At 39.6% G+C, this 70,869-nt stretch overlaps 4 protein-coding genes across 7 annotated transcripts; 3 read left to right on the forward strand and 1 right to left on the reverse strand.

The window, feature by feature from the left end:
* Positions 1-303: 303 nt before the first annotated feature.
* Positions 304-18,716, forward strand: mapk4 (mitogen-activated protein kinase 4). Of its 2 annotated transcripts, none has more exons than XM_085425776.1 (9): positions 304-848; positions 2,423-4,074; positions 4,362-4,537; positions 11,844-11,988; positions 12,945-13,027; positions 13,544-13,622; positions 13,847-14,066; positions 14,299-14,464; positions 14,988-18,716. In XM_085425776.1, exons 2-9 carry the CDS (start codon positions 3,708-3,710, stop codon positions 15,957-15,959), a joined length of 2,208 nt encoding a protein of 735 aa, XP_085281902.1. In that variant the 5' UTR covers positions 304-848; positions 2,423-3,707; the 3' UTR covers positions 15,960-18,716. The 2 variants fall into 2 exon arrangements, with proteins under 2 accessions (XP_085281902.1, XP_085281903.1); XM_085425777.1 differs by having other exon boundaries at positions 2,426-4,074.
* Positions 18,717-19,780: 1,064 nt separating this feature from the next.
* On the forward strand, positions 19,781-34,008 carry me2 (malic enzyme 2, NAD(+)-dependent, mitochondrial). Of its 2 annotated transcripts, XM_085425781.1 has the most exons (16): positions 19,793-19,922; positions 22,906-23,074; positions 23,446-23,614; positions 26,635-26,768; positions 26,876-27,025; positions 27,583-27,658; positions 27,821-27,982; positions 28,112-28,325; positions 28,867-28,964; positions 29,239-29,352; positions 29,501-29,612; positions 29,831-29,973; positions 30,105-30,207; positions 30,337-30,407; positions 31,143-31,241; positions 31,492-34,008. In XM_085425781.1, the coding sequence occupies exons 3-16, from the start codon at positions 23,501-23,503 to the stop codon at positions 31,651-31,653; spliced, it is 1,752 nt and encodes a 583-aa protein (XP_085281907.1). In that variant the 5' UTR covers positions 19,793-19,922; positions 22,906-23,074; positions 23,446-23,500; the 3' UTR covers positions 31,654-34,008. The 2 variants fall into 2 exon arrangements, with proteins under 2 accessions (XP_085281906.1, XP_085281907.1); XM_085425780.1 differs by lacking the exon at positions 22,906-23,074 and having other exon boundaries at positions 19,781-19,922.
* A 1,702-nt stretch (positions 34,009-35,710) lies between these two features.
* elac1 (elaC ribonuclease Z 1) lies at positions 35,711-39,606 on the forward strand. Its single transcript, XM_085425784.1, has 5 exons — positions 35,711-35,945; positions 36,295-36,501; positions 37,633-37,691; positions 38,588-38,798; positions 38,974-39,606. Exons 1-5 carry the CDS (start codon positions 35,789-35,791, stop codon positions 39,450-39,452), a joined length of 1,113 nt encoding a protein of 370 aa, XP_085281910.1. The 5' UTR covers positions 35,711-35,788; the 3' UTR covers positions 39,453-39,606.
* A 742-nt stretch (positions 39,607-40,348) lies between these two features.
* mier3b (mesoderm induction early response 1, family member 3 b) lies at positions 40,349-49,985 on the reverse strand. 2 transcript variants are annotated; one of them, XM_085425783.1, is made up of 13 exons: positions 49,896-49,985; positions 49,057-49,081; positions 48,699-48,844; positions 48,413-48,535; positions 48,134-48,257; positions 47,032-47,105; positions 46,835-46,907; positions 46,528-46,676; positions 46,278-46,359; positions 44,381-44,475; positions 44,161-44,288; positions 43,896-44,050; positions 40,349-43,804 (listed from the first exon to the last, which is right to left on the reverse strand). In XM_085425783.1, exons 1-13 carry the CDS (start codon positions 49,902-49,904, stop codon positions 43,329-43,331), a joined length of 1,659 nt encoding a protein of 552 aa, XP_085281909.1. In that variant the 5' UTR covers positions 49,905-49,985; the 3' UTR covers positions 40,349-43,328. The 2 variants fall into 2 exon arrangements, with proteins under 2 accessions (XP_085281909.1, XP_085281908.1); XM_085425782.1 differs by lacking the exon at positions 49,896-49,985 and having other exon boundaries at positions 49,057-49,882.
* Between the last annotated feature and the right edge of the window lie 20,884 nt (positions 49,986-70,869).

Raw genomic sequence — 70,869 nt, forward strand, 5'->3', positions numbered from 1 at the left:
TAATTTCATCATAATTTATATAATAAAACTGGCACACTTTAGTTCATCAGCAGCCATTTTCTTCTGTTCCTCTTTTAAACACTAGCCAATGCCATGCTCACAAAAGCCGTGTGTTTTTCATTTTCACTCTCCTCACCAGCTCCTCACCAGGTGGATGTTCTGCAGAACCCACAGTCAACAAAGGCTCCTCTCTGGCTTCCTGTCTTGGGGGATCTCAGACCCACAGATGTTGTGCCTGTCAGGATGATAGATGGCCGTGGTAATCATCAAGCTATAATAACGAAACTGGAGTGAGATGGAGGGGCGAAGGGATGAGAAAGATGGGGTCTGAATTATAATTTTCTCTTTGTTTATCCTTCAGCGGGTTTGGAGACCAGTAACTGTGACACTCGTGGAAACTAAGGTCTGGGAGATGCTGCCGGGAGTCACGGAGATATGAGGGAGAGATGTGAAAGTGAGGAGGGAGAGGGAGAGAGATTAGTACTTAATCATGTGTGGTGCAGTGTGTGAGAGAGCCTACGAGGCCACTCGGGTCTGCTGGATGCACCTGAATCGGGGTGATCGCTTCCTCTCCGCCCCCTCACTCAGATCATCGCTCTGAAGCGCTGACAGAGAGCGGACAGTCGCTCACAATAACCGGCTCTGTAGCAGCCTCCGGCTTATCTCATCTCCCCCCAGCCCCGGTGCCGACCCGCACCGACTGTTCCCCTCTCTATCAACTGAATCTCCCCGACACACCATAGAGGCAGAGCTGCGGTCGTGTTTCACTTTCTTTGCTTGCACGGAGCTCGCATCGTTTCCCCGGATCTTTGTTTCTGGACGGCAGGCTGCGGCTGTGTAATGCCCCGGTGAGTGCTGGATGGTTCCTGGTGTTATCTTTGCGTGTATTTCTTTCTTCTTCCTCTTGTCGTTTGCCACAGAACAGATGCTCTGATAAGATATCTGAGATATGTGTCTGACATAGGGTTGTTAATGTTTGGAATACTTTTCCCCTTAGAAACTGGGCTTTATGTTTTATTACATGCACTTCCATTACATTGTTTTTGTTCTGTCAGAGGGGCGTTTCTAGAGTGTGTGTAGACACACAAAGGCAGCTGCATCAAGCCAGCATGCGCAGAGGGAGAACATGTAGTGTTTCCCATGATGTAAAGTGGGCTAAAACTGCCTTTACGCTTATTGGGAAGTAAACCGAGTATAAAAGAGAGAGAGAGAGAGAGAGAGAGAGAGAGAGAGAGAGAGAGAGAGAGAGAGAGAGAGAGAGAGAGAGAGGAAGACGGAAAAGAAAGAGTAGAAAACAAAGCTACAGAGGTTCCTCTGGGACAGAAAATCATCAGCACAAAGCCAGGAGTATGACAGATGTGCCCTTATTTGCTCATATCTGCTATCACCTACAAATTTAGTAACATCATATTGGCTCATGCCAAGAGTTGACTTTTATTTCCCTCCTCTTAAATATGAATGAATAACTACATTATATTATTTTAAAAAGCATGCACTCTGAATTTAAATCAATTGTTTTTGACATAAACATTTTTTGGACTGGATAAAGCCACTGCATTGTTATTCATAATATATAGCACTGTTGCATAACCCGAAGAAATATAGAGAATAAATGCTCAGTTTGTGTGTGTGTGTGAGAGAGAGAGAGAGAGAGAGAGAGCACCAACATGTCGTTAGTGGTTATGCATTATTTATAAAGTTACCCCAGTGCTGCACCTCCCACTGTCAGTGCTGCCTCTCTAGTCTCTCTGTTCTCACCTTACACTCTTGCAGCCTCTGACTGAGCTTAACATGAGTGTGTAAGTATTTTAAAGGCTGTGGAAATAGGGGGGGGGGGGGGGGGGGGGGGGGGGGGGGGATAAAAGCACCTGCAGTCCAGTTCAGTTACAGGGTGTATGCTCTCCAATTCAAGTAAGAAAGAGCTAAAAGAGGGATGAGTTCATTCTCAACCGTGCCTCGAGGCTTCTGGTAGCACAGAGATTTGTTTTATGGATTGATGACTTCACCTCTGGGGCTGAAGAGAAGGACAAAGTCAATTCTTTTGTTTGCTACCTCTATGTGACCTTCCTGGGTTAGAAATTGGAACTAAAATTGTCTAAAGCAGATCAAAAACTGAAAGGATGAACAAGAAACTGCAATCATGTCAATCTAGTCCACCCTGTCAAATAGACTTTTTGCTTTGATGTGATAACATTTGATGTGCTTTAATATAACGCATATTAAAGCACCATAAAATTGATCATCCTCTCTCTATGCACTCAAAGTTGCTTGCATAGATTAGGTTACACTGCCATTTGGTGTTATGTAATGGTAACTCTGCCGCAACAGACAACGTTAACACCCGGGCTCTGCTGCCGTCTAACTTTCCTTGTTATCTTCCTCGTCTCCAAGCTCTCACCCCGTTTCCTCTTTCCCTCCCCAGCAGCAGGAGCAGCAGATGTGCTGAGCGACGCAGCTAATGGTGGTGTCTTCCTATACTGGCCTTGATGCTGATGCTGCTGAAATCCCTACATTCAGGAAAAGGCAACAGGAAGCAGATTTCTGAGGGATTACACCCAAGCACATGTACACATATGCATACTGAGCGGATACCACAGTTCTAGGATTTGGCTGGCACCCAGGTGTGGAGCTCCCTTTGAATGAACTCGCGTGCCTGAGAGAGGCACTCACTGGTATCATGGAAGAAGAGGAGGAGCCAACAGAGTCTTATTGAATATAAAACACATGACTGCTCCTCCCTTTTTTTTTCCTTGCCTCACCATCAAAGGCTGCTTGATGACTTGTAACAAACAGCGGAGCGTGCATAAACAGAGAAGAGTGCAGAGCCGACCATCCGCCTGCTGCTGCTGCTGCTGTCCCATGATACATCAAGTCAAGAATCAGCCACACGGAGGGTTGTTTCTATGGATACCCCATGCCCTGAGTAGTATTAATAAGGCTCCCTGATATTCTGACTATCTGTGCATGAAGATACAGGCAGAGATTAGAAGTACACCCCTGCAGCAGACTTCAGCTCTAAAATAAAACATCTGTGAGGGAGAGACAGACATCATCACCATCAAGAGTCAAGAGGAAGATGCTGGAGGAAAAAAATAAGTTATTTTTAAACATCCACTGTAGAGGCTTTACCAGCATGTTAAAAGTGTCCCTGTGTGATCACTGACTAAAGCCGAACATTACAGTTTTGCATATTTTTAGCTGTACTGAGTTTGAGGTTTTGCTCAGTTGCACCTTTTCTCAAAGGCATCAGAGTTCATCTTCTTTGTCCTTAGTTTGGGACACACAGGCAACAGATGGTGAAGTACAACTTGAATTGCTCCACACTGGACTAAATGAAGAGGTCAAATGACGCACAAAATCTTATTCTTTAGATCCCATGGAGATCATTTCTTTTCTTGCAATACTAAGAATAGCTCTGAAATTCAGCACAAGCATTTCTTAATAATCCCTTTTAAAGTTTTGGTTGGTCTCTTGAATTGTCACCATTTTTCGTAGGAATAGTCCTGCATTGTGCTTTTGTCTACAAGGAAACATCTATCTACATGTATCTAAATGCAGCAGCTAAGTAAATAAAATTCAGGTCTCCACTCACCAGCAAGATGTAACGTGTGCATAAAAGAGTGAAACAATCATTGCTAATCAAGAGATTAAATCTACCGTCTGGTACCTCGAATCATACATCCCTGTTACCTCCAGAGTGAGCAGCGATGGCCACACAGGACACACCGCACTTTCTCCATGGCTTCGACCTCGGTGGTCACTTTGTTGACCCTCGACCTCTCGGTACAGGTGTCACAGGCTTGGTCCTGTCTGCTGTGGACCAGCGGACTGGAAAGCGTGTAGCAATTAAAAAGCTGGTGATGCGAGACGCCGTGACGGTGAAACATGCCCTGCGGGAGGTAAAGATCACCCGACGGCTGCACCATGAAAATGTGGTGAGAGTCCACGAGGTTTTAGCTCCATATGGACGGCCCTTGCCCCGAGATCCAACCCAGCTCAGCGCCCTCTACATTGTCCAGGAGTGCATGGAGACTGATCTGGCTCGACTGCTGGAGCAAGGGCCGCTACATACAGGTAAATAAAAGGAAGAATACAGAAAACTTGCCCAGCAAATCACCACAAAGTTATAAACAAAGCAGGGTTTTTTTATAACAATTTGGCAAGGCAGAAATCTCACATCAAAACAGTCAAGATGGATAAACAGAAATACAGGCCAGAGGGATACGTATTTATTTTTTACTATTGCCTATATCCAGACATGATAATAGATGTTTTTTAAAGAAGAAAATATGTGCTTATACATTGCATATGGACATTGGGGTACATCGTGATGTGCTGATTTGATTTTTGCCCTTGAGCAGGTCATGCTACTCTGCTGTTCTACCAGCTGCTGAGGGGACTGAAGTTTATCCACTCTGCCAACGTCCTGCACAGAGACCTGAAGCCAGCCAACACATTTATCAACACGGACCAACTGCTGCTCAAGATCGGAGACTTCGGGCTGGCCAGAATAGTCGACCCTCATTATTCTCATAAGGTAAGCGTGAAGACGCACAAGGACCACTGAAGGACCCACGCACACACAGGCACACAAACACACACAGAAGTGCATGATCTGCAGGGAGACTCATGCTGACAAGGTGGCAGCTCATTGCATGGATAGCTCGCTCAAAAAAGTTTTCCAAATGGCCTACAGTGTCTTTTCAAATTGGTAAATGGATGAGTCATATTACAGCAGTACTGTGCAAAAGTCTTGAGCCAACCCTCATTTCTTTATATTTTGCAAGGAAAACTGGAGATTGGTGCATCGATTTATTAAAACACGAGTTTGTACAATTCTAAGAAGTTTGAATGTCAATATTTAGTGTTACCAGCTTCATCCTCCAACACAGCCTGAACTCTCCAAGGCAAATTTTATTGTCATTTCTTCAGGTAGTCTCCAGGCTTCCTTAAGTTCTTCTTTGGATGTTAGCTGCCTTTTGTTCCGTCCTCTGTCAAGATGATCACACACTGATCCAATAATGTTGAGATCCAGGCTCTGGGGAGGCCAATCTATGATAGTGTTTCAGTGTGTAGTTCTATCAGGGCATGTTTTTACTGGACTGGCATTGTGTTTGGAATCACTGTCACACTGAAAAATGAAGCTGCTGCCAAGCAGATGCTTTCAAGATGGTATTGAATGGTGGATCAAAGTCCGACTGTACTTTCTGCGTTCATAATTCCATCAGTTTTGACGTATTGTTGTACCTCTATCTGGACCTCCTCCATACATCATTGACAACGATTAGAAACAAAATTTTCAAATTTGATTGATCATGTCCTCTTGCCTTATGACAGCTGGGATATGCTCCAGCCCTCCTGTGACCCAGAACTCGATGGATGGATGATGAAATAAGAAGTGCTCAAGCTTTTTGCACAGTACTGTAGTTTTTGTAGTCTTTATTTAAGTGCATGTCTATAAGAAAATACTGGTGTGATGACCAAAGAAGAGATTGTGATATGTGCACAAACATTCCCAGATGTATCCCAATTATTCTCACTTAATGTTTTTGTAGGGCATGTAAATAAAGCCAGAGTGCCAAGATCTATTTTGACTGGAAGCTAATTAATGCCTTTTCATTTTTTTATATAAATCTTTAAATCCCTGATCAACCACGAAGGGCTCTGTTGGCCACATTGATTTTGAAATCAAAATAAAAAAATAAAAAATGAAATACTTTGTGCAGCTTGTTCTACAAAAACTAATCATACCAAACATTTCAGCCAACTTGCGGGGGATTTCTTTTCCTCTCTTCTCATTTCTCTGAAGCACCGTATGCCATTCAACTGCTGATGGCTACATCTAGGCAGCACATTGTAATATCAAACATTATCTCTGCTCCATCTCATTATGGTAGAGTTGTTATTAGGGAAGAGACACCAATTCCTCAAACCCTATGTGGTTATCAGGCAGCTGATCACACACAATAAATAGTGTAGTGCTGTAAAAGAATCCTTTCAAAGAAAATTCTTTCTATATTTCAATTTGCAATGAGGAATCTATCAGGTTTCCATTTTATTTTACAACTGGATGCTTATCAATAGTCTGATCCTGCGTATGTAAAGTGCACCTGTGGACCAAGCAGCCAGAATTTCATAATCTCCAATTTTGAGAAGTGTGTAACTGATGTATCTCTCCTTACGCATTGCAGTGCAGGCTAATGTTTGTTTCATATATTCTCTGATTACACATCTCCCTGTTTGATATTGCCAACCTGCGTTTTTCACAAGAAGCTTCCCCTTCACCCCGAACCCAGCTATTTATGTCTTCTTCCCAGAGCTGATATCAAGTTTTTCACTAATTAAACTCTGTGGATAGTCTGGCAATGGCATATAAAGACTTCTGAAAGATTAGTGTGAAGATTTACTGCTCTATTGTTCAGCTTTATTGTGTGCAAAGAGCCCAAAGCCACACTGTAACACTAGCGGGACTGAATGTGTGTGCAAGCTTATATGTTTGTGTGTGGGGGGGTTTGGGTTTGTGCTTGTGAAGAGGAGCTCTTGTGAAAGGCGATCTTTGTCAGCTCAGAGCACGGGACTGGGGATCAGCTGGGTGCAGACACAGGGGTGCATTCGGAGAGGGGGGGTGGAAGGGAAGAAGAGAAGGGAGAGAAAGAACAGATGAGAAGCAAGAGTGAGAAATTTTAAACCGGGGAAGGCTGAGCGAAAGAGCTAAAAAGCTTTGTAAAAAAGTATGAAAGCAGAGGCAGGGAGAAAAAGAAAGAACGTGGAGAAAAGCTCAAAGCGGAGACGTCAGACAAGGGCGAGAAAAAGTCAGAGGCTACAGTTTTTCAAACACATTTCTCCAAAATACTATTTCAGTACTGAAAAAGTGTTTTCCAACACCACTCACACAGTCATGTGAATGTGAAGTACACTCGCTTTTGGTTCTAAGATTTTTTTATTATCAAGATACAATTTTAATTTTTTTTGTCCTTATCAGGTCTTGCAATTAGATAAATGGAACCTCAGACATATTACATGTCACATCTCATTATTTATTTAACAAATATTAAGCCTAAATGCAGAAGCAGTGTGTGGAAAAACACATATTCAACCTTTCTCTTCCAACACCCACCAACTTCCATAGGAATTAAGAGAGTAAGTAACAGACAGGTGCTGCTAATCAAATCAACCCGATTAACTGAGCACATTTATAAAGCAGAGGTTTTGTCATTTTGCTGGTCTGCAGTATTCGACTGCCTGTTAACACAATGCAAAGACATCAGCAATGATCTCAGACAAGTAACTGTTGCTGCTGTTAGAAATCCATTTCTAAACAATTTGAAGCTCATGATTTTACAGCGAGAAAGATTATTCACAAGTGGAAAACATTCAAGTCTGTTGCCAGTCTTCCCAGGAATGCACGTCACAGAAGATTCCCCCCAAGGTCAAACTGTGTATTGCTCAGAGACCCTGCAAAAAAAAAGCAAAAGAAATCCACCAGCTATATCTCAGACTCTATAGAGTTCAGCTAGCATGTTAAATGTTAAAGTTCATGGAAATACAATTAGAAAAAAGCTGAACAAGTATGGCTTGTTTGGAAGGGTTGCTAGGAGACAAGAGAAAGTCTCTTCTCTCTCTAAAAAAAACCAAAACCAGGGCAGCATGGCTTAGATTTGAAAAGCTGCATCTCACCACATTACAAGACTACTGGAAAATTTCCTTTGGACAGATGAGACGAAGGTGGAAATGCGTGGCTATAATATACAGCAGATTCTTGGAGAAAACCAAACACAGCATATCAGCGCATACACTTCATACCAACTGTCAAGCATGGTGGTGGAGGGATGATGATTTGGGCTTGTTCTGCAGCCACAGGAAGTGGGCACCTTACAGTTATCGAGTCAGCCGTGACATCCTCTGTTTGCCAAAGTTTTCTAGAGTCAAATGCGAGGTCATCTGTTCGTCATGTAAAGCCTGGCTGAAACTGGGTCATGCAGCAAGGCTATGATCTCAGACAAACCACCAAGTCTACATTAGAATGAGTCACAATGACAAGAATCAAATGGCCCAGTCAAAGTCCAGGCCCCAACCTGACTGAAATGCTGTAGTGTGACTTTAAGAGAACTGTGCAAATGCCCACAAACCTCAATAAACTGAAGAAATATTTCAAATTTGAGTGGAATCCTCCACAACAATGTGAAAAACTCATAAAGTCAGACAGAAAATGCTTACTTCAAGTTATTGCTGCCAAAGGTGCTTCCTCAAACCACCGAATGATGGGGTGTAATTAGTTTTTCACACACTGCTTCTATATTTGGCTTGGCTTTAGTTTTTAATAAATAATGACATGGTGTAATATGTTTTGTTGTTTAACATCTGGGTTTGTATTTTAATAATATAGACTACAGACAATATTCTAAATTATGTTTATTGTCCTCAGCACTGAAACATGGTGTCTCTTCTTTTTCACACGACTGTTTCTTGTCCTGCGTATCATGACTGATATTATTGTATCAGACCATTGATTTGCTGAGAATAACTGACTGCTAATACGAATCAAAGCTAATACTCTTTGGATGTTGTTTTCAAGGTTTTAAATTCTACCTTATAAAGCAAAAGATTAGTATTTGTTGTAGAAAAAGAATCCTATAATTGAAAATGAAGTAAAATACAGCAATACAAAAGAAAAAGGAAAAAGATAAAAACAGAACAATGGCATGCAGACTGTCAATGCCAAAAAAAAATAGGCTTTATTATAGTAGCAAAATAGTCTTAGGAACCAGTGGACATTCTGTCCCTCTGTTTGGCTACATGACCAAGCACTTAATACTCTTCCTTGTACTGCAACAAGGGGATGTCTTCTGTATTCTACCCACATCACATCCTTCATCTTCAAGGTGGTTGGTTATTACCCCCATGAATGTTTATCTAGGCAGAATCCAGTATGTTCACAAAGTGCTGCATCTGTGTTGCACTTAAGCTCTATAAATATGCTTTAAATGGTTTTGACAACAACATGGACCAATCTTCAGATGACAGCTCACACAAATTAAAAACGTCTAAAGATTTTTGCAAAATATTCAAGAAAAGAAGAATAATCTCATTCATAAGTTAGATAATGCTGCAAAGGATTTCTCAAATTATTATGGATGGATAACGTCTGATGCTATTTGGGCTATTTGTGATGCAGTTTTGATACCAAAGCAGATGCTTTCAGTGAATACAATAGCATTCTCTCTCTGTTGCTCTTATTCAATAATGCAAACCAAAAGTGCCTTTTCAGGCATTTTCTGTTAATGGGCGTAGGCCGCATTAACCTCAGCTGTGATGGAAATTCACAAATGCTGTTAACTTTAAATAAGACTGGTTAATGCTTTAGTATCACAGAAGAACTTATGAAGATTTTATATCATGTTTTTTTTGAAAGAAAGTTGTGATGTGTAATTCTTCCTACTCAATGATCAGACAGACTTCTTCTCTGCATTAGCCATACCTTTTAATACTTGTACTGTATCTCAGTCCAGGCATTGAAATTAGGTTGTTTGAAGAGCTGTCTGGAAGTGTGTTTCTGACTACACAGAGCAAACATTTACTCAGGCAGAGAGAGATGACAGAAGGGCTGAGAGGAGAGAGGCAGAAAACAGAGGGGGAAAACAACATTATTTGTGATGTTATTTACAGTCTACACCGGTAAGATCTTGGTGCTTCTGTGAATGTGTATGTGTGAATGCCACCTGCTGAGGCAGTGCTGGATCTGCCCAGAAATTATTCATTACCTGGATGAAGGTCAGAGCAGAGGAAGGGGGAAGACAGTTGGATAAGGACAGAGTGTTTAAAAGTACCTGGAGAGAAGAGAAGGAGGGAAGAAACAGATGAGAAAGGAGGTAAAGGAAGCTTGTTGAGATGCACTAAAGGCTAGAAGAAAGAGAATAAGTGTGAAGAAAAGAGGAAGGGAAGGGGAACAGGCGCAGCTAATGATGACGCAGAGAAATACTGAGGTGGGAGGTTGGGATGAACGAATGATAAAAAAAGTGGGAGGAAAAAGCAGGAGGAAGAAGGTCAATGGGGACAAAGAGGAAGCAAAGATGGGGGAAATCACCCCATAATCTTAAAGAGTAGCAAAAACACTAAAACAGAAGTGGGGATAGTTTTGGAAACAAAGCAAACACAGCTACAAATGACATATGTGACCACATCTATGCATTGCTTTATAAAACTGAGGCCTAAATTTGCTTTTCCCTTAAAAACTGTGTCCAGGCTTGGGTTGGCCCTGAAAGAAATGTACTTTGGTACTTTTGAAACATCTATCAAACTCTCACCAGGGAGCGTAAACAAGAGCTCAGATATGAAAAGGCAACAGCGGGCCAGACAGATAGAAGATAAGGTCACTGAGTAGTCAGCATCATTTTTTGCACTGTCTCCTGCCACAAAGAAGAGAACAGGCAGTGACTTAGCAGTTACATTCAATGCACGTAGGAGTAGTCTAACTTTTTAAAAAAGAGTCGTACAGTCGTTTTGACATGCAAAGAAAACCTACTTCGGCCAGGCACACCGCGCACAGCGATGTCTAAGTGGGAATCTTGGTGTGGGTGGCCCACAGTGAAGAAGACTCTGAGTCATACTCATAACCTGCTGATCAAGAAAAATTACCCTTTTTCTTTTTCCTATCGAGAAGGCACTTATTTTCAAGCTGTCGAAAATATGAAGCAGCTTTGGGACGCATCAAAAGCGTGAGAAAGCAGGCCAGCCCTTTTTTGGCATAGTACCCCCAGATGATTTACTGACACGAAGAGTTTCAAGTGTGATAGCTTATCTGAATGAGGAAAAAAATTCAAGCTGTCTGTATTTTATTGGCTTAAATAGAGTAACTCTTTCCCCCAAAAAAATAGATAAGAAGATAGGAGACTGGTGAAAAGGAGAATAGAAAATTACTTTAGGAGAGCGGAGGATAGAAGGAAAGAAGAGCAACGAGGATAAAAAAAAATGAGGGCTAGAGAGGCAGAAAGGATAAGAGAATAGTGCTAAGAGGCATATTAGACATGTATGCCATGAGCCATTGTGGGGTTCATTTTCTATCTATTTCTGATCTTTGCCAGTTAGTCATCAAATTCAAATTAGCCTGAGAGATGGGCAACAGAATAGCGTCCCAGCACAATGAAAAGTTTATGTGAGTGATGTCAGTCATTATAAAACAATTCACAGCAGCTGAGTGGAAAAGCAGTGAAGACTACATCTGCCTTTTCCTGCCAAGAAATCTAAAAATGTGTGAGGGGAAATATAACCGCATTTTCTCGTGCAGTCTGCTCTCTTTTCAAGCTGGGCTGTGAAGAAGTTTAAGAGCCTGGGGCAGTGAAATTTGGCTCAGGAGAACTACGAGGGGAATAGAAATATGATGTAGTAAGTGAAGGTATTTTGAGATTTTACAAGGCTGGAGAGTGAGAGGTGGGGTGATATACAAGAGGTGGGGAAAGTGTTAATGATAGCAACAGGCAGAAACATCTCATTATCTCTACATCAGGGAATATGCGGACTTATCTCTGTGGTGACTGGCGTATCTCTGTGCATAACATCATTATTCACAAAGAGGATTTTTTAGAGAATTAGATAGAGTCCTCTGAATCCTGTCAGAGCAGCACTAATGAGGACTTATGTTGTTGCTTCGGTGGAAATTCAGGGCAATCCATTTTAAAGACAAACAACTACCAGCAAACTTTATACGTATTCAAGTACATGCAGCCTGCTAACAGTCCAATCTGATGCATGCCCGTCGTATATGAAAATAACTTAAGATTCTCAGAGCTTTCATTTTCTGTATTTCTCACTTTCAACAATTTTATCCCTCTGCTTTCCTTATCCAGGGCTATCTGTCGGAAGGTTTGGTAACTAAATGGTATTGCTCCCCACGTCTGCTGCTGTCACCCAACAATTATACCAAGGCCATAGACATGTGGGCTGCGGGCTGCATACTGGTTGAGATGCTCACTGGACGCATGCTATTTGCAGGTATGTCTACTGTTTTTAATGCGTTCACCGTTTAAGTACTGTCATTTTCAACCTTATTACTAATATATAGAGAAATTCTCACTCTCCAGAGTAGATGTAGTTCTTCCTCACAGGCTGGTTTGACCTCCATCAGCCCTCTACACCACAGGGCTGGCATCATAAACATATAGGTGTTCTTTGTTCCTTAGTGTTCCTGCATTTTTTAAATTTCATACATCAGATGTTAGAGGTGTTTTCCTTGGCTTTTACTTAACCCGCAGACTAGAGTGGAAACAGCATATATTTGTTTACCAGAGAGGAGACCGCATTCTCCCTTCCAAACAAACTACCACTGCTTGCATATTTCTTGCAGCTACGACTCTGTTGATATAGCTCCACCTGCTGGTGTCCATTGGCTTTATGAAACATTTAAAGGGAACTTCACCATGTGTCAGATGAGCTGAAAATGCTGCTTTGCTGCTCTGTGTTAGAAGAAGACTTGCATGCCACAGAAGCATGCTACACTTCTGATTACTCCGCATTCAGTGACTTCAAAATATGAATTTTCCCTCCAGCTGTCAGAGGTAAAATGCTCTTTGTGAACTATAACTGAGTGGAAACTTACGACAACTGATTCCTCCCAGTTGATGCAGGCACAGCAACAAGCTAGGGTAGTTAGAGTAGATGTCTGCCAGTGTAGATGGGTTGCAGGATGTTTATTCCTTAATGTGAGAGTGGCCAAAAGAACAGTGTGCCCAAAGTTTCAAGTTTACTGATTCCACAGGGTGTGGTGTGAAATTTGAATGCTTTAGTAGTAATTTCCACCTAGTTGTTAACTTACTGTGTCTTTAAATTGACATCTTCCATCTCCCAGATATTCATGCTTGACTCTTAAAGTTGACGTTTCCCCCCAGCTTATGTAACTGATCCTCTGTCTCTTCTGAACTTGCTTCTGATTGGTTGTGTCTTGCTCCCAGGAGCTCATGAGCTGGAGCAGATGCAGCTGATTCTCAACACAGTGCCGGTGCTGAGAGAGGAGGACAGGCAGGATCTGCTACAGGTCAAACATCAGAGGCTACTGCAAGTCATATTAGCATTATAATGTCTGACTGATTATTAAGCCTGACATTCATTTTCCCAGCTTTGGAGAGCAATTTTTTTTTTTAAAAGAAATATTGATTATGTCAAGAACTGCACATATTATAATATCTGAAATAATCATGCACTCCCCCCTGTTTTTGTTATGAATGTAGACTAAAGACTATGTCACTTCACCTCTGTGAACTTGCATTTTGAATTTAATAAATCTAACAAGACGCAATAAGACGCATGATAAACAAAATATATGTTTCATTCACCCGACCATTTTATTGCTTTTACTTTTTCCCCAAATTTTCTTTGAATAGTGAGATATTATCATTTTTATTAATCAAGTTATTAACGTCTGATGTTCTGAAAGGCTTAATTTTGTACAAGGTTAAATGTGTCTTTTTTCAGCGTGGAATGCCTTAAATGTAAACAAAATAAATAAATAAAATAATGAAACATAAGTAATATTTTAACCATGCATTTCTAGGTGATGCCTTCATATGTCAGTCATGAATGGAAGGTGAAGAAACCCTTTTCTGAACTTCTGCCTGAAGTGGATCCTCAGGGTGAGTGATGGGGACTGAGTGATGGGGAGAAGAGGAAGGTCAAGGACTTTAAAGTATGAAGGGAACAAATAATGGAAGTGCTAGAAGGGAGAAAAAAAGATATAGAAAACCACAGCTCTTCTGACCTGTGACAGATGAAGTGATGCTGGAGTCGTGTGAAGATGTTTGGAGGTCTAACACATATAATTTAGGCTTTACTCCCACACCTTCTTTTCCCCTCCCAGCTGTGGACTTCCTTGAGCGTATCTTGACCTTTAACCCCATGGATCGCCTGACAGCTGAAGCGGCGTTGTCTCACCCCTTCCTTCAGCAGTACTCTTGTCCAGAGGACGAGCCCACTTCATCGCATCCCTTCCGCATTGAGGATGAGCTGGAGGACAGCCTCATCACTGAGCAGAGCCTCAGCAACAGCAATAGTCAGGCCTCCAGCATCCAGTGGGACAGGTGTGTGGATTTTTTTTAATCACCAGTGGGGAAAATTGGATCATGTTTTCCTAGTCATTCTTAGTATGTTTTAATAATAAAAATACTACTAAAAATGATCTGTTGATCATTTTCTCATCAAATCAACTACCAATCTCAGCTGTTCATTCGTGTATTTTCAGATTACAACTTAAATGTATGTGTTTGAGCACAAATTATTTACTCCTGACTTGTAATTTCTGCCTTTCTGCAGGTACGAAAACAGTTTATCAACAGTTATGTGCTGGCAACAATCAGGTGGGAGGTGTCGCTGCGTGCCCCCTTGTCACATTACCTCTGACCTGGGAGACACTACAGAGGAAGAGGAGGTGCAGAGAGACCCCCGGGCCAGTTCCAGCTCACTTGTAGAGGAGGCTCAGGTTGGATATGCTTCCTCCCTTTTCTAGATACTAGGAGACTGCTGTACTGGCACTACTAGTACTGTAATGTCTTTGTTATGCAAAGACATAAGTGAAGATGTTGGATGTTGGTCAATAATTTTTCTACATTTTAAAGCAGGGATACTGCAAGTGTCAGCAGTTCTTGTAACCCTGTTGGCTCTTGTCACAGTGAGATGACCATATTGTCTCAGTTCCTATAATTCCCCCCTCTTCTTGCTTCCTCTCACTGGCTTCCACAGAGATTCAGAATTCATTTAAAATGTTATTAATTACATATAAAACCCTACATGGCCAGGCTTCTGAGTATATTTCAGACCTGCTGATAACTTATTCTGGCAACTTTTGACTGTGTCACACTTGACTATGCTTTTGTCCTTTCTCTGTAGTATTTATTCTGTCATGAGCTTAAGTTTCATTGAACACATGGGATATGAGTCAACACAACTAGAATTAATTGCTTATTGAAATTAATTACTTTTCCCTCACCAACTGTCTCATATAGGTTGATCCACGCAAATATTCCCACAGCAGCTCGGCGGAGCGCTTCCTGGAAAACTCTCACTCCTCTCTGGAACGTGCCTGCGGTTTGGGATACGGGGAGGTTGACTGTGGCCGCTCCTGTGATTACAAAGTGGGCTCTCCTTCGTATCTGGATAAAATTGCCTGGCGAGAGGGAAAACCTCAACACTACTCAGAGCCTAAGCTCATCCTTGATCTGTCACACTGGAAGCGTAACATTAACAGCCTCCTTGTGCCTCCTGAGCCTATTGGTGGCAGCATGGAGGATCTGGGAGAGATGAAGGAGGAGGAGGCAGCGAAGGAAGAGGAAGACAAGGAGACAGGGGATTTGTTCCAGGAAATCTCTCGCTGGGTTGAGAGCACCCAGTCTCGTCTGCACTCACCCAGTCCCAGTCCTTCTTTGGAGCAGCAGTCACCTTCCTGCTACACTTCCTCGCCACCTCTCCCTCTGTCCCCTACTGACCTCCCAACTCCAGTCTTCCACTACACGGAGGTTGTGCGGCAACCATCAGAGTACGATGAAGGCAGACTAAGCCCATTTCGCCCTATCATGTCTTCCTCTTATGCCCTCCCATTACTTCTTCCTTCATCTCCCACCTCCCTACATCCTCCTCATTCATATCAAACGGTGTCTTCCCCCACCACCACCACACAATTTTTCCAGCCCACAGAATCTCAGCCGCTTTCTTCCACTTCTTCCCTTTCTCAGCCAGTAAACGCTGACTCCCTGGAGTCTCTTCCTGTCAAACAAAAAGAGCGTCTGTTTGACCTAGATGTGTTTATATCCCGAGCACTGAAACTGTGCAGGCAGAGAAAGGAGAAAGCAAGCGGGAAGAAAGCGAAAGAAGGAGGATGGATGGAAGAAAGCAAACAGCCAAACATTAACCGAAAAGTACCCGGCTTCCCAGAGCACAGGACTCCATCACCACAGACGCCACAGACTCCCAACTCTTGATGTTGAATTTCAACTGCAGGTACACCACAGCATCATACCGGGTAGCACTCCCAAATGCTCATAGTGCTTTACATTGTGAGCAGTGCCCGTGGTTTAATATGCTGCTTAAACATTAGACCATAGTGTTAGCAGCTTTTGTCTTTTTTGGTACTATTGCAACAACGCACTATATGCTGTGATAAAACAACCCCCTGACTTAAGCAAGCAATCTTCCAGCTTCGTCGTGAGATGTTCTCAGGCAGTTAGAGGTCAGAAATGTGGACCACATTTGCCAATGCAAGCAGCAAAGATTTGATTTACATGAGCATATTTTAAAGCAATCAGCTGACATTCCTTATTAACTGAGGTTTGCTCTGATCGATCAGACAACAATTTCATTTTGTGCCACAAACATTTGCAAATGACAAAAGAAGGAACAGTCAGCTGCTGGTATCACCTCCCTACGCTATTAATAACTAATAGCTTAAGCCTGTTTTAGGCTTGCTTTCAATTTGTTTTTCTTACAAGATTCTGTACTTATTCTCTACTTCTTACTGTTTGTAATCCTTTTCAGAACAAAAATTCAAGTGGTCTTCCAGCGGTGAGTTTCACCAGCTAATAATAGTGACACAGAAGGTGTTTTTCCGGTGTGTCTCTGAATGTATTTATTGGAAAAATAATCCATCATATTATGCTACACGATGACCCATAAGGAGTTTAACACTCTAACAGCAACTTCATTTTGTCACTGCTCCAAACGGCCTGTCAACTTGTAAAAAATACAGTCAGATTTAATTACATACTATATTTCTCAATGACTAGTATTTTTGTGTTTGTATTTTTCTTGTGCTCTTTGTTCATTGCTACAACCCATGTTCATGTTATTTGGAGTGAATTGTGTTCTTGTTGAATGTGGAATGCCCTGTGGTAGTAATTTTTGACTATCAGACAGCTATGGTTTCTTGTTTGCTTGATGCACCAAGCAAGGTCTGTTTTACACTGAACATATACTATCCTCTCGTTCCAAGACAGCCACACAGAAATCTTTCATGCAAACAACGGTATACTATATTTTGAAGTATATGGATACTTTACAACCTTTGCAGGAAATTATTTGTACTCAAAACTTTTTAGTGGTTTGCAGCAGCCAGATTAATACATGAAACTCAAATAAAAAGAATTAAAAAAATAGACCCAGGTAAATGGCAGGTGAACATTAAGCAGTAGGTGAAGGCTGCTGGCTTGTGCCTCATAGTCTGTTAGTCAAGAGCTTCTCACATTCTCTTGAACTGTGGAGCTAAAACTGGCTTTACAAAACTCTTCAACGCTAGTGCCAAACGTAACCCAGTTAATTTAACATTCCTTTTATTCTGTGGCCTCAATCCCTCCATCTCAAATGTCACTGTTTGAAATGTGATATTCTGCTGTTAACTGATCAAAGAATGTACGAGTTGAGTTGTAATGCTGAAATACACTATATGGATAGAAGTACTGGGGCACCTAAATATTACCCCTACAGGAGCTGGGATGGAAACCAATTCCACGAAGCTCCCCGTGCACAGTTTTTGTCCTGATGTGAATGCCAGAGGAGGTTTTGATCACTGCAGTTATTGAGTCAGCAGTGCAAAAAATAACCCTTAAAGTTGATAATGGAAGATAAAATACATTTGAAAAAGTGACAAAATCCATCCACAGACACACATAAATACAAACTGGCATTGCAACAGTGGCATTCTTACTGTGTAACTGTGTGTTTAGCATCCTATTACTTCTTTCACATATGTTTGTACAGGTAGACTGTATAAATGCTTGATTTTATATACCACAGGACTGAAAACACCTGAATTCAAAGATTAAAGGGTGTGGCCTGTCACTTTTGTCCATATAGTGTACGTGAAACATACTGCCAGCAACACAACAGAATAAGAATGTTTTATTCCTTTCGTATTATCAAATAATAAGTTGAATCCTTCCTTAAAATCCATACAAGCCACACACAGGTCGAAGTTGTCTCGAGTCTTAGCTGTTAACTGTGCAGATGTAAGTTGTTCTAAAACTGTTGACTCTCATGCTGTCTGCACCTGTAATGCATGGTGTAGCCTACATACAGATGCTGTAGGCACATTTTCACTTGCACAACTTAGTATGACTTCCAAAGAATTGAGCCATACATGAGATTTGCCATAAGTACAACCTACGAGACAGCAAAGCCGAGTTGGTTCTTTTAAACATCTCAGTGAAGCACAGGTAGTGTCACTAGCACATACAGAAATACAGGAGTTCACCCTATTTTTTGCCAGTAAACTGCGGTCCACCTAATCAAAAGGAATTTTGCTTTAAGTCAAACACAAAGGATCATATTTTGCATTAGCAAATTTCTTCTGAGCTGCAGGTAGAGCAAAGCCAGCAATAACGTCACTGAAAAGTATCTGTAACACATGTCGGTACTGAGCCGAAGTTAATTATTTTAAGTGTTTAAAGCAATGTAGAAAATGTGCCTCGGTACACCTCAATACTTCCAGCTTGCTGAATGTAACGTGTCCTTTTCCTTCTGCATGGCTCTTCAAAAAGCTCAACGGTTGTTGTTTTCATCATGTGTCACTTTGTGATAAGAGTCATGTTTCTGTGGGCACCTATTTATGTTGTATCCATGCTTCAGGGAGGCCTCAGCTTTTCATTTGGGAGAATCTGTGACATTTTTAATTCTCTCTATATTGATAGTATCTCTTTTGGAGTTTCTGTTCTTGCTGGAAAATTAATAAAACAGTACTAAAACTATTTTTTGATGTCATATTTGACTGCACTGGTATAATAATGTAATGGTGGGGAAACTCAGGCAGTAACACTCCCTAGCAGGAAACACAACTCCAATCCTAACTCTGTCAAGCACAGATGGGAGTCTCAGCCCAAAATCCACAGAATCCAAATGATCTGCCAGCTTTCACAGGAAGCCCCCACAGTTTCTATGTCCACATGTTAGAGTTGTTTTGGCAACACGAGGGGGAAATGTTATGACTAATCAGAATACAGAATGTATATTTCGTTACTCAGTTTATGATAATGCACTTGGGGGGAGGGTTGAAAAAACTGTTAGAAAATTGGCTTGTTTCGCTAAATTTGTATTTTAAATTGCATTTAAAATGTAAATGCATTCTCTTGTATAAAATAGTGTGTTAAAAAAATATCAGCATACATATCGACTGAAAGACACTGTCAGTTTTTATGTACAATCTACATTTAGCATTCATTAAATCATGCCAATAAATATACATTCCATTTTTGTTGCTTTCAGATAAATATATAAATATGCCTTTCGTGATCTTTTTGCATTCTTCTGTTAAGACCTCTAGCAATATCCTAACATCTGTTAATCTGTCAATATTATTGTAGGTTAGTTTAGGAGAGCAATGAGTGTTTACTCAGAGCATAGGCACTATTAAACTCAGTTCATCATTATCTACCAGTTTCTGTGCTGTGTAGCCTTCAAATAAATATATATGGTAGATACTTCCTTATTCACAAGGGGTGAGCACAGTTGGTAGCTCCGCATGTCTGATTTGGCAGATTCTTTACCCTGGATGCACTTCCTGACACATCCCAGAGAGATGTCTTCTCCTAAGACTGAACAGGGATGTTTTGCTTCTTAGATAAATATGTAAACCACGCACGCACCACATAGCCACAAATTTTCTACGCAATACAGTACCACAGCTTAGGATAAACTAGTAATATGACATAACATGCGCAAAATAAAATGCGCGTGTTGGAGTATTTACGGTAATCGAGAGGGGAAACCCCAGCATCTGATTGGTCGAGCGGCCGGGTTCTTCTACAGCGTTTCCTCTCCTCGCGACTCAATCTGGTGTATGTGTGCTGGCAGGCAGGCTAATCCCAGGGTCAGTCCACAGAAGTTAGGCACAGCGAATATCATAAGAGTTGTGCCTAACAGACATTGAACGGCAGTATTATATTACTCAAGAGCAGGTAAGCGGAGTCGTTGTTCTCTAAATTGTAGAAAGTGTGTGTCATTTGAGAACTTCCTGCTTACTGAGCCAAGAGAGATGGCAGCAAGCAGGGCTGTGATGAGTAAGTGACTGCATTTAGCTAAGTCATCCGAATAAAAAGTGCCTAGTGTCGGTGTGCTTAATCAGTTTAGTAGCTTCAGACATTAAGACTTAGGTGACAGAGGTGTTCAAATGACGACACCCTCTGCTTTATTTTAACTTAAAGTTAGCAAAAGGTTAGCTTTTAGCTCCTGTGGTTGTGAGGCTAATGGCTTGTAGTTGTGGTGGATATCAGTTTTTGGGGGGTTTTGTTTTTGAAAGATCTCCAACATGTTATAAGGTCACATTTGGCATTTGCCCCCAATTATCTTCTCATTCCCTTGAGTGTTAAAGCTTGGGACAGTTGAGTATTTCCTTGCCTTTTATTGCAGGTTCTGCTAATATTTAACCTCCACCGGTGGGTTTTTTACGTTCAGTGATCAGACACACTGACAGGGTGAGTGAGAAAGACTGAGAACAATAACCTGTTAGTAAGGCCACACCTAACAGCTGTGTTAAGTCTGTCTGGTCAGTTGAGGAAACTAATAACCTAAAGTATCATCTGTCTTCAAACCACTTTACCCTGATCATGTGAGACCATAAAAGATTTACACTTAAAATCATGCATGTGGGTGAGATTCGGAGCTTGAAAAAAGGTGCCCAGTGTGCACAAGAGGGTGGATACAATGCATGTTATTACATTATGACTGGTTTAGTTAACACAGTTGTTGTTTGCACCAGTTATTATTCCAGAACCAATAAGAAAAGATTTATTAGCAGTTTAAATTGTACTGCCTTATTTGTCTCACCTGTTTACAAAGAAATTAAATTACCAGTACTCCACAGGAAGACAGATGGCAAGTGAGATGCCTGATTTTGAATGGCATTTAATTAAACGTTTCTAAGTTATGGTTTCTAAACTTACAGAGCATCTGTATCTAGCTGCAGTACTGGTGAGCTCATGCTGTACATTTTCTGATCTCAGCACAATTTTGCTATCATTTTGATTCCCATTTAGAGCAGTCCAGGTGCATAATTATAGGCAGGTTTCTTGTCTCCATTCATACTCTGTTTGCAGACAATTACTCCTACAAAAAGTCCCAAGCACTTTCTGGCTGTAATGGTGTGCATTCATGCTCTGTGTTACAATAATGATGCGAAGCTGGCACATGTACAAAGATTACCTTGTTTGCTACAAATGGAAAAATTATTTGGTATCTACACCACATCAAATATTATCCTTCCCATTAGCCGTGGCCTTTTTTTGCTTCTGAAAGAGGTCGCAAACCTAACCTAACAAGAAAAGATCTTTGTACAGTTTGAGTCATAAAGACTGACATTTCACAGACGCTGCATCGAGACAGCTTCCTCTTTGATATCAAATCAACAGATCATTAAAATGTCTGCTGGTTGTTGGAGCTGCTTATGCAGTCTGCCGCTTTAATGCTGCTTTCTAAGCAGCATCTCGTCCAGCTGGCTCCACTTGTTGTTTCCTTCATCCAGACATTATGGTCAAATAGAGGGATACATAATTCAGTGTGAAGTGCTTGAATTTGTTGATCAGAAAAGGATAGGCTAATTTGCTTTTCAGTTGTTTTCTTGTTTTGATATAGCTGCTCATCAGCATAGCATATTGTATTTTTAATATTTGTTTAGCTTAATACAACTTAATTTTGTGTTGGTAATTTTTAATTATGATCAAATGTGGATGAACAAGGAAAGGAAGGAGGCAGGATAATACTGACCGCACACATGAGTGCCTTTTGTCACATTAACTGACACCAACTTTGTTTTTTTGCCAGCTGAGCTCAGCTGCATGTTGTTCCAGGCCGAGAAATGAATACAAATTCTATTTCAAGCCTCACTGGGATTAAATTGCAATGGAAAAATACACTTTGTTAATTCTTATTTCTAATAATCTGCTGTGGTTTCCTTGTGCGTCTTGCATTTCAGTTTAGTATGTTTTTTGCAGAAATGCAAGCCTTGGCTGCTTATTTAAAAGGAACTGATATAGAAACTGCAATGTTGTCAAATTGCATTTCCTGTGACATTAAGGAAGGCTAACAGGAATTTTGCTAGATACAAAAAAATTGTAAGAAGTGGTTTACATCTCTTTTAACATCTTCACAAAATTTAAAGAAGTCCAATCGCTTTCTTTCCAAGTTCTTTACTGGGGGGTTTTTTTGTCTGCTTTAGTCTAAAAGTAGTGAAAATCTTTGCATTCCTTCTTGTTTGCAGTCCACATGCCAGGTCATTTCTGCAGTTATTAGTTGGAGTCTTGCTTTCTGTCATGCGATCCCTGTTGTTTGTCTGTCTTTCCCATCGGTCCATTGCTGGATGATTTAAAAATTTTAACTCTGTGGTGAGAAGGAACTTTTAAACCCATATGCTCCTGCTAGGGCTTTAAGGTCATCCTCACAGTTACTGCTGGTTCAGCCCAGATCTCGACTGAAATCTAGAGGTGATCGATCGTTTGCTCTAGTTGCACCAGAGCTGTAGAACAATCTCCCGATTGGCATCCGGGCGTCTGATTCTATTCATTCTTTTAAATCACAGCTAAAAACATATCTTTTTAAACTTGCCTTTTCTACCAGTTAAATGCTGGCTTGCTTGCAGTGACCTATTGACCTATTGTATTAAATTCTCTGCTATCTTTCCATTATTGGTGTCTTTTATCATGGTGGTACAGTCTTACCTTGCTATAACCTATGTGCTGCAGTTTACTCTTATTGGTGGCTTTTATCTGTGAGCATAATTCGTTACCTTTATGTATTTGATGTTAATGTGTGAACTGTTTTATTTTTTTATTGTTTTATGTAAAGCACTTTGGTATGCCCAAGGCTTTTAAATGTGCTCTATAAATAAAGATTGTTGTTGTTGTTGTGATGCCATAGCGATTTATCTTGTTCTGTGTCTTCATGCAGAGCTCATCACGAAAGGGATTATGACAATCTGTCAAAGCTTTGTTTCTTAGAGCGCACACTAAATCGCTTCAGGCCACGTCCAGATTAATGTTGGCCACTGCTTCCAGCATTTGTAATCCTCAAGTGCTGTCCATGCACACAAAGAGGATTCATTGGCTACTGTGAATAGGTGTGTGTGTCTGTAAGCTGACAGCACTGACTGCGGTTAGCTTTATAACGTATTAAGATGTGATAATCTGATACTGTCATATTAAAAGGCTTTGGTAACAGTGCACTGCACGGTTTGACTGTCAGAAACAAGAATAATTAATAGTAAGTCTTTGACTCTAACCTGCCAAAAAGCCCAAATGGTAATGCACCATGTAGACAGTTAAGACTTAACAACTTAAAATCTGAAATGTGTCACCATGGTGATGTAATCACTGTGCTGCACATCAATACTTTTGTCAGTAAAGCTATAATCATTTCTACAGCCAGGTTGTGCATATCATTTGCACATGGTCAGTATTTTTTCATCTTTCCCTGTCTTGTCTCCCTCAGAAACCAGTGGATCTTCTAGAAAGCACCAGTGGACCCACACCGGTGACTGTCTACCATGTTGTCCAGATTAAGGACAACCTGGTCTCTGAGGCCATGCATCTCTCTTTGCAGATGGGTCCACACCAAAGAAAAGGGCAAGCCCCTCATGCTCAGCCCTCGCACCAACAAAGTAGGTGGACCTACCTTGTGTTGGGGTTTTAAGACACGGTGACGACAGCCCGTTTTTGTCTTGATCAATGTTAATTATGTCATTATGTGAAGAAGGATTATTTTTCTCTGTGTGCCTGGACAGAAAATAACTATAATGAATTGTTGAAATGTTATTGTTTGGTTACAGTGTCCAGAAATGAGTAGAAATTTACTGCAAGATGTCATAACAGTGGTTATAATGTAATCTTTTAAATTTTAGGCCTGTATATTTTCCACACGTTTAAATGCCATAGTCTATCCCACTGCAGATGCCAATATCTGTTTATATCTCAGACAATAGAATAGTGGGGAGCTAAGCTTGTGTGTGACTGATATAAACTGGCATAACCATTTTTAGTAGTCTGCAACCAAAATACAAAAGTTGTAAAAGAAGTTTATGCTTCAGTTATTTGTATTCCCATATCTGTAGCTATTGACTATTTATGATGAACGGTGCCTGTCTGTCAATGCCTGTCTAGCACATTGTTATTTGGCTGCTTTCTGAATTTTTCTTTAAGGTGTTTGTGATTTTCGCTGTCTGTTTTAAAATGCTCACAGCAGGGTATCTAGCAGTGCGCATACAAGTGAGACAATTACAGTGTCGTGTATTTGCTAAATTGAAATGATGCTGTGAAGCATTTGGCTTGGAGGGTTTGATTTTTCAGGAGGTTTGCCAACTACTGAGAGTTACAAGTGATATTTGTAACATGTACATTTTGCTGCTTGAGGTGATTTGACCTTTTGCTAAACTTAGCCCATACCAGATAAATATAGAAATTCCAACCTACATGCAAACTGGACACAGACCAGCTGACCAGTGGTCCCACAAACTGGGGTTTCAACTACTGTTTTTTCAGCCATTTTTTGAGCTCCTGCATAGCTCCATGCTTGATTTAATAATGGTTTGTAAAAGCAGGCTTGCAATGAAGACTGTATATAGAAAAACACTGATATAAAAGGCCTATAGAGCTGCTTTCAGGTCTGTCAGTACTCCCCTCCTCCCTGACTACCTCACAATACAACTAGCAACCATACCAACCAAGCACTGCCAGACAATATATGGCATGCTGTATTCTAAAGTTAAAGGCATGGGCAAAATGACTGTAATTGGCACCTATTAAAAATCCTGAGTGGGAGTCCGAGAGTTTGCAGGCATCCAGGAAAAGGACACCCACATACATAACTGAGATAATAAGTAAACAGCATTAGATAAAACTTTAAAATCCATTTATTTATTTGCTCAAATTAAAATTATTGCATTATAGTAAATTCTCTACAAATTGAGTTTATGTACTTGCACTCAAGAAAGAGGCACAAACCTAATTCCATGGTTTGGTTCGGCATTTTTTTAAAAAAAAAAATTTTTAAAGTCAACTTGAAATTCTTCTTGCATTAAAAGTCTCAGTTTCTAAACGAGAACATGCCAGCTGGTTCTAGATTACAAATATAAGAGCAGTACTTGATGTGACTTGCATCAGCAGTGTACTGTAGCAGTAAAGGTCACTGTGTTTGAAATGTAGTCTGGTATGACTGTTAAAAGGGCTAGGATCTCAAATTCCTTCACCCTAAATGTAGGGTGAGCTGTGCAGGGAAAGTGTTCACTGTACAGAATGTATTAATACCTTTATCCAGTATATTCCTGTCTTGGAAGTGTTGAAATTGCATTTCTAAAGTGCTAATCATGGGCTTGCTCAAGATGGTCTTTCATAGGGAAGTGCTCAGCTCCTGAAATCTTACAAAAATGTTACTTTCAATTTTATGCAAAAGGACAAATGCTAGATTAAGGTGTTTGCAGCATGTGGCATTGCGCTGAAAGGAACTGATTGGTAGAGCTGTGTGAAGTGAAATGCTCTATCAGCATGACTAAGCATTTTTCGAGGGGAGCCCAGCATTCATCATTCTGACAAAATAATCCGCCCCCTTCTGCAGCCCCAGGCATGGCGGCCTCTTTGTTACGCCCATATTTCAGTCGGATAGGAGCTTGTACACTGCAGGGACATGCAAACACATTGCATCCACCTCTCACCTCCCCCATCCTCTCATTTAAAAATTGGGGTGTTTCAGCCCACAGTGGTCTTCATTGGTTTCTTTGAGGCTACTCCTCCTCCTCCACTACTACCCCCACTCTCCGTCCGTCTTTGTCCTGCTGCAAAATTGCTTTCGTTTTGTTTTTCTTCATTCCGTCAGCCTGAATTTATTTCTGTAAATGCTGAAAAGGTAAACTCAGTTAAAGGTCCCATAATGAGGCAGTGCACCGTCTAAACAAACTCCATTACAGTACATGAACAGTTAGTCCAGAAACTGCTATATTTTATAAAGAACAGGACAGAAATGTGGTATGCCTTAGCCATGAGTAGGGGGATGGTTGACATAAACAAATAAAGCCCTGCCCCCAACTACAGGTTGCAGGAGGAGTCCTGTTTTTTATGGTTTGCCAGTAAATTTCACAAAAACGGTCCTGTTAAGAAATGGCTACAGCAGACTTTGATGTCAGACGGTTACAGGGGGTGTTGCGTTAGTACTTTTAGCGTCCCAAGTAGAGGTTGATAATAGACGCAATATACAGTAGTGTGCAAAAATCTTGACTCACTCATTATTTCTTAATATTTTGCTAGAAAAATGGGAACTAGGTGGAGCAATTTATTGAAGCAAGTGCAGATTTATATGAACATGTCTTATAAACACAAGGCCACCTTTTATTCTATAATACAGGCTGAACTCTCAGACAAGTTTTCTTTCAATTTCTTTAAGTAGTCTGAAGAATGAAAACAACCCTGACCACACACATTAAAAATACCCCTCATATTATTCATGAGAGTGCAGGCAGGGTCGAGCGGGTGGAGGCAAGTGTCAGAGGTGATTTGTGACAGAAGGATAGCAGTAAGAGTGGAAAAAGATGGTGGTGAGACCTGCTGTGTGTGGTTTGGAGACGGTGGCAGTCAGGAAAAGAAATGCAGAGCTGAAGAAGCTAAAATGTCATGTTTTTGTGTTCCTCCACAGGGTATGGCCTTTTCCCTTCAGGAGCGTCAGATTTTGGGGATACATGGTCTGCTGCCTCCCAAAGTGGAGACTCAGGAAATTCAGGCCCTGCGCTTTCAGAAAAATCTCAAAAAGCTGCACGATCCCCTGGAGAAGTAAGGATGCATTTTTCTTGTTGTACTGGAAAGCGTAAACATGTTTTTAAATAAAAACCGAGCATTTGTCTTCCTGTACACAGCTTAACTTTTCTTTTTCCATACAGGTACATCTACCTGATGGGCATCCAGGAAAGGAATGAGAAGCTTTTCTATAGGGTGTTGATGGAAGACATAGAGGAGCTGATGCCGATTGTTTACACTCCCACTGTAGGGCTTGCCTGCACGCAGTATGGACATATCTTTAGAAGACCAAAGTAAGGCCTTAGCAGATCATTTGAGTTTTTAATGTAGGTTTTGTTGCTCCAGTTCTACACAGCCAGGTATTTTGTCGCTGGGAGGAAATCGTCCAGAGGTGTGCAGAAAAGCTTGATATGGAAGAGAAGAGAGATTGCTATATGTCTTGACACAGCATATTGACAGCCAGTTCTGAAGGCTATATCCTTACAAGGACAAATAATACTGTGTTCATGTCTGAGATTGTCTATCCAAATATGGCTAACACAGCTCTTATCTTCAGTCTAAAGGAGCAGGAATGTTATGTATGCAAGATCCTATTGATTCTTCTAAAATTAGGACAGAAGCTCCTTTCAGGCGAGACCTTTGAGACCTTACCAAGTGAAGGGAGACCTGCTTTAGTCAGGAAAAGCTCTTACGTGTTTTATTTTTGATGGCAGGCGTATTGAATCTTATGCACATAATGTTAAAAAGTGGTTTTATGCTGAAGATGCATTTTCTTTTTCTGCTTAGTTAAAGTTAGGATTTAATCACGATTGCTGCAATAGCTAAACTGTCATCCTGTTTATCTCTCTAGAGGCCTGTTTATCTCCATTCTGGACAGAGGACATATCCGCTCCATCCTTGACAACTGGCCAGACACTAATGTTGCAGTAAGTCTCAAAATCCTCACTATAGTAAAACCTTTTCAGATATTACATTGGAAAAAAAGTCTAAAAATATGTCATAAAGATATGACAATTGCTTATAAATATGTCAAATTTTAATCTTCAGTTTTCCAACTAATGTGCTTCCTCCATCTCTTCTTTGTGTAGGTAGTAGTAGTAACTGATGGAGAGCGTATCTTGGGATTAGGGGACCTGGGTGTTTATGGAATGGGAATACCTGTTGGGAAACTTTGCCTGTACACTGCCTGTGCTGGCATCAGACCTGAGAAATGTCTCCCTGTGGTGATCGATGTTGGGACGGATAACGAGGTAGGAAGGCTAGGTGTTGGTTTTTTGTTTTGTTTTTTTTTCTTTCTGTTTATTGCATGTGTGAGAGAAGAGAAATATAATAACTGTGTTTACTTTGGCTTCTCATGGTTGCCCTTGTCCTCCCGTTAGACTCTCCTTAAGGATCCGCTTTACATGGGGCTGTACCAGAAGCGAGACCGCTCCCAAGCATATGACGATCTCATTGATGAGTTCATGGAAGCTGTCGTGGACAAATACGGGCAGGACACGCTGATCCAGTTTGAAGACTTTGGGAACCACAACGCGTTCCGCTTCCTTAGAAAGTACAGGGAGAAGTACTGCACCTTCAACGATGACATCCAAGGTTCACACATAACCCCTGACACAGCACTTTGAGACTACTGTAGTTAAATAGGTGCAGATAATGTCTACCTTGTTGTATGACTCTGTCGTCCTAATTCACATTCAGGTTACACCACACAAAGTGCTTAACTTACAGTTTTATGTTTATGTATTTTTCCAGCTGATTCAAAGGCTCAAAGTTTAGCAATATTTACAGATCGGGTTTGAGTATTTCCTAAGAACAGTTCTATAAGATTTGCAAGTTTAGGCCCATCCATACAAATGACTTACGGCCTTAACTGTTAAGTTACTGGAGCTGTTTCTAAAAGGATCGCTGCTTTATTAGAGTCCACCTGAAACTCAATGTAAATTTTTATTGTTGGATTAAATTACTGTGGAGCATTTCAGAAATCATCTGTTGTGAGTGATGCTGAAATAAGATGCATTCATGAGCTGTTTTCCTTGAAAATCTTTCTGATTTTAGACAAATTATCATGAGTGTTTGGATGTCTTTGAGGCAGAGACTCGATTGTTTACTCTTCTGTTTGTCTACATGTTTCCAGGCACTGCGTCTGTAGCTCTTGCCGGTCTGTTAGCAGCTCAGAGAGCAGTTGGCAAACCCATCACTGAACACCGGGTGCTGTTCCTGGGAGCAGGAGAGGTAAGCTGATATTCATCCTTTTAATCAATTGAACTTCTCAAGATTTTCTTTGTTTTTTTGTTCTCTTGACTTTGCTATATGAAAGTTACGTATTTGAAAATGGCAAAAAAGGCACAATTGGAAGAAGCGTACTGTTCCCGACTGACCACAAACAGAACAAAAAACCTGAGGAGTTGCTCCATTGTCTATTTAGAGAATAATCGTTCATGTTTTCTTTGTGTAAATTTTTTTGTTTTTATTTTGTTTATTCATTCTTTTATTTATTATTTGGTAGGCTGCCCTTGGAATTGCCAATCTGATTGTGATGGCCATGATGGAGACGGGAATGACCCAAGCTGAGGCCAGGAAGAAAATCTGGATGTATGATAAAGATGGCTTACTTGTAAAGGTAAGTGTGTGACACAGGAATTTATAATAAGAAAATGATACAATTTTGTCTACTTTCCTGGCTGGTCCACGGTCTAAACAGTCAACGGCATTTTCACTGAACAAGTGTTTATTAGTAATTGTGTCTAATGTGTCACATGTGACTCCAGGGCAGACAGCAGGGAACTGACTCTAACCAGGAAGCATTTACCCATGAGAGTCCAGGGGATGTACAGAGCTTCCTAGATGCTGTCAATGCCATCAAACCTACAGCTATCATTGGTGTGGACCTTTAATTTATTTATTTATTTTTTTGTATTCATATAATTGTAGCCTTGTAGCACTGCTTGCCAACCAGAAAGAATTATACAAATATCTATTTTATTAAAATATTGTTTGTTAATAATAAACAATAAACTCAGTCAGTTACAAAAAGGTTGTAGTCTTATTTCAGACCTTCTTTGAACAGTAATAATAAATCAGTCTCTCCTTTTTTCCAGGTGTGGCAGGAGCTGGACGTCTGTTTACCCATGATGTCATCAAGTCCATGGGAACCCTGAATGAACGGCCAATCATCTTTGCCCTGAGCAACCCAACCAATAAAGCAGAGTGCACAGCAGAGGAGGCCTACACTCTGACAGATGTACACATTTTTTTTTCTAGGCTTAACTTTTTTCCTCTTTTTTGTCTTTTTTGACAAACTCTTAAGTTATGCATTCAGATTGTGTTTTTCCTACCTCATCACCTCTCAAGATTTGTTTCTGTGTCTCACAGGGAAGATGTCTTTTTGCAAGCGGCAGCCCTTTCGGTCCAGTGACTCTGAGCGATGGTCGCGTCCTTACACCAGGACAAGGGAACAACGCTTACATTTTTCCAGGTGAGAGGGGGAAAAAAAATTGATTATTCATTATTTACATTAAATGCAGCACTCTTAAGATGGTATGAATTGCATTACATCCTGCAAATTTGAATGCAGTATGTTGTAATTGGTCTTCATGCATTTCAGGCGTGGGCCTGGCTGTGATCCTGAGTGGAGTGAGACACATCAGTGACACGGTTTTCTTAGAGGCTGCCAAGGTCTGAAGACACTACTAAATATTTTTCTACCTGTTCTTTAAGTTCATCTTTAACTTTTCCCTCACTCCATCCTGTATTGTCTTGCTGACTCTTTCATGTATGCATATTCTTCATACAGTTTCTTCCCAAAGCCCATAACCACCCTTATATCCATCCATATATACATAACACTATTTATTACATATTTACTTTTTTACACTGGTTTGTATATTCGTACATTTTATATATTTTTTTCTCTGTTAATACTGTTCATATGTATATAGTGCTGCAAAACTGACCCCCCCAGCATGTTTGCACTGAGTAGGAGATGCTCTGTATCTCATTGTACAATTGTATAGTGACAATAAAGGCATTCTGTTCTTCTATTCTATATTCACTTTATGCTCATCTCAGCCCTGTTTAACCCTTCGATGTCTCCTCTTCCCTCTCTTTTTAGACTGGCATAACAGATGAAGAGCTTCTCTTTGCTGGGCTGCATTTGATACATTAACACTAATCAGTGCAACAGATGATCACTGTGCTTTGTTGCCAGGGTTTTTGTTACTGTTCAGTGTCAGAAACACTGTGATTTGCATGGTGTTAATAGTACTAGAAGGGGTTTGATTACTTTTGTAATTACAACTGGCCAAAATCACATGACTAGTGTGGGTAGACAAACAGTAGTAGTAGTTTTGTCTGGTTTTTGTGACCTAGAAATTATTCTTTATTGTAAATGCAATCTTACGTTCCTTTCAGACACTTGCAGAGCAGCTGACAGATAAAGAGCTTGCAGAAGGCAGACTCTACCCTCCTCTGTCCAACATCAGGGAGGTCTCTATCCAGATGGCTGTCAAGGTAAGCCTCCTCCAGTTTAAATTTTGGTTATTGTCAAGGTCAGTTTACATATTAACAGTCTCCAAGAAATGATCTCTGTGTTCAACGGATTTTTTTTTTTTTTTTTGAAAAAAGAAATTCATGCCCTGCAGCCGGACAAACCGTAACATAACCTATCAAACACTGTTCTCCTTTTGGTCAAAGTCATGTTGTAGTTCCTGTGTCACTCCTTACGTTTGGTCAGTGATAAATTTTCTCTTTCCCACTAAAGGTGGTGGAGTATCTCTATGCTAAAGGCATGGCGTTCCACTACCCTGAGCCAGTGGACAAGGACGCCTTTGTGCGGGCTACTGTCTGGAAGACCGACTATGAATCTTTCCTGCCGGACACCTATGATTGGCCAGGTGTCAACTTTAGCCCCAAGTCCATCTAGAAATAGGGCACACTCACTGTGGCTCATGTCATAATGGCCTTCTCTTCCTTTTTTTCCTGCTTTATACCTAATCACAGATTTTGTAAGATTGCCTTACTTTAAACATATGCTTAAAAATAGACCACAGTAGCCATGCTGCTACATTTTCACCAAACCAGTCTTATTGGATCTGTGAACAGTCAAAGTGGAAAGTGAAGAGAAGGGCATTGAAATGAGATCAGCCATTCTCATTTTAAATTACACTTCTCCATTATGTGCATAATGTAGAAACCTGCACAAAGCCAGATGGCCACCTGGTGGTGGAAATGGGCAGTGGTTACATCTATTTTCCATGCTGCTCCATCAAAAACTCAGCACTAAATTTGCATAAGTTTCATGAATTTTTTTTCCCATTAATTTTTAAGATGTTATTGTTTCACTGTATCTGTAATCTAATAATGACTAATCTGTCATTTTGTTGTGTACATTTCTGATATTTGCTGTCTTCAGTTAGCACGCACAAACTCCATTCTTTACTTGTACTCCGTCTTCTAGTATTCTTGCAAGCTTGCAAGAAATGACCTCAATTTCATAACATTTAGTAATATCCAGTATGTATTTGTGTATTGCCTTTGTCCACCTTAAATAAGGCTCTGGTCAGTTTTCCTCTTCTCATTAATACCCAGTATAAGACATCTAGCAGAGCAGAGGACTGAAGAGGAGAGCCTTTCTGTTAGAGGCAAACAAAGACCGATTCACTAAAATTGAGATTTTCTGAAGGGAAAATACATGAAAGTTATATATTTAAAAAAAAAAATGTAGGCAGACAACCTTTTAACATCCACTCCAGCCTTTTGTTTGTTTGATTAATTGTGTCACCTAATATTTATTTCTTTGAATTCATGTTTTTTTTTTTTTTGTATTCAACTGTTTTGAAAAGCCTCTCTTCAACACTCCTTAAGGAATGGTCTCATGAAGAATGTATCCCATAAAATGAACAATTTTGCTTAAGTGTTATATGAATACTTAAGAAAATATGTGCAGTATATAATCATTAGATACTCATTTATGTTGTTAAATGAACTTTTTTGGTCTGATGCGCAGTGTGTGGCATTGAGGTATGTTGGTTTTACTACTATTGTTTCGTCTGAGCAGACTGTACAAACTCACAGGCCAAGCTTCTCTTCAGTGTTATGATCCACCACGAGGTTAAAACACAGGTTATGTATTCTAGCACAAGTGCTCCTCATGTAATAAGTCTTTTTTGACTCAGCCAAGTGATGTAAACTGTGAACTGTTTGAAAATATTATTGGGATTAGAAAATATTGACTGAAAAGCCCTGGTTGATTAAGTCCTTCGTACTGAATAGCAATGGTGCCTAAGCACTGTATAGACTGGCAAAATATCTTTGTGATAAAGTGCAAGTCGGCTATACAGTGTACAAATCCACGTGTCAGTTTGATGTACTGACCTAATACCAGTAGGACACACTGCTGACCGTTAACCTGCTGAGGTTCTCTGTTAGCGCTTTGTTTTTGCTCAGTTCTGTGACAGATTGCTGCATTGTAATAGCAAATAAACTAAAGGTATACCACAGTGTTTCATGTAAAATGCAGGATTCAATCTATGCTCTGATCATATTTCTAAGACTTTAAACTGCTTTATGACAGGGGCATTGGCAGCATTGCACATTGGTCTTCAGAGATGTGTGTAAAATGGAGATGGTTGACAGGTTAAAGAAAGAAAATGAGTATTTTAACAAGGAGAGGGCACCTACATCAGGATAGAAGTGCTTCATGGTTCATATGCAGTGAATGCTCCCTGTAACCATGCCAGCAAAAAGCCGCCTTCTTTTTCCTTTAAATTGTCATCCATCGATTTACACTGTAAAACTTTAACTCAAGGACCTTCCAACCGCATACATTGAAGTGCCTGCACAAATTACAGTGTCCCTTCATAGTCACTCCCATGCCTCATTAAGTTAACCATGCAGATAGCCACACTATAATTATTGACATTATTGTTTTGTTATGAAATGGTGTAACTGTAGCATTGAGCATACAGTGCTTTCTCTAATAAATGTTAGATTTAATGCAAACTTTTCAGTGGTTTAATGATATGTAAACACTGTAATGTCATCGGTGTGTTGCTCACGTGTTTGTTAAGATGTTGACTGTAATTGTCCAGTTTGAGGTTTTTGCTGTTTTGTTCGATGAGTGGTTAGTTCATGTGACTCTTAGTGGTTTCAGTATTCATAAGTATTCCCATGCAGTCTGACACTGATTTTTGGTGCAGTCATGTTTGTATACCAGAGTGCAGTATGTTTGTTTTATTATACTTGAGGTGTGAAAACTCCAGAATAAAACCTATTTTTACATCGGCTCCCTTGTCTTTCAATTTATTATTATTATTTTTAATCCCATTTATTTTTCTTCCTTTTCTTTCTTAACAGATTCATCTTTTAAACTGCTTTTAACAGGCAGTTTACTACAGTGACCTCCTTTTTGAACCCTTACTGAATTCTCTCTATATTCTCACTATAATTTAATCCTGCTGATACCAAAGTACGTTCGTCTAAACAGCTAGCTGTGTCCAGTTGTTAGGAGGACGATGCATGAGTCCGCTTTGAGTCAACAACTGGAATGTATTTTGTGGACCACTTAAAGAGGACACTAACAGTTTTCATGGCTGCATTACCGAATGCATCAAATTGTAAACATGCCAACTTACCAGCCCAGGACTGCATGCTGCTTTGAGAACAATAAGATTTGGATCACTACTGATCTTAACTGCTTAATAAAAAGAAGAAAGCTGAAAGAGGAGAACTGAGGAGAGTGCAGCCCGACCTAAGGGGGAAGCTGAGGAACTGCAAGGACTCCTACAGGAGGAAGCTGGAGGCTGAGCTCAAGCCGAACAACATAAGTGATGTGTGGTGTGGAAAGAAGATCTCTGGGTTTAAGGTGACAGCCAGCCAGTGAGCACTCTATGGAGAGAGCAAAGAGCTACACAGATTCTTTAGTTCACAGCTTTCTACTGCCTTCTCTACCACACACTGGCCTCCACGCTGCACTTCTTCAAGTGAATTCTGTAGATAACACCCCCACATCGGTTAAACACCTTCTGTTTGAGTGTGACTTCTGGCCAGATTAGGAGACAGCCTGAGAACCAAAGCAAGGCTGCTGGCCCTGACAGCATCAGGCCCGAGGCTGTGACGTCCTTTGTTTTGAAGAAGTACAGGTACATGGGCATCCATACTGACAACAAGCTGAACTGGAAAACCGATACAGAGGCTGTATACCAAAAGGGGGTGAGAAGTAAGCTGCAGAAATGATGGTGATACTCTTATCACTCAGTCGTGGTGGGCCCAGCACACTGCTGTGGTCTGCTGGAGGTGGGTTGGAGCTGGTAACACGGTAAACAATAGACTAAATACAGTGATCAGGAAGGGTGGCTCTGTGATTCACTGCAAAATGGACACTTCTGAAGCTGTGGTGGAAAGGAGGACACTGAACACTCTCTGCACCATTTACCGGACAGATCCTTTACAAAGAGGTCAAAAAGCGGTTTCCCATTCATTGTTTTGCTTTTATAGATATAGCAATTTTGCATGAAACAAAATCAGACTGATAAAAAATACAACAGATGAGTCTTTCACATTGAGCTCTGTGATTCCAACCAAAATCAAAACAAAAACAAACAAACAGCAGAAAATCAGGTTGGACATTAATAGATCAGAGCAGCAATGTCTTTCCGAAGGTTCTGTGAATGGGTACATTTTCAAAAAATAAAAAAAATGAATACATGTCCACGGATAAGCTTACAGAAAGAGTAGGAGATATCTACATAAGCTTTATATTTCAGAAGGAAGTGTTTGGTTGGATAAAAGAAACTTTTTTAACTTAATAAGAATTAAGAAATTTTGTGGAAGAGGTCATATTTTTACCCAGTTCAATTTCTCCCCGCAGTTTCCCCAATAGGATACAGAGGGAATATAACATCGTCTTTGATATGTGATCTTAAAATTACGACCAATCGTACCTAACCGGACACGTCACGCATCCTACGTCATCAGCGGGCGACAGTATTTTCATTGACATGGCATGCTTGCTACTGTGTGGCAGATAGTAAAAAACAGTTTTCTGTAACTCCGGGAGGATGACCATGGATTTGACTTTCCTCGGGACGGGCTCGGCGTACCCGTCCCCTCACCGCGGTGCCTCGGCTCTGGTGCTGCGGACGGACGGGGAGTGCTGGCTGTTTGACTGCGGAGAGGGAACCCAGATCCAGCTAATGAAGAGCCAGCTCAGAGCCGGTGTGCCACTTCAGATCCTCACACACACAGTCTGTCTGTCCTTTAAATATTTCTGGAAAAATAAAAAAAAGTTTTCCCCTGAATAAACTTCCTGTCATTGAAACAAATCTGTTCATGCCTTTCCATACCCCAAATCATTTGTTTGTAGGCTAATTAAGACTTCCTTTTATAAGTGCTCATAAATATGAAACAGACAAAACAGTGCACAGTGTTGTTTAGGAAAAGAAAAAAAATTCCTCATCTCCATCTTGACATGAACCTGTTTTAAGTGCATATAGTTTAATTCAGTTTACAGCAAAATGCCCGACTTGATATGAAGGTGTAAAAATGTGATGTGCTTTTCACACAGGGCGAATCACCAAGGTTTTCATCTCCCACTTGCATGGAGATCACCTGTTCGGTTTACCTGGTCTCCTCTGCACTGTGAGTCTCAACACCAGCCCTGAATCTCAGCAGGACCTGAACTGTGTGGACATCTATGGGCCACGGGGTCTCAGACACTTTCTCAGAGTCACTCTTGGCATCACTGGATCACAGCTGCTCTTCCCTTACGCAGGCAGGTCCAAGGCCTGATAAATTGATCAGGCCCAACATTATGACCACCTGCCTGACGTTTGCCCCGGTTCTGCTGCCAAAACAGCCCTGACCCATCGTGGCACAGACTCCCCTAGACCACTGAAGGTGTGCTGTGGTGGCGTCAAGGTGTTAGTAACAGATCGTTTAAGTCCGTAACTTGCGAAGTGGGCATCCATGGATCAGATTCAATTGGATTGAGATCTGAAGAATTTGGAAACCAAGTCAACACATCAAGTGTGCAGTGCATATTATCCTGCTAAAAGAGGCCACAGCCAGCAGGGAATACCATTTCCATGAACTGGAAGCTCAATACAGAAGCTATATGGGTGTTTCCCAGGTTTTTTCATACACCCCCCCAGCCATCCACATGATGTCAAAGAACATCATCACACCAGGCCAACTTCGGTGGTCCAGTTCTGATGCTCAGATTCCTATTGTTGGCCCTATACACAGCCTTTGCTCCCCACGTGCATCAGTGAGCCTTGACCACCCATGACCCATATGCTGGTTCACCACTGTTCCTTACTTGGAGCACTTTTAATAGAAACTGACAAATGCAGACCAGGAACGCTCCACTGGAGCTACAGTTTTGGAGATGGTCTGACCTAGTCATCTAGCCATCACAGTTTGGCTCCCAAACTCACTCAAATCCTTACACTTGCCCATTTCTCCTGCGATTAACACATCAACTTTGAAGACAAAATGTTCAGCTGTTCCTTAATATATCCCGCTGATTACCATGTGGCATGATGGGTTAGTCAGTGTTATTGACTTCCCTTGCACGTGGTCATAATGTTATACCTGATTGGTGTATTGATACAAGATTGAAAGCATTCAATACAGGGGTTTAAGAACAAGCAGACGGTGTAGCTTGTTGTGGATGCTCTGTTTACTAGTTTCTCTGAGTCTGAATCTTGTTCCCTGGGCTATTTATAATTTGCTGCTGTTTTTTTTTAATGCAGCTGCATCATTTTAAAAAAGAATCTTTAAGAAACCTAGTAGATGGCTCAGATATGCTGCTTGATGAACACTGATCAAATAATTCAAGTTATACCTAAGTTATATCCTGGTTAAAGATATAATAGTTCACATCTTTTCTCTTGGTTTTTAGTGCATGAATTGGAGCCCACACCTGACCAGAGCCCAGAAGAAGGAAAACTTAACCCAGAGGTAAGTCGTTGATTTTGTTGTTTTGATGTTCCTGTGTTGTAGAATATCACCTCTCCCTGCTGTCAGTCCCTGTTTTTACTAAATGATGAAATCTGGAATTCATATTTTCTATTTAGAAAATGATAAAGATGTAGTGAAAGTTCCTAGTGATCTTATGGCCTCTATCAGTGGTCTTGTCTTTGTCCTTGTCCTGCTAGACCTCAGTGCAGCTTTCAGTACTGCTCATCACAACATTTTAATACAGACTTAAATACACCACTAGCTACACCAATCGTGTTGATCTGACAGAGTGTAAGTGTTATATTTGTGAGGACATTCACTGACAGTAATACCTTCTTAAGATTCTTACCCCTAGGTTTAACTGTGTGCTAAACCCTCAATCTAAACCTAATTCCAACTTTTACTTTAAAAGTTGATCTTAGCCCTAAAAAAGACTTTGAAGAGGTATGAAAAAGTCTATGTTTGCCAAAAAGATTTAAAAAAATTCTCTTTTTGTGGGTTCATCATTTCATTTATGTTTTTATAAAAATATATATGATTTTCTGTCATGCAGGACAGTCATACTCTTCCTCCAGAGAAAGTGCATCTTCACAGCTTTCCTCTTTACATGATCACTTCCCTGTGTGTGATGTGTTTAGGGTCATCTTTAAATTGTAGCTTTTTTCTGTTTTTTTTTTTTTATTACTGTGCATGATAGTTTAGTTGTTTATTTAAAAGACATCAGTGTGCAAATTGTTGCTGATATGCCTCCTTTGACTTGCGCTGGTACATGTTTGAGCATATCTCCTCAGCTCACCAGTTATGGCAGTTTCCACCTGAGCATTTACATTTTGTATTTTGTCCACTTGTATGCTGTTTTTTTCTGACGAATACTAGCACCTCTCTTGTCTCCCCAGATGGCAGCAGAGTGCGGTCCTCTCCATCCTCAGGAGCAACCAGGCAGAACAATCTCCTTGGATGTCTCCAGTGACACTTATCTTCTCTTTGAAGACCAGAAGTTTGCGGTCAAAGCCTTCAGGTTGTTTCACCGCATCCCTTCCTTTGGTTTTTGCATTCAGGAGCGAGATCGACCTGGAAGGTTGAAAACAGAACTGCTGAAGGAACTAGGTGAGAGGCATTTTCTGTTCTTTTAATATCTCTTCATTATTTGTGTAATATTAAAAATATAAATTCCCTGCATATAAAGTAGATGGAAATAACTGTCGTCACCAATTATTTATTAATGCAAGAAACAATTTCAGAAAAGCAACCCTTGCAGCTGGTCTCATTTTGTATCCTACAGGCCTGAAACCAGGCCCTCTCTATGGGCGCCTCAAAGCTGGGGAGTCAGTAACTCTTGAAAGCGGGCGTGTGGTGCAGCCTAGTGAGGTGCTAGAAGAAGCTATTCCTGGGAGGAAAGTCTGCATTTTAGGGGACTGTAGCTCGGTGCTTGGGGAAGGGCCGCAGAGGTTGTGCAGTGGAGCGGACATTCTGGTTCATGAGGCCACCCTTGGGAACGAGCACCGAGAGAAAGCAGTGGACCATGGGCACAGCACACCTGAGATGGCAGCGGCAGTAGCACGGGCTTGCTGTGCACGGAGGCTGGTGCTAAATCACTTCAGTCAGCGGTACAAACCCAGCGCCATGGTGAAGGAAGGAGATGAAGACCATGTTTCAGAGTTAAAGAGACAGGCTGAAGAGGCTTTGCAGGACACTGGGGTAGATGTGATTCTGGCAGAGGACTTTCTCACTCTACAGATCTCTCTCAGAAGATCAAGATAATAAGCAGCTGGTTTAGTGAGTATAAAGCTGGTAGTGTTTTTGGCTAAAAGCAGAGGAATTGTCTGTATATTTTATGATGTAAGGTGAAATTGTCTGCTCTTTGTCTAACTTGTTTTTATTTTATTAAAAGACAAATTAGTGAACTGACAAAAAAGTCAAGCTCAAGGTCCTCTTGTTTGCAATCTACGTTGATAATCTATATTATCATTAACTATTTTTCTATTTTAGGGAATTTTATTACCTGTAATACATGTTGGCTCTGAACCTGAGCTTGGCAATGGCAGTTTTTGCAGTGGCCAATATGCTTCATCTCAGGCTTGATTAATTTTCTTTATTCAAGTCTTATATTCTGGTTCCTAAAAGCAAAATTGCTGAGTGCCAATGTCACGTTGCAGTTAAATCACTGTCCTCCAGCAACTATATCACTGGTTGTGGAGGAATGTCTCTGTAAGGTTCTGGCTGAATATAAGTAGCTGTTGAGAATTTCTGTAGCTATTTTGCAGATTTTTAACAGTTAATTAATCAATGAATTACAATCAGGCAGTGAGTGGTTGCAAACCTGATCTTATATCAAGGAAGGAACAATTTTAAAAGAAAAAGACAGCAAGTTTATTGCACGCAGTCCCAATAATGTTGTTCATTATTCAATCTCTAGCCAGTTTTCCCTAGTGTGACTAGGAATAGTACTTTTTAGTGCTTTGCCTACAAAGTAAAGGTTGCACCTTTGTGTTGATTGGACAGCTTTTATTTTGTAGACAAATGTTTTCATTTACTACTTAATAGTTGACAAGTGTTTGCAGACATGTTGCTGTCTTCCATGCAAACTGTGGGCACCTGAAGCAATCTGATAGAGACCAAAGTAAGTGCAAAGTTTTATTTTGGTATAACACGTGGTTTGTGACCAATTTCACCCAGCAACAATCAGCAACCACTTGCTAACCAATCAGGCAATACATTTTCCCTACCAACCTGTGGTTGTAAGGATTTTAGGCTGGTTCAGATGGAACAGGCAGGTAAGCAGAACTTGAGCTGAGATTTTGTCAGTTTAAAGAATGGTTTTGGGGGGGCTGTAAATAATACTTGGTCCAAAAACTAATGACTAAAACTTTCTTTTTTAATATCACGAGGAATTTAAGCCTCAAGTTTTGTTAAACTGCCGCTCTCATGTAAAGAATAAACGTAATGATAAAGATGCAGCAGTAATCTTCGAACCTTTTCCAGAGCTTTATTTCTGGATCTGTACACAAGGTATTAAAGTACAACATAAAATACAAAATAATGTTTAACAAAAGAAAAAAAACAAACAAAAAAAACTCAATGTTTATGTACAATTTTTATAAACAATAAAGATAGCTTCTTGAACATTTCTCATAGTGAAGTTTTTGATTGTCTATATTTCTGGATATACATTTTTAAGTTTTGTAGGTTTTTATTCACAAAGGTGTTTTTATTTTCATCAAAGGACTTTGTTTCCTTCTTCAAAACCACAACTGCTATATTTTTTTCTTTTTTAAACTTCAAAACACAATACAAAATATAAAATAAATTTGTTTAGTGCTTGCTTGCACACACAAGTCTCATACCAGAGATATCAATAAAATATCACATTTTCGAGAGTTCACAGGGTGGTGAAAAACCTACTTCTACTACTTAATGGCCTTTACATTCTGACAGTTTTTCTGAGTCTTTGTACAAACCACAGGTGAAATAAATATCACTGGACTGCTAAAGCTAGAAGAGCTTGGAGGACCTACTGCATTATGCACATTGCATTAAAAGAGAAACTAGCTCTCCACACACTTACAGCAGCAGCCATCCCGTTACCATCGAGACAAATATAGACGACGACAACATGTAAAAACTCTTAAGGAAAGAAACATGAGTGTCTTTTACACATGGCTGCATGTTTTGAATGCAAAAATTGCAACATTGAGTAATATCAATACGTCTTCGGGTAAAGCCGTTTTCAGTGGTACACTTGAAACAGGGCACAGCTGGCATGCGTGGTTTCAGCTGTGTCCTGGTGTCTGGGTGACTTTCCAAGGAGAGAAAAGAAATGAAAACACCAAGTCAACCAGTAAAATGCAAAACCCAAAATATCTGTACATATCTACAAATTATTGCCTTTCTGACAAGGAATCAAAGTAAAACCTTTTTATCAACACAGATTCACAAGTGTAAGAGGTCAGTTAATAGACTTTTTAAAGGCTATTTGCTAATTATTTACATGAAACACAGATGTGATTATCCTCTCTGACGCTGGCCGTTGAAACTGAACTGCTTGATTAAACTTAAGGATTATTAGGCATGAATGGACACAACAAACATGATGTACCCCTGAAACAAACTAAATAGTCATAGCACAATGCATAGATAAATTAAGTAAACACTACTACTGCATCCAATCAACTGACACTGACCTGCTAAACGTTTTACAACTCACAATTATGAACTTCAGTCAAGCGAAAAACAGCTCCATTTCTGCTACTAGGCTCCAAAATATTGTCAACCGGATTTCAAAAAGGCATAACTAGGCAGTACAGGCTAGGCAGAGGTTCAATACAAACTCAGAGAAGCTTTAAACAAAAAAAAAAAAAAAAAAAAAAAAAAAAAAAAAAAAAAATAATAATAATAATAATAATAATAATAATAATAATAATAATAATAATACTGCTAGCAGGTTAGGGGGGAAAAAAAAAGAAAAAAAAAGGCGCTACTTGATTTAGGAACATATCCACTTAATTAGGACACACACACAGCTTAACTTGCCTAAGCGTAGCGTGAGTGAAAGCATGAACTGAAAGGGTGAAATAAAACTTTAGAATGAGAAAAGTATATGCAATAAATACATACTTTACTGTGTCGAGGTTTAAATGGCTATTAACCCAACCAGAAATCTTTGCATTGCAATATTGCTGTTATGGTTCGTTGATATTCTAGCAAGTAGCAGGATTTTAAAAATATATTTATATACTCAACAGTAAAACAAGGTGACTCCCAGTATATTAATTTGCGCCGGTATTTTTCAATCACCTATTTTAAAATGTAAAGAAAAAAACAAAACAAACAACAACAAAAAAAAAAAAAAAAAAAAAAACAAGGCCATTCATTTGGGTTTGACTACATGGGCATTATTAAAAGGAAAAAAAAAAAAAAAAAAACTCCAGTATTGGCCACTTTGAACAAAGGTAAATAAGCAGACAGACTACAAAGCACAAGAGAACATAAAGAGAAGAAACCCAAACAAGATGGCCTTAGCAGCTTAAGCCACGACACTTCCTGGTTTCCAAGCTAATCTCCATGCTAGTGTTGCTCTTCGTACAGTTATGTATCCAGGTAGATTCAAATCATATAAAAACCATTTGCACAAGTTGGGTTACTGGAAAGTACCTGTAAACAAAAAAAAGAAAAAAAAAATAGTACCACCTTAAACAACAAATACAGGCAACTAAATGCTAACACCAGAGCTGGGGAAACTAAGTTTTTGGCAGCTAGAAGAATGGCAGGATAAGGTACTGAAGCTCTGAAGATGGTGGGTGTAGATGTGGAGGAGGAAGAGACACATCTCTCCTACTGCAGCCCCTGGGCCCTGCTGTACATGGACGTTACACATCTCAAGACCGCAAAACAAAAATAAAATAAATGGCTATATAAACTCTTGAGAGAAATCAAGATTTTAGTTCTATATGATAGACATCACTGATGTCATATTACACAAAAAATGAAAACAAAGTATAGTCATATACATATATATAGATATATATATATATATAATAGAATTTAAACAAATTGAATTTTCCAGTGAGGTCAGTCTTATGTACAAGCAGGAAAAAAAGGGATCTTAAAAGGGAAGAACAGGGAAGAAGATGAGGAAGATCACTCTGACTGAAGTGCTGCAGTGTGCTGTGTGTGGTGCCGTGCATGTGCTCCCAGAAACCCGTTGGGCTCACCGCTCCCAGCCAAGCTCCCAAAGTCTGTGACAGATACTGCCATTTTGGCGCCGGTGATTCGGTGGTGATGCGTCGTCGTCCGTCGTGCATCAAAGTCCACTCCGAGGTTACCCACGGATACGTCATTGATAAAGGAGTCAGGCAGCGCCATCTTGAGTCTCTTGGAGGGCCGCTCACAGTCCTTGTTGACGCACACGCCTCCCAGCTGGCCCAGATCTGAGTGGTAGAAGCCAGCCTCAAGCATATTGAGGCAGTCAGGTTCTGCACCATTTGCAGGGAACCCAAGGGATTCCTCGTGGTTCAGGGAACCTCGATGGAGACTGTCCAGTGGAGGAAAGCTGTAGGAGTCCAGGCAGCTAACCTCTGCAGGACTGCATACTGTGGCTACAGTGTTGCTCAAAGCTGCAAAGACACAAAACAGTTAACAACAAGAAGTAGTCATTTATTTTTATTTTTTTAAACCATCGCTGCACAACTAAGGTCTGTAACTAACCCGTGAGGTCGCTGGCAGTGATGGAGTTGAGCAGGCTAAGCTGCTGTTCTGTGGTTGTTTCCAGCCTTCCACCACCACCAGCACCTGAACACACGGAGGAGGAACTGTCCACAGCTAACCCCTCCGCTTCATCCACCAGCCTGTCCATCAGGTCACTAGAAACAAAGAAATGTCACTGGGTTTGTTTCTTCCATATTATGTGAACTTTTTTCCATTTTATTGAAGCAAAGCAATAAAGACAGACACTCCGTTTCATTTCACTTACGTTACTCCAGGATAGTTGCTGAACTTTTTCTTCCCGAACCGATTCTGCTGCACAAAGAAGTCAAAGCGCTCTGACTTTTTCCACATGTAATAAAATGCCACACATTCTGCTACTGTTCTTGTTGTGACCTGAGAGGAGAGGAGGGGGACAGAGTTTACAAAACTTTGTATACATTTTTATTTGCATACACTTGTAAAGGGAACCATAAATTCACACTTACTTTGTGTTTCTGAATGAGGTGAAAGTTCTTGTCATACATCTGAAGAGCATGTTCAAAGTTCTTGCATTCCTCTTCAGACCATGGAGGTGATTTTTCTGCAATGAAACCATGAATCCATTTTAACAATGGGTGTGCAAAGGTAACCACAGGCCATGTCGAAACCAAGACATGTCCCACCAATAAAATTCATCCCAACTGAATGGTCCATTATTCCAAACTTAGTATCAACCATTTAGGAATAACAGGCATTTTTATATAGTCTCCCATATTCCAAAGGTTCAAAAGTAATTGGACAAACTAATAATTTTTAACAAATGTTTAAATTTGCCTCAGATCTAGCACCCGTGGACAATACCAAATGTATTGATTTCTGTCGCGATGCTTTCATTGGAGCCGTGTTCAATTTCTATTTGTTTGTGGATCTTCTGCCTTCAGCTCCATCTTCAGCAAATGTTAAGGGCCCGTAACACTCACAGCGGCTACCTTGCGAATTGTAACACACACTAGACTAGAGATCGCATGATAACAATAACAAAAAATAAATAAAAAATACACTGGGATAGCCTACTCAGAGATGAAATGCCGGTTTGGCAGCATGTAGCGAGGCTCCCGATGCTTTTTAGTGTGAAGTCACTCCAGACCGCCGACAGGTCTCGCACACAACAGCCGCTCTATCAGGTGACACATACTGCTCCGACGTGCTATGGTCGCGAGCTGGTGTATGCCATGTCAAAAGTTTTGTGAGGTGCTTTTGTGATGTTTAATTCATTTTTTTTTTTTTTTTTTTTATTTCTCCCTGATATCCGATCCAGTAATTTAGGTCAAGATTGGACCGGTACCAATACTGTATATCGGGTTCTTCCATCTCCAGTTACATCCTCAGTCCTGCGTCACACATTGACATTATTTCGACTCGTTCTTCAGCTCTCACTTTTTGTAACCCCAAACGGGTGGCTTGGCCAGACTGAAGGCAAAAATACACAATGTAGTGACCACAATGGGTCCTTAAGGGATACTCCGCTGGTTTAAGATCAGGTCACTGGCTTGGCAAGTGAAGAATATCCCATTTCTTTGCCTTGAGAAAATCTTGTTGCAGTCTCCATAATCAATAAACACATGCCATAACATTGCCTCATGTTTAACACATGATTTGGTAGTCGTTTCTCTCCTTCCCCATACTTTTCACTTCCAATCATTATGGTACAAGTTCATCTTGGTTTCATCTGTCTAAATGTTTTTAGGCAGAAGAAACTGCTCCTTTAGAGGATTCCTTGGCAGGCCTAATCAGGCGTTCTTATTATTCAGTGAAACTAGTGGTTTGTAAATGTCGTCATCAGACAGTAAACGTGAGAGTTTGCATGCCTACCTGTTTTTTGTGACCGCGCAGACTTGTCTGCTGAGACAATACAACCATGCATGCGCTCAAGCAGCGGACTTCAAGTTGATTTTAAAGAAGTATAACAGGAACGAGAACTCAGGCATCAGGCCTCCAGCTGTCAGTGTCCGCAACAGATTATAATCCAAGCTTTAGTTGTCTTATGTAGTCTTTTGGTGTTGCTGAGCGGCAATGTTTTCCTTTTTCAAAGACATCTAATTTGTCTAGTCCCAAAGGTTTATTTTGGTTTTTCAGCCTAATGATGGCATCCTACATTTGCATTAACATCTCTCATATTTTGATGTCAGTGAACAGCCATCAAGTCCAATACTTGCAATCAGCTCGACCTCACATGATCAAGAAACTGTTCATCAATTCTCATTTGTCTAATTACTGAAAAGGGGGGGCCCCATGTACAATAATGACTTTGAATGAAAGTGAAATCTACATGTGAAGCATTTTGAGTGTCTTGAGGTGCAAACGAATCACAATGACATTTCCTATGAGAAATCACTTGCTTACCTTTTGAGGACTTTACATGGTTGCAATATCTTTCTAGTGCTTCGCGGGTGTTGTAGTTGCATTTTACAAGCTCACGTAAAGCCTACATTGAAAGAATGAAAGAGTAAAAATTATAGCATTTGCCAAAATTGATCAGAAACAATTAAACAGATATGAATGTCAGAGAAAATACCTTTCTTGAGGTGCACTGCTAATAACACATTCATCATTTTATCAAACCACGTAAAGGACTGAGTAAGACATGACTGACCTGCTCATTGTCTCGCACATGCATTCCTGGTTTGTCACACCCCGTCTTTTCATCTGTCGTCCGTGACAATACTTCACACAGAAAACTTCTAACCTTGTTTTCTGATAATACACCTGGACTCCACAGTAACTCATCTTCATCTTCATATGCTATACAACCAAATACATGATGTTAAAATTAATCACCAGGTGTACATCACCTATTCTTAATTGAATGGTTAACAACACTGTAAGCAGCCACATTAAAGAATAGATTAGGAACGTGTGATGAAAGCAAAAAAAAAAAAAAAAAAAAAAGTAGTATTCACCTTTCTCCTCATCTTTGTAGTGACAGAGGCAAGAAGGAACTTCTGCTTGGTATTCCAATCCCACCATTATTTCCTATTACAAAGCATAAGAGGGCATGTCTGAATTCAAAAGCAACCTGACTTAACATGAAACAAACATGAAACGGCGAGTAAACTATATCCTATATCCATGTTTCCAAATGAAACAAATCATTTACCTTTCTCGAGTCCTCTGGGCATGGGCCATCTTCATCACACTCTGACTCTTTATCACCGTCAGAAATAGCGTTTGCTGGGGGTTTTTTTTAAAAGAAAGAAAAAAAATGTTTAACAATTAGTAAATCTTAAATACTTTAGCACACCCTGAATTTAAATGGCAGCTGCTTAATGCCAAAGCCGGATGTTTTACCCAAAAGATTTTTTTTCCAGTTTTTCTGCTAAAGGTTGTAAGATCTCCTCAAACATACTTGAAGCTTTCCAAAGAATTTAGGTAAAGTTATGTGTAAAGAACCAACACTGTTTCAAACCACAAACCCACGGTAAGTTGGCTGAGTAACACAGCTGCAAAAACAAATTTATGACAAAAATATTTTTCCAGTAAAATGACTGAGCTAATGATTCATTTTTGTTATGCAAACTGCATAACAAATCCCAGCTGTTTGTCTTTATTTTACAGTGTTATAATTATGGTTTTATTTGAGTTACTTTTCTAATCCAACCTATTTGTACTTTTTTTGATTCTGGCTCTATTTGGACATGCTAAAAATTAAATTTAGTCTTAAATGGACTTGAGAACAGCAGTCAGAGACAGATAAGCTAAGCTTAACTTACACAAATAACTGCATTAGCTGCAGACTTAACACATCTTTATCTAAATGTTTTGTTAGACAACGAGCCTTGTCGAATTTTATAACCTTAACAGTAACTTTTTCATCAACAGCTAAGTGGGAGAAGTGAATATTTCACAGTGCACAACAGTAAGTGACCCTCCTTTATAACACCAAGATCCACAGTCAAATTACCGTTTTATTGTGTGACATATTACACACTAGGTTTTAAAATAATTAAAAACTAGTCAGCTGCACCAAATATCTGTGACAAAAAGAAGGGAACTGCTACTACATTTAGCATTCACAACCAAAATCTAAATTTGAAATTTAGCAAACTACACATCTTAGTATTCTCAGTATTCTCATAATATTAATATAAAAAAAATAATGAGCACATTAATCACTGTATTGCACACACTAAAAAAGATTTAATTCTGACAGTTGCAAACATAAAATACTTTTAATTTAAAAGTAGTAATCTATCACTTACATCTAAGTGTTCTTGGGAAGAAATCAGTGGCCTCATGGGAGGTAACTGAAGGAGTCAGATCATCAGCTGAGGACTGGGTCTCCTCCTCATAATCTCCAGACAGAAGGTCTTTAGCTATTTCCTCCTAGTGAGTAAAAGGAATATAAATTGTACACCATACAAAAACCATAAGTTACAAATATAGCATTGTTTTACAAATTAACGCTATATTTATTGCCAATTGCTTCTCACAAATCTACTTAGCAACTGTATAACTACCAAATAACAGCAACTCCTTACCTTATCCAAAGTCATGTCGGGGAGCTCATCAGTCAGGTCTCCAGAGGAGCTGTCTATACTGGAGCCTGCTGAGGCCTCATAGCGATAAATGGCCAACAGTTCCTCTAAAGGCATGTTCCCTTCCTGTTAAAAGAAAAATGAATGGAAAAATGTATCAATTCCATTTCACAGGGTTATACCGTTTTCATGTACGAAGTACAAGATGGTCAAGTTGGACAAATTTATACACTGCACCTATCATATGACATTTGGAATGGCATATGGATTTACTGATTTATTATAATACCTTTTCCAGATCTGCAATTTCAGATCTGAAATTTGTTCCGCCTTCCAGAGACTCTTCCTCCTCCAGAGTCCTCTCATCATCATACTCATGAACTAACATTTCTGCTGTTGGATCAAAGTCATGGTCCTCTGATGATAAAGAGCCAACTGAACGAGAAAAATGGAAAGAAAAATAAAAGAATTATAAATACCAAATTGTTATCGTGCAATAAGCAAAACCTTACTTTATTACAAACTCATAACATTTTCAGAAATTCATCTCGATATTTCTGTTTACTATTATTTGTGAAAAGTAAAAATAGAGTTTTGAAAGTACACCTTAATATAGATTAGTAAATTGTAAAAGTAAATTGTATTACCTGGACTTGAACTCCCTAGGGAAGCCTGGAAAAGAAGGGAAAAAAATACCATAAATTGGAGCAAGACAGAAAATTAGAATTAAAATAAATTACTCGGGGGCTTTAACCTCAAATATTAAAACAGGATGACCAATAAAATATTTTTACGTTGTGTGTAATATGACCCAAGGAAATAGCCGGGCAGGAAAACTGCAATTGTCGCTAATGTTACCCGATATAGGTGGCTAATACAACGCTAGCCGAGCTGCACACTCAGGGAAAGATACGTTTTTTTAAACGCTGGAATAAAAAATTTCCCCAGAGGACTGAATAAAAAAAACCTCGTATAATCGGTTGTATATGTCATTGCAGATCCAGTACTGCTTAGCTAGCCGGAAAGCTATTTCCAAATCCAAATGTTAACGCTGTCCACCGAAAAATGTAAACACTAATTTCGTTTGCGCGGTACTGCAATCGATAAAGTCGAGCAACCTTTTAAACGTAGGTGCCGCTACTCCAGCCTGAACATCAAAAAATATTTTTCCATTCACCATAAAGATTATATGGTCTGCAATTTACTTGAACCAGCAAGCTAACGTTAAATTTACGTATGAATTTACACAGCCGCTTCACCGAAGCAGCTGAGAGCGAAGGCGCAGAGGCCTCGTAGTGAAGGATCAGTCCAGACATTTAAGCATATTTAAGAGAAATAAAAACAACAATTATGAGACGAAACACGCTACACACAAGGCAAAAAGCATTGTTTCTTCAATCGATTGCGTAAAAATGAAAAATACAGCACACAAATTTTAAAAATGTCGATTTAACATCGATTGCTTCTCCCCTGTTTTCCCTCTTACCTCCGCCATATTGGTACCTTTAGCTAATGGGCTCCTTCTAGCGCAGTACCCGGATCAGCGCTCTGAGCCAATCAGAGATCCAGGTGACTGCTTGAGTCGTGACGCCGTTCAAACCATCTACTGGTCAGACTAACGGTAATTACTAATAAACGGGTAATTTACGGTATAAAAATGTGAAAAACTGAGATTACAAGTCAAATTGCCGATACACATTCTACCTACAACATATCGGTGTCATGGCGTTGGCCGGTGCCTTACACAAAGACGGTTTACTGGAACATTCCCGGCACATCCCAGCTGATTTCCTGTTCTCCTTACCGTATTTATCGAAGCTATGGCATCTAAACTACTGTGTTGTCAACACCGTCTTGTTTTTCCGCTGTATTTCTGAAAGAACAGTCCAATGCGGAATTCAAATAGAAATCAGTTAAGGTTTTCCAGCTGTAACACTGGATATTAGGACAGTAATGTGTATGCTACTGTAATATTGCTGTTAACACACCTGTCTTCTTAAATAAAAATAATGCACAATTTAGCTATAGATAAACATTTTTTATTAAGTTGACCGTTTATTTATCATAAAATTATTTTACTTGAATTTTGATCCCTTACCAATCAAACTCCTTGGTCTGCACATTCCTCAAACTCTTCAAAGAGCAATTTGTTGTATTTCTATTTGAAAAATAATACTCTTATAAAGCACCATACTAATTATTTTAGAGATAAACATAGCAATAATTACAGTTTAAGTATGTTTTTAATCTTTTTTTATATGTTGATATATTGTACTGTTGGTATATATTTAACTTTCTCATGAGAAGCTCAACTTAATTCTGCTCAATAATTATTTTATCTCTGTTATAGCTCTTTTTCTTTCTTTATAAATACCTACTGGTAAGAGTAAATTAGACGTTACAATTAGGCAATGAAAATGTGAAATAAATAGTAGCAGCATTTTATCCATCCATCCATCTTCTTCCGCTTATCTGGGACCAGGTCACGGGAGCAGCAGCCTAAGCAGTGAAGCCCAGACCTCCCTCTCCTCCAGCTTGTCCGAGGGAACACCAAGGCATTCCCAGTCGATCATTGACCTGCAGCCTAGGGTGTCCTGGTGTCACGTGCACTTATGGACAACCTTATGTTCAACATAAGGCTGTTTGTTATGGACAAACTGCGGTTTGCACATAAGTCCAACCAAAAAACACCGCTTGGGTTCAGATCCGGGAGGCCGTTCCTCTCAATCACACCCCTCCAGGTCTCATTGCTGTTGCCCACATGAGCGTTGAAGTCTCCCAGCATTTTATTGTTATTTAATCAACATCCCCCAAAACAATTGTGAATGAAATGTGCATACTTTTGCAAAATTTCAGAGACTTTTAACTTTATCCAAAGTGCTATTTCTGTTTTGCTTGGACGGGAATTTTAAAGACAGTGTACACATGCTCACCGCTGAGAGAGGATCTGTATTGTTTGTTCTCATATGAAGATAGATCCAAAGAGAACCAACATCTTCTGAGCATGTCTCTGACCATGTGTGGAAAGTTCTTCTATTTGAGAGTGATCTGCCAGAAGTGAATCAAAAGTGCTTGTGGTAAAGGTAACTATTTTTGTTACCACATCAACAACATGGTTAATATTTAGCACTGAGTCACACAACACCTCCAGTTTCAGTTCTGCTGTCATTTCATGTCTCTTTCTCTTGCATCCACTTCAAAAGTCTGAAATTTTTCCCTGTCAGATTTGGACAGCCATTGGCTGCGATACCGGTTTGTCCATTTTCAACCTCCATGAACAATTCACTTACTATCAGAGTCTGTTTCACTGAGTGCATTGCTGCCAGCTCCTCTGTAATCTCAGACTCTTTCGTTACCACATGTACAAAGATGAGTAACTGAGGTGTGTGGTGAACATCAGAGCTCTCATCTGGAGCCAAGGAGAAAACAGACTAAACTGTCTGCTTTTTCTTTAAAGTTAAGTGCCACCAAACATTCTTTGATAAACTTACAATTTTGTGGGAAATCACAAAACTGGTCTTGAAAGTTCCATCCCTGGATGTGTAAAGCTTGGTAAAAAGTCCTTGCTGCTTTTGCAGCTTTGCTAGCAAAGGTTCAGATGTCTGTCCGCACTCTGCATCAGTCAAGAGCTTGTCGGTGTGTGCTTACTTTCATAATGGAGAATGTGATTGTAATCGTTACACACACAATCAGCTCTCCACAAACTAAGCATGCGGTTTTGCCTCTGATTTGAGTAAAGGCATTCTTACAAGTCCAAGTCTTGTTAAAAAGTCCACATTCTGCATTGGTCTTTCTTTGTTTAGTGTGAGCTGGCATCTTTCGGCGCTGGCAAACTCACATCTCTCAAACATGACGCTGCATTTGCTTGTATGTAAATTTAAAAAATAATAGCCGGCAACTTTAAAACAAAAGCAATACATTTGTATAATGATTTCCCACAAAATCACAAAAACCAGTAAATCATTTTCTTATGGGGATCATTATGGAGTGTTTGGGGGCTAAAATGGGACAAACTGCATGATGTATTCCATTTTTAAACCATGGGGTTGAATATGATGTCAGCCCACCCTTTTCACCCTTTTGCAGCTTCAGTCTGCATGCCTAGGTACTTGATTTCATAAACCAGAGACCATGGCATTAACTGAAAAACCTGAATTCAACAATTTGGATCAGTGATTTAATAGTTATAGTGTATTTATGTTTAACCTCCTAGGACCTGGCGTCCACATATGTGAACATCACATTTTGGGTTATTTAGACCAAAATACTCAATTTTGCTCTACAAGGGCCTGATATCCACGTACGAGGACATTATACTGCTACCGTTCTATCAAAACTTTAAACGAATATCCTCATATGTGGCTCTTATTTTTCTTAAAAACAAAAATAAGGTAAAAAAAATCTGGTAATTATTTGTTTTTACATTCATCGGGCCCAATCAGCCCAAATATCAAAGAGAAATTAAAAATGCATGCCGTGGAAGAGTTCGGGTCTTAGGAGGTTAAATGCTAATTTCCCTTTTACATCACGTGGGCTGGTAAGAGACTACCAATGGGCTGGATGTGGCCTCCAGGCTGTACAATGCCCAGCACTGACACTGGTTACACTTACAAGACACTTTATTAACAACACTTTGCTAACACTGTGTTGCGCCCACCTTTTCTTTTAAAGCTGCCTTAGTACTACAGATTCAAGAAGGTGCTGGAATCATTTCTCTTGAGATTTTTGGCCAAATAGTCGCTGCAGATTTATTAGCTGCATACCGTGATATGGATCTTCTGCACCGCTACATGCCAAATGTGCTCTATAGGTTTGAGATCAAGTGACTGTGGAGACAATCTGACTAAGATGAACTCAGTGACAGGTTCAAGAAACAACTTTAAGATTATTTGATCTTTGTGACATGGTAGATTATCTTGCTGAAAACAGTCATCTGAACATTAGGCTGTGGTCATAAAGAGAGGGACATGATCAGCAAGGCTGGATCAGAAATCAAGACTCATCAGACCAGACAATGTTTTTTAAGCCTTCTGTTGTCCAAATTTGGTGAGTCTGTTTGAACTGTAGCCTCAGTTTCCTGTTCAGGACGGACTGCTGTTGTGGCTTTCTGCTGCAATTCATCTATGCCAGTGATTGAGGTGTGATTATTCGATTGACGGTTGCCTTCCTATCGGCTGTAAGTAGACAAGCCATTTTCTCCACATTTCTGGTATCAACAAGGCATTTTCACCCACTCACTGGGTATTTTATTTTTCAGACTCTTCTCTGTAAACCCTAGAGTTGTTGGGGTTCAGATACTGAAATACTCAGACCAGTCCATCTGGCCTTAACAACCTTTCCCAAGTTCAAACAATTTCACCTCAAAATTTCAATTCACTTCGGCAGGTTGTATTGGGCGTGTCTGCTCGCCTAAATACTAGAGTGTGAATTTTGTTTGAATTGCTGTTGTAATTATTTCTGTATGACATAAAATGTGAACTACCTCTTTAAGGCAAGAGTTCTGCATACCAGAGAATTACTTTTAGGAAATACTAAAACAATATAAAATGTACTGTACAGGCCAACAGGGGGTAGCCTGATCATACAATATATAGGAGTTTGTTCACAAAACTGAGCTCCCCACACAATCTTCCCTCTTTTCCTGTTTTTGGAAAAGAGGGAAATGGGATAAGAGTCGTGAAAGCTCTTATCCTATTTGTTCATGCAGTCACATATAAAAACAAACTGACAGTTTTGGCAAGGAGTGGTGTATGTTGGAGAATCCAGATTTCAATCTATAAGGTAACAGGCAATTGTTGTCGTTGGTTCTGTATTTATTTAGGGATTTCAAGCTCTTGAACTGGGTTCACAGGCCAGTAAGCAAGGTTTCTTAAAGTTGTAACTTGAGTTTTTGCTATTAAAGCCTTCAAATGTTTGTACACAGCACGTCAAAGATAAAGGGGCTTATTTCCTGGTCGGGTCAGATTCAGAGCAGAGGTGAGGGGCCTTCCTGCAGTATAACAAAGTTATCTGTGCGCTTTTGCCATGTCAACCACTACATTTGTCTTAGACTGGGGACGTGAATACATTTTTTTGTGTCAAAAGCTGGGGAAGGGGTTTTGTGTCTGTATGATTTAAAGAACAAGAACAAAAAAAGGATTTAAAAAAGTTAATATTCCAGTTTCCACTTGTCCCGTTTGGCCATTCAGAGCACAAACAAAAAAGTGGAGTTTCCACAGGAGTGATGTGACATTAAAATCCACATTACACGTAGAAGAGGGTCGAACTGCTTGATTGTGCTCGTAATGGTTGCCAGCACTGAATTAGATGACACAGAATTGCAATGGTGTTGCTGTGTTTGACCAAAAACCTTGTATTCATTGGAGGTGGTTAGTATATATACAAAGACTACACTCGGATAAACACATCTTAACCTTGTGATGCAAACCAGACGTAATATCTAACTAATAAACACTGATTTGTGAGTTTCAAGTGGTGGGCGTTTTAAACTTATTGTAGCAAGTAAACACCTCTGTGTCTGCAAAACAGAATCCCCAGTAAGGCGTAGGAAGAGGGCAGCGTGGGCTTCGTTTGGAGGACTTTACAAACAGATGAGTCACTGTTTTTTCGGAGAGTTCAGAAACCCATCTCTCTGTAGGCCACCACATTTGCTAATTATCTAAGCTACTTTAGACCACTAAAAGTTAAACAACCACTGATGCATACACTGCATTGAGTTGACATCTTAAATGAATGAATAACCTCCCCAAAAGGTTTAGGTCATCGTATCCGGCAGATGATTCTTCTTTTTTGTGTTTCTCTTTGCACAGGTGGTCATGTTTGGATGTGCATACTAAGTAGAGTAAATAATTAAAGCAGAGTAAAATGTCTTTCTTCCTTCTCTACTCTGTAGATAATTTATGATTGCCATAATTATTTGAAAGCCCAGTTTTAAAACAACAACAATGTAGCCAGGAAGATGTGGGCCCTTACCCAATGAGTGAAGCTGTCAGGTCAACAAGTTATCCTCTGACGTAGGTTATGGGGAGGCGGTGATAAAGGGTCACAGTACATTGTTACAGAGTAAAAACGGATGTGGCTAATTAACACAGACGCTAACCTACACTGTTTTTTCAGCTTCCCGGCAAATGCCCACTCTACTGATGTGCTATTCAATACATTGTAACTGTAATAACGCATAATTATCTATTATATTTCAGGCCATCTGAAAACATCAACCACATATTCTGGAGGATGTTGCACTGAATGAACTGTTAGTCTTGAAAAATTTTAGTATTATTATTTTTTGATTCTGTACCCTAAAGCACTAAAAAAAATTGTAATCTAATTTGCATGGTTATCTAACGCAGTATGATGTGTTAGATAACCATGCTTCTTTGCAAATGTAGCAGGACAGGAACAGACTCCTCAATTTTGTCAAGAAGACCATTAAATCACTACTGTGCAAAAGTGTCAAGCCACCTCTCATTTATTTATATATTGCTAGGAAAATTGAAAATACGTGCAAACATGCATGCATATAACTTTAAGTTTGTACAATTCTAAAAAGCTTTACAGTCAATATTTGGTTTGACCACCTTTATTCTTTCACAAAGCCCAAACATTTTATTTGGGCATTTCTTTATAAAGTCTTCAGGAATAGTTTTCTAGCCTTCTTGAAGGACATCCAAAGCTCTTCTTTGGATGTTGGCTTGTTGATGTTTTGATGATGCAACAATGGTTCAATAATTTTGTTGCCTGAGCTATGAGAGGAGGACAATCCATGACTGACAGTGCTCAATTGTGTGTTTTTCTATCTAGGTATGCTTTTACCACATTGGGAGTGTGTTTGGGGTTAATGTCATGTTGAGAAATGAAGCTGTTGCCAATTACACACTTTCTAGATGGTACTTTTCTATGTTCATAATTATTGATCCAAAAACACAGTATAAAAATACAGTTATCTTTGGTATTTTTCATAGATTAAACAAAGAAAATAGGAACTAATTATGTGTTTTCAGGCCCTGAAGTACCTAAAGATAAAATGTGTGTGTGTGTTATTTGTGGGCACAAAACTGGTTCATCTACTGTGTTAGGTGTTGTTTTTAACTTTTGTTATTGAATTATTCGGCTCGAGACTTTTGCAACGTACTGTATGAGAATAACAATATTCTTTTTGCATACTGAAACTAATGAAAGGTAGAAAATGCAGCGCATGCAATACCTTTAATTGTACACAGATTACAATCCCAAATGGGATGCTGTGTAAAATGCAAATTCAGTTCAATTCAATTTTAATTACCGTATAGGGAGACAAATCACCATCGAGGTACTTTATATTATAAGGTAAAGACCCTACAATTAAAAAACGAATACAGTAATTTGCAAATTTATGAAACACATATTTTATTCATAACAAGTCAGAAACATTACTGGGTACCAAAAAAAAGTTTTTCTCAGAAGCAAAGATGAGCATTGGTTCACCTTCTTGCAAATGAAGCAAAACAAAACAATCTGCAAACTGGGACAGAATTATCATCCTCAGCATAAAATTGCACAGGCTTTGGATAGCTCATCATAAAGTACATAATATCAAACATTTCAGTGAATGTGGAGACAAGAACAGGACAGAAAATTAATACTGGATGGTTGTTCTAATAGCACTGCATGAAAAACAGGCATGATTCGGCCATGGAAATCACTGCATGAAATCACACTCTTTGGACACAGTTCCCTGTGCCTTCCACAAATGCCGGTAAAAACTGAAGAAGCCATACATGAACACTGACAGGGCTGGACTGGGACAAAAAATCAGCCCGGGCATTTTGACTAGAGACCGGTCCACCAGGTATTATAGGAAAAACCATAAAGTCTTTGAATGAAAACAAACGCTGTTGTGACAGTGATGTACAGTCTTGTATGTATGATTTCTATATGTTGTACATCAGATAAAAACTTTGGTTGTAAGATTCAGATAATTATTTAATAAAAGCTAGATATTGTAAACAGTGTTGGGAAGGTTATCTTTAAAATGTATTCCATTACAGAATACAGAATTCATGCCCCAAAATGTATTCTGTAACGTATTCCGTTACGTTACTCAATGACAGTAATGTATTCTGAATACTTTGGATTACTTAATATATTATCATGCTTTTTACAACAACGTGAATGTACTATTGCTGTGTGATTTATTACTATTACTGAAGGTCCGCGACTCCAAACTGTAGTAAAGGGACCTCTGACTAATACGGCGGGGTCCCTGTCGGCTCGTAGCCGAAAAATAGCTTTACTTTGTTGTGTGGGTCAACTTTTCTTGCGAGAGACAGAGAGAGGCGTTGAAAGACTGCTCCAACAGAACTTATTGTTTTCGGAGGAAAACACGAACACGGTGTACAGTCGAGTCTTAATAGCTTACTTACAGCTGGGCTCGTCAGGCACTCTTCTTGGCTGCAGTGGTTATTATTATATTTACATGCTTCCAGCTCCCGTTTTTCCTCGATGACAACTCGTACCTTTCCACTCCCCTTTTTCTCCCTCCTCGCGCTCACAGACCCATAACGTGTATGGCAGTCCATTCTCCCTGCAGCACGGACTACACTGCCCATGATGCTACATTCTTTAGAGCTATGCTTGTAGCATTCTGCCTGTTAGCTTAGCACAACAACGAAAAGGCGCTCTCTCACCCAGGAAACACACAGTCGCAGAGAGAGAGAGAGAGCGTCGCCCTGTAACCATGGCAACCGTAACGCTGCCGCCTGGAACAAAAGAACGTAGCTGTCAAACAAAACCCAAACAGTCCTGACCCACGACAATATGAAACAGGAAAGTACCGCAGTGTAATCCATTTATTTCAACAAAGTAACTGTATTCTGAATACCACCTTTTTAAACGGTAACTGTAACGGAATACAGTTACTCATATTTTGTATTTTAAATACGTAACGGCGGTACATGTATTCCGTTACTCCCCAACACTGATTGTAAATGAGAATAAGAAAGAAAAGTATTTCTTTGTGCCCCCCTCTCCCTGTTAATGCCCTACCTGGCCCCCTGGCAAAACTTTGCTAGATCCGCCCCTGCACAGTTACCAGCTGTCAGCTACTTAGAAAAGGATCCTGGTGTTATTTGTCTCTCAGAAACAGTTCATAACTTCCCTTCAACTCATTCATGTCACCTAAAGGTAAACCCGTTTCTCCATCACCTGTTCAGCTCTGATGATTCAGTAAGGACATCTCCTGGTTTCATCTTCATGTTTCCCTCTCACCACATATCCAAGCCGATATCATGACCAGCAGCTTTTACAGCTGTGGCTCCAGCAAACATCAGCTGATACTAGAAAGTAATAGAAGTTAATATTAAATAGATTCTAACAACAGCTGATCAAGCTTGAACATGCTGCTGTTGTTTAGCACAACAACCGCTGGTTTCCTGTGGTGCAAAGTGGGCGATAAACAAGCAATTGATCAGTTTCATGATTGAATGAGAGAAGAAGAGACAGCTGACAGCATAAAGACAGAGAAAAACTCCAGCTTTGTGTCTTTTTCCATTGTAGCTGAAGTCCGGGACAAACTGTGTTCCTTTTCACCTCAATACGAAACGCGTAATATTTTCTCGGAATACGGGACAATTCCGTTTTTTAGGGGACGGTTGGCAACTCTACTAACTAACCTTATGAATAAAATAAAGTTCACTATCAGTAACATAGCACCCACCCAGCTGTAGAAACTCCGTCATGCTAGCTAGTACGCAGTACAAGTTATTGTAAGTGACGGTAAAAAGTCAGCACAATGAAAATAAACTCCACCTAAACTTGGTTTATATCTGACCCAGATAGACTGCAGGTCATAACTTCTTACCTGAAGTTCAGTTCACCTGACACTCGGACCGGCGGCCGCCTCGGGTCTCTCCTCCTCCTGCCTCACCTTTCCCTCATCCCTGGCCTCTTGTGGCAGCTCCGCCATAGCCACCACCAAACAACTGAGTTATTTTTACACATTTGCCAGCATCTGGCCAATCCATCACCTTTCATTGTTTATACTGTTATAAAAATAGATAAATTAAAAAAAAAAAATCATCGGCCCACCGGGCAAATGCCCGGTATGCCCGATGGCCAGTCCAGCTATGAACACTGATGCAAAAAGTAACTGTCTTCTTTGGGCCAAAACTCATTTAAAATGAACTGAGGACAACTGGAGGTTATGAAGTTTGCAAATCCTTGCTTTTTCTTTTTCTTTACATTTGTACACACCTATTTATTTGGAAGTGGGGTTTGTACATTATGGTCTTTTAAATCTAAATTCAAAGTGGCTGCACACTTGTTAAATTAAATGTGTTCATAATCATGTATTTTCAGAATTATAAAAATACATACATCATATATGAGCTGTTCTTTTATAGAAAACGCTGTAGTAATTCATTGTTTACTTAAGTGAGGCAATACATTTATGCACCACCAGGTGGCAATATGTGACAGATTTGTGTTCCTCATGACTCAGCTTTAGCCTTTTCCATTTCCTCTGTGCCCCAAACACCATCCTTCAGGCTTCAACAGTGAGTGTGAGCACTGACTATGTGTTGTGTTGATATTTTAACATGAATCATGTAAAACTCCAGCATGTGCAATGACACAGCTTTGTTTGGAAGTGCAGTATTTATTCCCACATGCTGCTCACTAAACAGTCAGCAGCTGCAGAGCAAGTTCTATAGCATCAATAAATTTTCTGTAGTACTCGGCCATTTCAAACGTTTATATTATTCACCAGTAACACAAACAAGCTGCTTTCTTTCCTGTAGTATTTTGCAATTTCCATGAAATCCTGTAATACTGATTGCGCACATTAATAATTGTAAAATAATATGACATGAAGTGGCTACAAATGCAAGCAAACAGTTTACAGGGCACTAAATTTAACTCTATCAACAGCTTTTGCTTGCTAGAATAGTCCAAATGTAACTGTTGTTGCAAGACTGGTGCAACCATTATTTTAGTGCCGTCAGATGCTCTTTTAGGAAGATATGAAGGAAATCTTAACATACTCACTGGGAGATTATTATGTTTTATAAATGCCATAAACATACTGTAATCCTTTAGCACATCTATTATGTCCCACTTAATGAGTCATTTGTTCAGGGATGTTATTGCACATTACATGAAAAGTATGTTTTAAAAAAAACAGTTTTTTTACTGGGACATTCAAAGGCCTATTAGGCTCAAGTAGTTCTGTTTTTTGGTACTGAAGCGTTAGATGTTTTACTTTTAGGCACAAATCTGAGTCAGTGGTGCTGTAACATAACAACACGTGTTTGGTCACCCAAGATTTGAGCATGTTTATTACTAAATATTGCTCTGTATCATAGCTCTCAACACTCAGCCTTCTAAATCCAGGACTTTTTTTTCTTTTTAAAAGATGTATTAACAAATTCGTCTTACTGAAATTTTGACTTTGGCTTGTTTTTCTCCACCTCAAATTTGTCTGCACAAACCACAAATGCAAAATGGGTTTATGTGCAAAAAGGAAAATGCTTCTGGAAATATTCATTTGTCTAAATTTAAATGAACCCTTTCAGTCTCTGAGGAGAATTTTGATTATATTAAGGGGACATTAGCAGCAGTTGGTACATATAAGTGCAGAGGGGTCTTTGAAAATGAAAGAATACTCTGTAGTACGTTTACATCGCTGTCTGTGCCTGAGATGCGACACCAGCTCAGATTATTAAAAATGTAAAGCATAGTTGAAAATAACCTTAAGTGGTCAGAAATAGCGTGATTACGATCACAGACTTTGCTAATGGCTGTCCTTACCTTATCATTATTGCTTATATTAGTTCAGTCAGCATCAAACAATTTGTGAAAATTGGCATTTCATTCACACTTAAGTGGACTGTACCAGATGGTAGCAACTGAGACTGACAGACTGAGAGATTTTTCATTAAATCAGCCCTTAAAGTACCCACTGACACTACTTTAATGCAGCCATCATGGGCTGGTACACGGACTTCTCCAGTTTGTTGGGTATCTGTTATATATTTTCAGGTGATGCTTTGGTTGGGAATTCGAGGCATGCATTAACTGAGAGTATTAGCAGAGCTCCATCTCTGCACCCATGCTGAGCTCCACAGCAGAACACCACAGAGCTCATCTTTAACTGTCTGATTTGATTTAACTTAAAACATCATGTATGAATGCAGTCTAATTTAACAGTGCTTTAAATCCGTCCTACTACACTGTTTATCAGTGCACAGTCAGTGTTAGAGGTTGCAAATGTTGAATAAATCCAGTAGTAAAAGCTTGGCAGTTCAGCGTGTGCTCTCTTCATTTTTGCAAATGCTGGAACACTGAGTAGTGAGAGCTCACTTCAAGGCGGAGTAACAGTGAGTGGGCACTGCAATTTCCTCTCTTTCTGTAGTCAGACGCAGTTGTGGAGGTGTTTGTATATATCCATAACCTGCGTCATACTGTGTACTCACATGCTTTAATATGAGATCACTTCTTTCAAAGTCTTGTTTTAAATAGCAGTTATGGAAATGCCCATATTTGTAAGAATGATGGGCATTAAACGCTTGAGAGAATTTCCAATCTCAAAAAACACAAAGTGGAGAAGCGAAAACGAGGTACTGGATCCAGCAGTAGGCTCGTGTAATGTTTATTTTCTTATATTTATGCTCCCTATACAAGTATTGATTCAGCTGTAGCCGTGAACATTACTAAGCACCAGTTCTCACCAGTGGGTAAGGTTTTTAGTGTGAGCAGGATGTCGTGCTCTAAACGATCCTTTAATTTGAGTATTGTGCAGAATATGCAAAGTGATGAGCAACGTACCAAATGTGAAGGATAGAGGAAACAGCTGTGTTGTCACCGATAAGAGCATCCTCATGATGAGACATGTGGGTGATTCTGTCTCCATGGCAACCCAAGATTCAACCGCTAGAACAGTTTGTGAAAGGAGGAGAACTGTACTGTATTTATTCTTATTGTATTCTAATTTTTGCCTCATAACTTTTGCACTGTCCACTTCCTGCTGTGACAAAACAAATTTCCCACGTGTGGGACTAATAAAGGTTATCTTATCTTAACAGAAGATGCTGAGGCTGAAAACTTGGGACGTTTTTGAACTTTTTTTCTTTTCCTTTCTTTCAGTATAATTTCATTCAGATATCACACATACAACTCCCACTCCTAACAGAGACATTTTTACAGTTTCTTTATTACAATGGTCTGCTGTCGCGTTTAGCCACCTACTCGATCGTTCCCAAATGATTGTAGAAAAAGAGACTAATTAGACAATTGTGTCTTTTGCCTTAAGGACACAGCTGGCTTTTCGATTAGGGGAACAAGTGAAATGGTTTGAACTACTACTCTTTGACTAATTTTCACATCTATGAAAGCCATATACAACCCTGAAAATAGCAAATACTTTTGAAGGGGGAACGAGCCTTTAGAAATTTGAGAGCTACTGCTTTAGATTACTTTAATTCTCAAAGTCATATTAATCACTTCTTTTGTAACAACAAAGGAGAAAATTACTGTGTGAATGGGAAAAAGGTTTCTTCTGATAACTCCACAAAGAAGCTGTGCACTTACAATGAACTATTTGGGCTTTTTCTGAATCTTTCATTTTTGGTTGTACAGAGTATAACTTTTCTTTTTGTTATATTTTGCTTGCGATAGTTTCTTTATCCAAGAAGACGCACATGAATGCACATCCTAAGATGATGATATTGTTTAGCACAGAAAAGATTTGTTGACTATGATAGCAACATTATTTGTACTTTATGCTTAACATAATATTCCATCATTTGTTCCCATTTCTTTTGCAAAATCCAACTATGTCTTGGTGTGTGTCTATAATAATAAAGGATTGCATTTATATAGCACTTTTCGGGGCCCTCAAAGCACTTTACAATTCATTCACTCTCACACTGGTGGAGGCAAGCTATAGTTCTAGCCACAGCAGACTGACAGAAGCTAGGCTTGGCCAGTAGGCGGTAGGTGAAATGTCTTGCCCAAGGACACATCAACCGAGACTGTCCGAGTCGGAGTTCGAACCGGCAACCTTCCGGTTACAAGACAAACTGCCAACTCTTTGAGCCACGATCGCCCTATGGTGTGCACTGTGTCCTTAAAAAAAAATGTGAGGGAACTGGACAAGTGAAGAAGTGGCAGAGCTATCTATATAGATCTGACATAGGAACTGAGACATCTGGCACAGCTGATCTATCTACTGTTCACGAAAACCTCATTAGAAATGGCCTCAGCTGTCAAATCAAATCAAATCAAATCACTTTTATTGTCACATCACATGTGCAGGTACATTGGTACAGTACATGTGAGTGAAATTCTTGTGTGCGAGCTTCACAAGCAACAGAGTTGTGCAAAATACAATAATGTAAACAAGCAAAATACAAGAATGGCTACATCTGAAACTAATAAATATATGTACAATATATAATAGTATATGCATTTCTGGATGTGTATACTAAATATTTTTCTACGTGTGTGTGTGTGTGTGTGTGTGTGTGTGTGTGTGTGTGTGTGTGTGTGTGTGTGTGTGTGTGTGTGTGTATACACATATTTTACAAATTAAATAGAGTAAACAATAAATAAAATATATAAAAATATACAGAGTTGAGACATGTGCAAAACAGTGGCATTACTGTACAGTATACTGTACAGTCATTGCTGTCAAAAAGGCATTCTCAAGGAAGGAAAACAAGACAGGGAGAAAATACTGAGGTATGCCAAATTACACAAGAACTGGAGTAAAAATCTGCGGCAGCAGGAGTGTTGAGTACAAATTAGAATTTTTTTTGATGATCAACATTTGAAATTGTTGGTTCAAATCATTGTCAATATGTATGGAGGACGTCAGGAGAGAGGTACAATAGTGAGAGTCTACAGCAACCTGTAAAAACCAGCAGGAGCTCTGTCATGGTTTGGGGTCATAATCTAGCCAGTGGTGTGGGGGATCTTGTCAAAATTGCTGTAGAAAAGCACCATCAGATTCTGATCCACCATGCAATACCATCTGATTTCCAGTTGCTTCATTTCTTAAGATGACAATGATCATAGTAGAGTTTTAGATGTCCTTTGAGAAGCCTGGGGAACTATTTCTAAAAACTTAATGCTTACCTAGAAGAGTTCAGGTTGTGTTAAAGAATAAAAGTGGTCATGTGTATTCTGTGTTTCTATGTATTTTAATACACGTCAGTAAATTGCTGTACCTATTTCCCATTTTCCTACAAAATCTAAAAATATTAGTGGCGGTTCAATACTTTTGCACAGTACTATATGCAAGTTGAAGTTGGAAGAGAACATTATGACCTAAATTTAGGTCAACAATTAGTTCTGAGTGACTATATCTTTTGATGTCCAGCCATCTGGCCATGGTTCTCTATTAAGTTGTGATTAAAGGATGAAAGCCAATCTGTGGGAGGACTTTTTCTTAAAAATAAACTTAGAAGATTGTCATTATCACACACTAAAAGTAAGAACGTCTTCTGACGTTGTCAGTTATACTGATAGGAATCAGTTGTGGTGCCTAATTAAATTGAAAAATTAATGAATTTGACTTTGAAGGAAGTAGAAATAATTGATGCTATCTTCAAACAGAAAACCCGTCATTTAAAGAGCACTCAACTGTATCCAGAGTTGTGTGTCTTTATATAAAAGCCATCTGCAAAGTGTGATAAGAGGATAATATATATATATCTATAACTATTTCCTCACCTGAAATTTTTTATCCCATGGGTTCTCAGCCAAGGCAGACAGTGTCGCTGCCTTTTGTGCTGCTTCACAAAGAAATCTGATGGGTGACGAAAAAGCAGTGCAGATATCTGATTGTTAAATATCTCTATTCACTTGTCAGACTTTTGACACTGTTCTAAATTTGGTAAAAGAGGAAGAAAAGAGCCAAAAAAATGGTTAAAAAAGGAACTTAGTGAGAAGAAATGATAAGGGATTTCTTTATTGAAACACTGGCTCACAGGAGAGTAGCTCTAAATGCACGAGTTTAGAGTCTCCCCAAACTTTAACAACTGAGAAATTCAATCAAAGTGCTTATCAAAGAATATATTTTGCTGTACAATTCTTTTTTTATAACTGGCGAGCGTTTGCTCATTGATACCTCTGAAGAATGGAGTCTTTGAAGTTACACGTACGTGTTCGAAATGTGTGAATCCTGCTTTTATCACACCTCTATTTTCCGTGGCTTTATCGGGAGACCGTAGGTGGTTAAATTGGAAAAGGAATAAAGGATGGAACTCCCTGGTGGAGTAGCATTTAGTGTTACATTACATAATAGTTCAGTATTACAGTACAAGCTGTACACCAGCTTGTACCGTGTATTGCCTCCATCTCTTCCTCTGTACGGCCCTAGTAATGCACCGCTGGAACTAAAGATATCTAATGATGCTCCGAATTCAGCTTTCAAGTGCATCAACTTGTTTGCTGTTGCTATTAATATCAGTCTTTTGAGAACAGTCACAGAAGAGTGTCAAAGCCGGTTTGTCATCCACAAAAGACACAAAACAGGCACAAAGGAGATCGTTATATCCCAACGACACTAAATATAGTGCCTGTGAAACATCCTGCAAACAAAGACGTACGTGGCTGTAAACTTCCACCTTCCTTGCTATTCTGATCAGTTTTGAAACGTGAGAATGCTCATGACAAAAGTCTTTTTGGCAGATAGCATGGATTCTCGGACACTCGGCGGCAGTAAATGGAAATTTTTAGCAAGTGTGTGGGACCAGTTTCATTATTTTGGTCTTAGTTTGACTGCTGAGCAGCTTTACTGTAATGTGCTGTAATGTTGAACATAAAATAATTTAAAAGCATGAAGGTTTTAACTATCTGTGTTTTAATGATACCTTAGTAATATAATAAAATTACATTTACACTTAATTTTACGTTTTAAACATTTGTGGTGTTTTTATTTTTTCCCCCTAAAAATATCTCTAACTGAAGATTTGTCAAGGCTGAGGTGGAAAATGGTTCCAGTCTGTGTGTTTATGTTGTACAAACTATGGAAACAGACATCTTTGAATTCTCTTATTAGGTTATTAGACGATAGGTGTTCCAACACGTGGTTATGCAGCAGCGAAGGGACGTGCTCCGTTCACCTCTCTGCTTTCTGATTCACAAGCACCTCACCCCCTAACCTGGGTGGTGGCTGACTTTCACAGCATTGTTCCAAGCCTCCCATTCTCCGCCATTTTGTTTCCTGTGCAGGTCAGGAAGTCCTGCTTGCAGCTGTTCCCAGCATTGCGAACTAAAGAGCTTTGCAGGCAAAAACACACACACACTAAAACACAACAGTAAACACACATCCCTTTCCTTTGTGCTTCCCCTCAGCCTGTGCTCAGGATGCCCTTTTCAGATGTGAAGATGACCCCCAGGAATGATGGGATGAGCCCAAACGCATGTATGCTTTTCTTTTGAGGACAGCATCGCTTCTTGTACGTAAGCGCTACGTGTGCAAAAAGCTTGCAAAAATATTGCAAAATACAGGTACTTCTGAACTAGCTCCAACGCTAGGAATATTAGCAGTTAGAGTAATGTAACAGTGAGTATAAAACAAAATGCATTATGTTGTAGGATCTTTCCAGAAATCTCTCATTTATCCGGGAATGTGTTCTCAGAATCATTACTTTTGTATTTAGTATTTCTCGCAGCGTGAAAATGTAAATGAAACCGTGATTCTTCTCAATAGCACAGAATCTGGGCAATTTTACAACCGTGGGAAAACACCTAATGACTTTGTTCTTACTGAGAAGCTGATGCCCTCAAGTCTCCATGCTGAAAAAGTTCCTGGAGAATGAATGTTGATATTAGCTTGGCATCAACAACTACATCACACAATTGTTCAGACACCTCATTTGCACTGACTCTTGATAACCCTTTTTGTCTTCCAGTCCTTTAACCATACGGTTTGCAATCACTCACATTCTTTCAGCACATAAAGATCACATAGGCTATTTGATGCTAATGAGCAGCCTTCACAAGCATAAATGCACGTTGTTGGCTTTAAAGGCAAAAGTACCAAATGCAGACACAGAATTCTTGATTCTGCAGCCGGGTGTCAATCTGTTGTTTATTGTAAGATAAGAGCAAAAATCAGCTGGAAATTTGCAGCATTGTTCATTCAGCACCAGTAGAGTTAAATTCATCACTTTGAAAGTTTGGTCCACACCACAGAGAGTTAAAACTACACATCTAAAAATGTGTCAGATACTTTACACCATGAGAGCTGCAGAGACTCCCTTAATAACTGAAATGTAACACTTGTCAATACGGGTCAGGATTGACGTTATGCAAGATGAGCGTGTTTTAGCAAACATTAACACCGTCATATTTATTTTTAACGCTAATCACGACTCTGTCATATTAAAATTAAGGAGTTGCAAATGTGACTTATTGAAGTCTTATTTTTAAGTCTTGTAGCACTGATTGACATTTCAAATACTATAAGGTCAACTACCACGCACAGTAGAATATTACTGCAAAAAAGTTTGTACTTCAAGCAAAATTATATTAAACAGATGTCCATCCATCCAGTTTCTTAACCACACATCAAATTTATGGTTGCAGGTGGGGTGGAGCCTATCAAGTGTCATTGGATGAAAAACTGGGTACACCCTGGAAACACACACTGTGCTGTGAAAGTAGCTTACTGCTTTTATATCATTAATCCCCCTTCACTCATGGTACAAAATAAATTCTTCATGGACAGCAACTGTAAGCTATGAGGAACTCTGTAGAGGTGGGAAGACCAGTAACACAAATGTACTACACAACTATAGTGCTGTAAAATAGCCTCATTACATACTGGTCCAGAGACACATTGTCTGAAAGAATGCTCAAAGTAACACTAATGAGATCCTGTGAAATCAGCACTGTATTTTGTTTTTCACAGAGTACGACATTGCACTCTGTGTATCAACACCGGCTTTTAAAGAAAAACCTCCCTTGTAGTTAAATTGGAGTAAACAGCTCTCCAACACAAAAATGACAAACACTTAAATTCTTTATTTATCCATTGCCTAGTTGCATCAGATCCCATTACAGTTAGTATTTGCACTGATATTGGTCCTCATTTGGCCCACTTTTCCCATGGTCACAGGGGATTTTAGCTTATCAGCACATTTATAGGGTGGGGTGGCAGGAAAATACTCTGGACATCTTGTTAATCCATCAGGCTTTACATCCTCTCCCATACCTGAGGGAAAATTTAGGCTGCAGTCCGTTTGAGTTGGAGTGTGAGAGGAGAAATAAAGGTTTGGAGGGAACCCATTAAAAAAATAGATGCATGAAACTTTACATAATTTTAAAGGTCCCATTGCAAAATGTAAGTAGGAGGTTTGATGTTAATTAACACTGACATTATTCTGTCCTTGAGTAGTATGCATGATTACTCACGGTATAAGAAAAACGCTGCATAAAAGACATTTGAAACTGAATTAACATTTTTTTCTCTATGGTTGCAATATGACATATGATGTATTGCATATTTAAAGAATAAAAATCACTATATGTAAAAGTTCATCAGTGGAAATTTTTATTATAACGTTTATTTCACTTCCTGATTCTCATCTGTCCACATCAGTGTTTTCAAAAGGTGAGAAATTACAACAGGGCCATTCGAGACGAGCACTCAGGACTAAAAAAAACCCAAGAATGCAGACAAATATTTCATTTGTGGTTCTTCCTTTGCAAAGAACACAATGGCTGAGTACATTTGAGTACAAGTACACAATTAACCAGCCATCACTGGCAGTATTAGGTGATGAGCAACAATGGTGACTAATGAAATCAAATTACTCTTCAAGTGTTATTCATATTTATCTTTTGCATCTAAGTAAGGGTGTACTGCAAGGTACTCTTCAAGCACATCCTTCATAAAAGAAAGCTGCTGTGTTTAAAATCTTGCTGACTTCAAGAAAAAAGAAAATGGATCTCTCACATTCCAATAATTAATTGGGCTTCCTCTCCATATCCTTTGTTTTACCCTCTGGGGAAACTTGCTTCCTCTTCAGGACCTCTTCCATGTGTTTCCTTTATAGGAGGATGCCACTCACACCTCTTCCACTCGGAGGGTTCCACCCTTTCCTCACTTAAAACCCTTGACCCAGTGATCCTGGATTGGGTGTGAAGTATTAAGTAATGCATTGTTTCATACATTAAATCCCAATCACATCTGTGTTAATTATGGGTGTGTGCCTGTGCATTTTTTTGAGTGAATGGGAAATATATGTGCTTTGTGTGCAAGGGGCTGTTTAAACAGTCTGGGAAAGTCATAAGTAGTTCAAGAAAAATCAAAAGAAAATCCAATTTGAGACATTTTATATGAAGTTCTTCTGTAAGCTTATGCAACATAGCCCGGATTTTATAATGTAACACTAAGCCGTAGCACTCCAGGGATCAGGATATGTTGTTTAAGGAATTAAATCTCTGCATTGGTATGTGATTCAACTTGGAAAGCAATAACTGGTTTATTGACACACCAGAAGAACAACATAACTTCATATTGCAGACAATTCATGCGAAGCATATTTCAGTGGAAATGAGGACAATGTGGGGGAACTTTCTTTTTCATAGTCTCTAAAGATGGCTGGATGAGGCTTGCAGTTGCAATAACAGCAGTCGAGCACATGGGGCACAATCTGCCCACACAGGGCATCTATATCCGTGGATTTACTTGTGACTCACTGAAAATAAAAAGAAGGAAAGGCTTTCTGACTAAAGGGAAAGAGGAGGAGTGAAAAGTCAGAACAGGCAAAGAGAGGAGAGGATAATATGCTCGAGACCAAGGAAGGTTAGTGAGTCATCACAGGGATTCCATGAGTGGTTGGTGAAGCCTCCCTCATATCACTTTCAGAGGAAGAATCTCCCAAAGGGCAAATATGCAAGAACTAGAGAGCTTCCTCCTGCAGGGGAGCACTCACCTCAACTTCAAAGTTCGGTCATCTGAAAATGAAAAGGTGTGAATAAAGTTGGGATCACTCAGATCAAGAAGTATCAGAATCCCTGGATGCTGTAAAACACCTGAAGCTCACTGCCAGCCCACTTCCTGATCAGAGTCATTAAAGATTAATGCTGAGTGCTTTCAGCTCACTTAAAAGGCATTCAAGAAAATTAATGCATGCCCACATTTCCCCAATTTGTCAAAGGCTACTTGTCTACATTTCTGGCATATTTAAAATGTTACTTCATAGCCTCTGAAAGGCTTATGCTGATTTTTCACACGTGTGTAGGAATGTCCCTGTGAATGTGGCCCCACATGTGTGAATACGTAGTTTTCACCCACCTGTGCGTGGTTATGTAGTAAACCGGAATTCATGTCATTGGCACTTTCAGCAATCTCAACTTGCAAACAGAATTTTTAATGTGAACATCCAGCAGAGCACAGCAACAGAAAAGTAAATCCTGTGATGCATGTCATATGAAATACATGAAAATATCTCTAAAATGTGGCAAACAGA

This window comes from Rhamphochromis longiceps, linkage group LG12 (genome assembly GCF_057381845.1).
Source record: "Rhamphochromis longiceps isolate RC_006_pf linkage group LG12, R_longiceps_female_GT1.1, whole genome shotgun sequence".
NCBI classification, from domain to species: domain Eukaryota; kingdom Metazoa; phylum Chordata; class Actinopteri; order Cichliformes; family Cichlidae; genus Rhamphochromis; species Rhamphochromis longiceps.

Bases quoted from the DNA above. Each gene is read 5' to 3' on its own strand.
- mapk4 (XM_085425776.1), top strand. From the start codon at position 3,708: ATGGCCACACAGGACACACCGCACTTTCTCCATGGCTTCGACCTCGGT. The intron at 4,538-11,843 runs GTAAGCGTGAAG...TTCCTTATCCAG, and splicing joins ACCCTCATTATTCTCATAAG to GGCTATCTGTCGGAAGGTTT. The intron at 14,067-14,298 runs GTGTGTGGATTT...GCCTTTCTGCAG, and splicing joins TCCAGCATCCAGTGGGACAG to GTACGAAAACAGTTTATCAA.
- me2 (XM_085425780.1), top strand. From the start codon at position 23,501: ATGTTGTCCAGATTAAGGACAACCTGGTCTCTGAGGCCATGCATCTCT. The intron at 27,026-27,582 runs GTAAGGCCTTAG...TTATCTCTCTAG, and splicing joins CATATCTTTAGAAGACCAAA to AGGCCTGTTTATCTCCATTC. The intron at 30,208-30,336 runs GTGAGAGGGGGA...CATGCATTTCAG, and splicing joins CAACGCTTACATTTTTCCAG to GCGTGGGCCTGGCTGTGATC.
- elac1 (XM_085425784.1), top strand. From the start codon at position 35,789: ATGACCATGGATTTGACTTTCCTCGGGACGGGCTCGGCGTACCCGTCC. The intron at 35,946-36,294 runs GTGTGCCACTTC...CTTTTCACACAG, and splicing joins GAAGAGCCAGCTCAGAGCCG to GGCGAATCACCAAGGTTTTC. The intron at 36,502-37,632 runs GCAGGTCCAAGG...CTTGGTTTTTAG, and splicing joins GCTGCTCTTCCCTTACGCAG to TGCATGAATTGGAGCCCACA.
- mier3b (XM_085425782.1), bottom strand. From the start codon at position 49,108: ATGGTATTTTTTTCCCTTCTTTTCCAGGCTTCCCTAGGGAGTTCAAGT. The intron at 48,845-49,056 runs GTAATACAATTT...TTTCTCGTTCAG, and splicing joins CCTAGGGAGTTCAAGTCCAG to TTGGCTCTTTATCATCAGAG. The intron at 46,677-46,834 runs GTGAATACTACT...TTGGTTGTATAG, and splicing joins CTACAAAGATGAGGAGAAAG to CATATGAAGATGAAGATGAG.